Source organism: Coptis chinensis, chromosome 1 (genome assembly GCF_015680905.1).
Source record: "Coptis chinensis isolate HL-2020 chromosome 1, ASM1568090v1, whole genome shotgun sequence".
Lineage (NCBI taxonomy): Eukaryota > Viridiplantae > Streptophyta > Magnoliopsida > Ranunculales > Ranunculaceae > Coptis > Coptis chinensis.
The window spans coordinates 56,646,512-56,718,600 of NC_141456.1; the positions used below are offsets into that span (position 1 = coordinate 56,646,512).

Below are 72,089 nucleotides of genomic sequence, written 5' to 3' on the forward strand. Positions count from 1 at the left end.
TAGTAACATTAAAAAGCCTTTGAAAACAACATCCATCACATTCAGTGATGCTACATGCACAATATATAAAGTTAGACTTCTTCCAAATAAGAAGCTAACCTACTTAAGCTAATCATTAATATAGTGCACACTGTTTCATAGAATATGTATGCAAGTTGATGTTGGACTCAAGTATTAGTTTGTTAAGTGAGAAGCTCATTAGGTGGCACTGTTTCAAATGTCCATTCCTCTCACACCATGGGCAAAACCTAGTTTACCTAAGGAAGCTCATTAGGTGGCATTCCCATATCAGCATCATAAACAAATTGGAGGACAGAGCCAGAAGTAATACACATCAAATATATTAATTGTTTAAACCCGAAATCTACTACAGATCATTGGCTCGATTCCCCATAAAATGGTAGCCAAGGACTTATGATAGCGGTAGTAAAAAAAAATTGGTTTAGCATCTTCAAATGAATCCCTTTATGTAAGTTGATTATTAACACTCAAGTTGTCCATTTCTTTCACACCATGGGCAAAACCACCTAAGTAGGCTCATTAGGTGGCATTCCTATACCAGCATCATAAACAAATTCGAGGACAGGGCAGAAGTAATATGTAGCAAATATATTAATTGTTTAAAACCTAAATCTACTACAGACCCATTGGCTTGAATCCCAATAAAATGGGAGCCAAGGAATTACATGCGAAGCACCATTATTGCAAATGCTTGGGCAATCATATCAAAGACAACTACCAATCAAAATACTATACACACAACATATATAACATGCACATAAATCTAACAGCCATGATATCAAACATGCTGAGTAGCAGAAACTACAATAAAACTCAACCTTTCTCTTCAAATATGAGTGAGAATTTATTAATGACCTGGCTCGCTGTACCAACCCTTTTAGAGCACAGTCAGAGTGCTCTAACCAAAGTTAATGCTTCCATGCTCTTTAGACACAACTGCTCTGTGTGGGAAAATGATAGAAAATAAAACAATCAAAGCCTGAAATCAAAATCAGCAAGACAAACCAATAAAAAAAAATCAAGGGAAAAAAAACAGAACATGATGATAAACATGAAAGTGGATAGATACGATATCGCTGTACTGGACGCAATAAAAAGGACATGAGGAAATTCAACAAGCAACACATTAGTGCTTCAAGTTTTGATGAATTTGAATTAGTGGTTAGTATTCGTATTTATTTTTCTTTGGATGCCGAGAGTAATAGTTATTACTTTAGGTACTTGCTGGTTTCATTGTAGTAGTGTAACTATGTAAGCATATAATTTCATAAGTTGTATGTCAAAGGGAAAAGTTAAAAATAACACTTGCAACTTAAAATATAAGGGTTGTTGTTAGCGAGTAGCCGAGTGCACATATTTTTTGGATTATTTGAATGCTTAAAGCTAAAGTAATTAGAAGTTTAATACACAAAACTTATATAACTATTTACTCACACTGATTATGCTACTAACATTTAATACCACTGAAGACGATCATAGATGCCCAACTCGTTGAGAACATGATAAAGTTAAGAAGAAAAGGATATAAAATTTCAATGTTAGATAAATTAATTAACACAATCTCTGAGTAAGCCTACTGATATAAAATAAGATCGACATCAACACACATACCTTACATACATAGATTGGATGCACTTATTTGCAAGTCATTTTTTAAAAAAAAAAAGAATAGAGTAACGAAGAAAAGGCCTATTGGGTGACTGGGTGGAGAGATGGCTTGGAACAACAGCCTTAACCGATTAAAAATTAAAGTGTTAAAGCATAGAGATTCATGGAAGCAAGCACTGAAGTGGAAAGGCAAACTTTGCTAACTTGATATATTGATATCAATATAATAATATTGTAGAGACACAATGTTAGACACCAAACAGTTCCAAAGTTAATGGCATTACATAGTACGCAAATAACAATGAAATATACTAAATGAAAACATATCAAGACACTATGTAACGGGTACGCCTTCTTAAGGTTAACATAGTGCAAACATAATCGGGTGAATAGCAAGATAAGTTAAAAAAAAAAATGAGCTAACAATACATGCATAATGTATTTCTATTGGTAAACCATTATTTTCGAATATTTCCGATCAAATTGCACATAAACATTGCCCATAATAAAAAGATCAAACACTAACCCGGTTCATAAAATTGAAGACAACCACTATTCATTCAATGATTCTTGCTATATACCATATGAAACTGTTGAACAAACTGGCATAGCGCACCTAGCTAGTCATCCATCTACATCCAAATGGAGAAGCTAAAACTCTATCAGTTCAACAGAAAAATAAAAATTGAAGAGAATAAAATTGAGTTTGAGCAGGGTATAAGTGTTATATATAGCTCTAGCTATTAATGGTTTCTGGCAAGATGCCGAGATATATGGTGCTCTACCTCACTCAAAATCAAGTTAGTTAATTTTTTATACTTGATCATCATATCCAGTTATGTCCAAGACTCTAAGGTCTCAAATACGATATCAAGATATGACCTCAAATGCATTGAAATATATGACAAAGTCATATGAGCTACTCATATGACCGAAATCAGTCCATATTAGTACTTAGTCGTTGTTAAAATTCCAAAGACCATCCCTATTCTATAACTTAGTGCAGTTTGGTATCACAGTAAAGCATTCCATCTTGAGCAAAATTCTATTACAATTAATGCAATCCCCGAGTTTTCACAATGAAATAGCTTATTGTTGACGATAATGACTTATACAAAAATGTTAAGTGGAGAAGAAAGAGTCCACAAAAAGAAAACGTTAAAGATTGACGTTGAGAAGCTGAAAGAGTAAAGGAATTATTCAAAGTAGGGCGAACGCATACTGAACCTTCAAGGATACTTTAATTCAATAAGAAATATGAAGTTCAGCCATTTTACCTCTGTTTCTCTGAACTCTAGCATAAGTGATGAATTAACATATATGCTATGTTAAGTGATGAATATATATGCTATGGTTTCTCTGAACTTATATGCTATGGTATAAGTGATGAATTAACATCAAATAAACATCAAATGAAACAACAAATTAGAAGAACTAGTACTACGGAAATGTTCAAAATGTGTGTTTGTGTATATGGATTTTTAGCATATAACCAAACAGCAGTTCTTCTGATTTTATAAACACATTTCACAGACACAAATCTGAACCCTTCTGATTTTTAAGCATATATGAAAATGTGTGTGTTTGACAAAAAAAATTACAACAACAAATATAGAATGAAATAAAATAGTGCGTACATGGTTTAAAGAGCCCCTCTGAGGAGTTACTGCCAAATATAGAACTACATATTAAAAAGGTTTCTAACGCTCATGAAATAAAATAAAATATTTATGACAATCTTAAGAACATGATCTAAAACACCTTTGTACTCAATACTTCCCTAAGTGCGTACCGACACTCATGATTAACATGATCAACATGCAGTTATAGGGCATATTCAGAATATTACCAATCAAATAAAGTGTAGCATTAGAAAATTAATGACAAAAGAAGAAGAAGATATAACATTATGTAAAGTATAAGATGCCAATCAGTAGGAGTGCAGCAAAGATTTTTTGTGAACAATCACCACCAATGCAATGCAGATCAAGCAACCACTCCCAACTCTATAATAGTAACTGTTGGCCAAATCGATGTTGGTTTGCGCTTTCCATTAACTCAGCTTGACCGAGAAGTGCTCAACTTCTATAAGATTTCTCCCGGTCAAGGAACTGGAAACTTTTGGCGTATTCTTTATGTTGCTAACTACTATAATCGGAATGGACATGGGGGTAGTAAAATTACACTTACTGATATTCGGAGTCAGTATACTTTGAGAAAAAGTCCTAAGGAAATCAACCACGGTTGCTGCCATCCACCTGAGAAAGATTCACACACGTAATTAGAAAGATTCACACACGTAATCTGACCAAACCAAAAGATTCACACACGTAAACATATGCAAAATTTTAACAGAGAAAGAGAGTGGAGAAATTGGATATACCCATAAAAAAAAATTCTTTGATAGAGTGTGAGATGTTTTTTCTTACTCAACTGAAATTGGTTTGTGTTTTGTTGATTATGGACTGATTGATCAATTTTTTCTTCTTTTCTTGTTGCGTAATTGGAACCAAGAGAGCACCCAAATTTGAATAGAAGCCGATGAGATTGGAGTGAGAAACTTTACTTTTGTTGCCATTTTATTTTATTTTTTTTATTGTTTACCAAAAGAGGGGAGACGGAAGGGGAAAGGAGCAGTATATTTATGGTAATTAAAGTCTAATTTATGAATAATTAATATAGGCGTATAATTCATATATTGCGTGCATTTGGTTTTCGATTTGAATTTACACAAACGCCTTCTTTTTCCTATGTTAAGTTAATGGTATAAACGGTAGTAAAAATTGAAATGACGAAATAGTCTTTTTTAAAGACATTGAATAATTTGTTTGAATATTTTATCAAGGGTATTTAGCGGTAGAAAACAGACTGGTCCAATTTAAAAGCTCATGTTAATTATGGTGTACTCTACTAATTAAGATAACAAATTAGGGTGGTGTGGGCCCCAAAACAACCCGTAACATTTGGATCTACTTATGACATGACGGATCTAAAGGCTTATGGGGTGTGGACATGATAATAAGGGGCGCGCAACAAGAGTAGTGGATAATTATTCAAGTCAACAAAGGTTACTGGATTTTTGGTGGGCAGTTAGGCTTTTTTAGTCGGGTTTATGCTAGGCGGGCTTTGGTTGGGCTTTTCAGTGTATGGACTGGGTTTTTATTTGTCGTACGGCAAGGGCAATATACTAGTTTTTAAAAAATATAGGAGGTATCTCATTTTACCAATGATATTTGTTGATAAATGCCGATATGTATGTCATTTTGCCAAATATTCCAAATCTCACTTTACCATGATGGTTGATAAGTACAAAATATATCGGTAATTGGCTAGACCGGAATATTGACCCGGGGCGCGATCAAAACTAATATAATTTGTTTCCATCCAATTATACTCGTTTATTCAAAATTACGTTTTCAAATTCCAAAAACAATTCATTTGAAACAATGCCCAGAATCAATTTGCCAAAATTCCACACTGACTGAGTATGTTTTCATTACTACTGAAACAACGAAAACTATTAACTCACATTATTTTCACACCAAGAAAACAACCTCTTTTCAATTTCCAACACTTGTCACTCTCTCCTGACTTTGCATAGCTGTGTAACATTGTTTCTACTGGTATTGGTGGTTTAGATGATTTAGAAATAAGTCTCAATAGGTCAGAAGCTTTATTAACTCCATTACTTGTGACCCAAGTTTTAGATTCTTGTAAACAAAAAATGGACTAGGAGACTACTTAGATTCTTCTCATGGTCTAAGAAAAGCCCAGATTGTAAATTTGAGGATGGGGATTTTAATCACGCAATTCGGGTATTTGCGGAGAAGAAACATCTTGTTGCGTTGGGTATATTGGTATCGAGTTTGCAAAAGGAGCATAGAGTGATGGAGGTAGAAACCTTTGGGAAAGTAGCTGAGAATTTAGTGAAATGTGGTAAAGAAGATGAACCAGTGGGGATTTTTAACAACTTGGATAACTTCAAGTGTGCTAAAGATGCTGTGGCTTTAAGTGCTATTGTTCATCCACTTTGTGCTAAAGGACATGCTAAGAAAGCTCAAGGGGTTGTTTGGCATCATAAGAGTAAGATTTCTGGTATCAAAAGTTATATTATACTAGTCTCTTTTGTACGTGTCTTCGCCACGTTAACAATTTCTGATTTTATTTTATTTTTCATTAATTTCTGGACGTGAAACTACCATTTTACCCCTGCAAAAGACAAAATAAAAAAATAAAACAAACAAATGGCATGAGCTGTAATATTTGTATTTGGAAAAGGATAAAATTGGAAAAAAAAATTAATGACGTGATGAATTCACTGTTGAAGCCCTCGTTTTCTTTAAAGAAGTTAGACTAGTCTCTTTTGTACGTGTCTTCGCCACGTTAACAATTTCTGATTTTATTTTATTTTTCATTAATTTCTGGACGTGAAACTACCATTTTACCCCTGCAAAAGACAAAATAAAAAAATAAAACAAACAAATGGCATGAGCTGTAATATTTGTATTTGGAAAAGGATAAAATTGGAAAAAAAATTAATGACGTGATGAATTCACTGTTGAAGCCCTCGTTTTCTTTAAAGAAGTTAGATATAGAAGTCTTCTCCATGGAAATGTTAAGGAAACGCATCGGATTCTTAATGATGAAAAGATTGGGAATGGAACTTGATTCGTTAAGTTTTGTTATGATACATTGTTAAGGTGTCTTTGTAAGAGAAACCTTAAATTCAATCCTACTGTGACAGAGGTCTTTAAGCTAAACAAGAAGGTGGAGGAAGTGAGCATGAAGAAGTCCTACAAGCTAACGATGAAGAGGACCAAAAAGTTAACAATGAATAAGAGCAGACAGAAGAAAATTGCTCCAGCAAAAACTTAAAACTCTTTGGTGAAGGACACATCGTCAGATAAATAGTCCGCTTTCCAACAATAGAGGGAGCGAATGCTTTGCAGAATTGTTGATGATGTAGAAAACGAGGTTGTTATTAAAAAAACTACTACTCGACATGCGGGAACGTCTGCAAGTAATGGCTTCCATTCTGATGGTTTTGAAGTTTGGGCTCAGGATGCCAATCCTCCTTCATTGCTAGCCACTTCTTCCTGGTCAAGCAGGTCAAGTAATATTATGGGCAATGGTTCTGCAAGTGGAAATGGATATGCTGGCCCTGAAAGCAATTCGGTGTATGGTTTTCAACAACTCCAACATCATAGCAGTTGTGTTTTTTGCTGGGAAGATGATTGTGAGTTCCCGAGACAAAGGAGGCGAAGCAGCCATTACTGAGTAGAAAACCTCTGGAATAAGTACATTTCCTGAAAACCATTTGAAATGCTTGTCCAGAGACACCTTTCGTGAGTGTATGCTTTTGAGTTGCATGTTTCAGCTTAAATTTAAAGCTCTTTTGTAGTCAAGTTTTGCCTTCAAAATGGAGTATGTTATCTGCTAGATGCCTAGATTCTAGTTTCATAATTTTGTTCCAAAAGTTTTCTGTTTGATATTTGGATACATGTCATATTTTGTTTGTTCTTCGAAGTTATATAATGTGATGATGGCAAGGTGTGATTCTATATATGTCAGTATAAATCAATTTGTTGAAGCTGTTTCATAATCTGATCAAGTATAACCTGTCAGGTGCAACCTGATGATCTTTACTCTAGACAACTGATGGAAGAGGGAGAAGACCGTTTCTACTTGCTTTGCCTATGCAGGAAATAGCATACATAATGTCACAGCGCTACAGCTAAAGCTGCACAGTATATATCACAGATATCAGCAAAAGGCACATTAGGGGACTGGTTTCTTGAGATACTACTCCTAGGCTAGCAAGCTGGGAAGTGACATTGGAGCTTTGTTCCCTCTGCAGTCTCATCAACATATGCCAGGGTGGCATGGTTGTTTATTCAGTGAAAAACGCTTCATCCTTTCATTGGATAGTGACAGGTACAAAGCTCTTTTGTGGCATTTGCATTGTCATCCCATCTTTGACAGGACTGAGATTCGAGATCGTCGTAAAGCCGTAAACAATACATTTGAGTGTTCTTAAATTGATTTAGGAATTAAAGTATAATATATTGCTTCTGGATACTGATGGATATATAGCTTTGTTTACTGTTCCGGCCCCCACAAATGTGGCCTAATAAAAGCCCAATTCAATACAAATCCACACTCAGAGTCCACGCTCAGAACCAACCTACAATAAAGCTCATGCCCAGAGCCCAAAAAACCCAAGCTCAGAGCTTATCTACAATAAAACACATGCTCAGAGCCCATGCTCAGAACTTATCTACAATAAAGCCCATGCTTAGAGCCCAAAACACCCACGCTCATAGCCCATGCTCAGACTCAATTTATATCCTACATACCCACATAACGCAAAATCTATTTAATTAAACATGTATCTTGAACATTTGCGAGGAAGTTGTTTGACCGAATCAATCAACTTCCACAACTTCGTCCACATTCAAGATTCACTTCCATCAACATCAGATCGTGTGACAGTTCTCCAGCAAGTTCTCCAACTTCATCTCACGATTGGAATATTGGAGAATGAGGAAGTAACTATCACCAATCCGACATATAAAATCCAACATTGGTCATTTTCCAGAACTACGCAATCGAGACTTGATCCCAAAGCAATACAACATTTGGGTACGTAGGCAACTTCAAACCGAAGTCCAGTCTCAACTCTCACCAACAACCATCCCCTTTGCAATCTCTTCCGAAAAGATCACTTCTGACCCAATTGGTGTGTTTTGGCAAAACTTGCTGAAACATATTTGACGCTGTATGTGCTACTACCCTCAACCGCAAAAAAGTTACGTCAATGGCATCATCAAACACTCAACATAACGGAGAGGACCATCCTCTCGTTCAACTTTCATATTAAAAAGCTAATGGATATTCTCATGTCTCCAAAAACATCAATAGTTCCCAACAATCATCTAATGCAATAAGATAGTGGATATCCATATTGCGGATCCAACAACTCTGGTCGAACGTCATCTCTAGAGATTGGAAAACGAAACAACCATCTCAGGAGACAGCTACGATAATTGCTTGAAGTTAATTTGGAACCAACGAAATCAACATGTAAGGAAAGATGTATTTGGGATTGTTTGGATGTTGTTGGATCCTCGTATAGCCAATCAAATAATAAAAGCACTTCCAAGAGAAATTGTGCGAGTCGATTAAGGAAGATTGCTCATAAACAAAACTACAATATGAGTGAGCAGTTCCGATGACCTTCAATTTAAAGTGTGAGTGTGAGTGTGAGTGAGAGTGAGTCCAATAACTCTTTTGCTAACTTTTCAGCTAATCACTCAACAGAGTGGTAGATAACTCATCGAAGATATGAAGAAAAATAATGTTGGTGTAGCCGATCATGGTCGAAAGGCTATAAGAGGTCGGCTCTCTCCTAGAAGAACTTCTCTGGACTCATCGAAGATATGAAGAAAACTAATGTTAGTGTAGCCGATCAATGTTGAAAGGCTATAAGAGGCCAGCTCTCTCCTAGAAGAAATTATCTTGACTCATCAAAGATATAAAGAAAAATAATATTGGTGTAGTCGATCATAGCCAAAAGGCTATAAGAGGTCGGCTCTCTCCTAGAAGAAATTATCTGGACTCATCGAAGATATGAAGAAAAATAATATTGGTGTAGCCGATCATAGCCGAAAGGCTATAAGAGGTCGGCTCTCTCCTAGAAGAAATTATCTAGACATCCGGACCACTATAGCAGGTAGGCATGATAGACCACAAATGGAGGGTCGACATGCAGTCTATTGCCAGGATGCCGATTTCAGTTACCACGCTTTAGTAGTTCAACGTCTCTGGAGGGTCTCTCTGCAAGTAGTAGTTCCAACCTTTGAGCCCTCCGGTTGACTAAGGCATGCTCGCATAACATGTCAATTGACGGTAGTAGCTCTGTATAAGGTGACTCACTTACATAGGACCACGAAAAGGGCGATTGAATTCCAACCTTTCGTCCATATTCTCTAGATGTTCGCCCTATATACGGAAGAATCGATCTCCATAGTTGGCTTGGTCCTCTTCATTGCCAATTTGCAATATATGATTTTGCCTACCTTAACAAAAAAAAAAAAAAATGTCGATCTAAAATTGGTTTTCACTTTGGCCGATCCAAATGGTTGGCAAGAAATTTTTTGTCTTAATTGATTTTTCAATTTTGGCACTCCAACAAATTTTACTTCGAAAAAGTTTATTCAACTTAATTGGTCGGCAAGAAAAAAGAATATTGATTAGATCTCATTTTTATTCTGATCCTCTTATATTGAGTAGATCAGAATCTAATATTGAGCATATTAATTATTTTGAGTAGCTCGATTATAGAGATGAAACTTCAGTAACTATGAGAAATTGGCATGCAACAAGAAGTGGTTGACCTCATAATAGAACTCGCATAGTCGATAGTAATCCAAACCTTAAGGCTCATCGACATGTTGATCTGTCCATATGATGATGTCGATAGCTTTCTATTTGTTGCCTCACTGAAGAATGGATAGACATATAACAAGGAGTGGTTGACTTAATTGTGGAACTCGCACAACAATTGATAGTAGCCAAAACCTTAGGGCTCATCGACATGCTGATTTGTCCATATGATGATATTGATAGCCTTCTATTTGTTGCCTCACTGAAGAATGGATCGGAGCTAGAAGTGATTGACCTTGTCATGGAACTCGCACAGTCGATAGTAACCCAAACCTTAGGGCCCATCGACATGCTGATCCGTCCATATGATGATGTCGATGGCCTTCTATTTGTTGCCTCATTGAAGAATGGATTGGCATATAGCTAGAAGTGATTGACCTCGTCATGGCACAATGGTCGTCCAAGCTTATAGCTCATTGACATGTTGACCAGTCCAATCTGATGATGTCGATATTCTTTTGTCTATAGCCTCATCGAATAATAATGGATTGGTATATAGCAAGAAGTGATTGATCTCGTCATGGAACTCGCACAGTTGATAACATGCCAAGCATATGGCTCATCGACATGCTGATCAGTCCAATATGATGATATCGATATTCTTCTGTTTATAGCCTAAATAAAGAATGGATTAGCCATACAACAAGAAGCTCTTTACCAACTGCTCAAAGAATGATGATACTTACAATCATTCTGCCTCAAAGTCATATTGATTCACTACAAAAAAATCTTGCAATAACGATTATCACTCTATCATCAAACAAAAGACCTTCCATTCATACATGGGCATCTTAAATATCTTTTACATTTATAATTCATTTGTTATTCATACATACATACATTTAAACTAGCATTCATAACATTTCATTATATTATACTCATACATTTTAATCATTAAATCAATATATTATAATTACACTATTGGGGCAGCGTCACCCCAACTTTCGATATATAATCATTACAATCTGGGAGTGTCACTTCAACTTTCATTATCATTATACTATGGGGGCAGTGACACCCCAAATTTAATTACGTTATCATTACACTATGGGGGCGGCGACACCCTAAATCTTGTTATGTTATTATTACACTGGGGGCGGCGACACCCCACATTTTTTTACATTATAATTACACTATAGGGGCGATGATACCCTAAATCTCGTTATGTTATCATTACACTGGGGGGGGTGACACCCTAAATCTCGTTACGTTATCATTACACTGGGGGTGGCGACACCCCAAATTTAATTACGTTACCATTACACTATGGGGGCGGTAACACCATAAATCTCATTACGTTATCATTACACTGGGGGTGGCGACACCCCATATTTCTTTACATTATCATTACACTATGGGAGCGGCGACACCCTAAATCTCGTTACGTTATCATTACACTGGGGGCGGCAACGACACCCCAAATTTTGTTACGTTATCATTACACAATGTATTAGTTAATTTGTTGATCAATCAATTTGTCGATCAAATTGACAAAACCCCAAAATATTTCGATTCTATTCACAATCAATTCAAAATCAAACAAATTATCATTATGGATTGGGGATTCCCTAGAGACTTTGAAAAAACAAACCCCAAATTTTTATTATGTTATCATTACAATATCAAGGGCTACAATCCACCACTCCTTGCCGATCTATGTTTTCTTATGCACTATGTTATCATTACAAATGGCAACGTTTTTTGAGTAACACCCCAAATTTCATTACATTACATTGTCGATAATAAAGCATTATTAGCAACGTTTTTAATGTCGATAAATGTTTGAAATTTTTGAAATTTTTAGTGTTATTAGCGACGTTTTAATCATCGCTATAAGTCCAAAAATTAAAAAAACAAAGATCTTATTAGTGACGTTTTTATCGTCACTAGAAATATTAGTAATTTGAAACTTTTGTTATATAAGCAACGTTGTTATCGTCGCTAAAGACCTAAAATGTTTGAATTTTATGTGTTTTTAGTGACGTTTCTATCGTCAAAAAAGATAAAACAAATTAAAAAAATTAGTACTATAAGTGACGTTTTGATCGTAGCTATCGGTTAGTTGTGATCATATTCCCACACTACATGCGTCGCAAAAGACTATTTTGATCACTAATATCGTTAACGATTGTACACCATTTGTACAATTATCTCTATTCAACAAATAAACACACAACCAGAACATCAATTATCTTAAACAACAAATTTTCAATAAATAAAAGTGAGTTAATTCACTCTATTATAAACAAAAGAGAGTTGCATCATTCCCTTTCATAATTTTTATTTCTGAACTCATCTTAAGAAAAGTATTAACTTAAACAAAAACATTTCTAAATGTCCCTCAAGTAGCTTGCGAATGTGCGAATGAACCATCTTCACAAAAAAAAATTATAATAAATAGCATTTAGATTCCTCTAGTGCTTCTTTCAATTCCAAACTGCCATTTCTTCACAAAAACTAATACCAAACCGAACCATTTTGACGTAAGATTATCTGCATACAAAGATATTATCTATTAGACCACAAAAAAAATTAAAACAAAAAATATAATAGTTTCATCACGTCAAAATTAAAATCCGGTGAACTATTAACAATTATGTCAAGTTTAAATTGTATCCAAATAATTTATCCATTAGACCTCTACTAGCTAGTATTCACTAAGATAAATCTAAGAACTTAACTATATACAAAACAAGAATTTCATTAATATGTAGGCACAAAGGTACAAGGCCAAAGGAGTCTGCAGTATGAAGTTATATACCTCCTTAGCAAGGCACTAAGGAAAGCATAGACTCTAAAGACCACGAATATATAAGCCAAAATCACATTTCCACTTCAAATAAGAATGTCTAATGTTTCTCAGTTCTCATTCTAATGTCTAGCAACAGCAGCGGCAGCGGCGGCGGCAGCAGGGGTGAAAGAATTCAGTGAGGCAAGAGATTCTTTCCCATAAGAGAATAAGAGTTGATAGTGGGCAGGCCTAAAGGGCAAGTTCCAGTTAAAGGCAATGAACCAAGACCAAATATCTGCATTCACTTGCCGGTCTAGAATCACCTACTTCCAGCTGGATAAAGCAGCCAGCCATCTCAACCTCACGGACAAGGGACAGACAGCGCTGCTAACCCACGAATAAATGCCGATCTCTTGACCAACCCAAGAGAAAAGGAAGAAGAGGAACGGCAGGCTAACGCAGCTAAGCCAAACACACCCAATGTTCCCCTTCTCTTTCTCAGCAGTCTCACAGGAAGATTTGCCAAAGAAATATAAATAAAGATGCTTGGCAGTCTTGGAATACAAGAGATACCCCAAAAATTGTAGTCAACTAGCCGGCAAGGAGGAGCACGTAGGAATGCCGACCACTACATAAGCCAGAAGCCACTGACCCAGCTAAAAATGGTGACTCGGGGTTCAAGCTTTTCAGGCTGGCTTTAGCCTCAAGCCTGATTTTGATCGGCTTCGGAGCCTAGGATTTGTTAGATCAAATGGCACCTTGTTTAGCAAAGACCCGGGAAATCCTTATCTTTTCTGGGTCTATGGGCTATTGGACTGTCAAGGTCGTCTCACTCAACTTCAGCACCATCTCCATCACATTAGCCATCATCTTCCGCGCTTGCCTATAAAATAAGGATTGCACTCTCTTCGGAATCAGATCTAATCAACTGTATTCGCTGGAAGTGGGAGGCATCCAGCACCCTGAGTCACTACTAGAAACCTAGCAGGAGGTAGACTGCAACTCGCTCCACAACGAGTGAAGAGACAATCCGCTCCTGAAAGAGCCCTGGACTTTTGATGGCTGTCATTTTTTATGGGCTGCTTTTGTGAGTTCTCCACTTCAACTTCCTGTTCTCTAAATCACCCCGAGCAAAAGCAAGCAAAAAAGAAAACACTTTTTTTCTTTACAAAAAGCTGGCAACTTCAAGCTGAAGTCCAAAGACTCTGTTTCTTCAATGGACTGAAGCAAAATGGTTGGAATGAATAAGCATCCATATACCAAAACCTCGATCCGTCATTGGACTTTAGCTTGAATACTAGCAGCAGCAGATCTAGAGCTAGCTTCAATGGGATCATCAAGGTTCATATACACTGGCTCATCTTCATTCGAGCTAGACTCAACAGATAGGGATTTGACCTCAGTAGGCATAGTACTAAAGGAATCAATTTAACCCTTCCAAAGTAATAGATTCACCATAATAAAACTCTGAATATGGCTGAGCTTCTTCGATAAAAAAACCCCTTTCGATCAATAGATTCACCAGAAGACTTTGTTTATGTGTACTCCACATAAACACATGAATAAGGTGACAAGTTCTATTGAAGATGACAAGTTATCTCCCCAAGTAGCATTGAGATGAATTCGCGGGTTTGGAACCTACCCAAGATCAGTCTAACTAAAGGTTCTGACTCAAACAATATGAAAAAAATGAAAAGATCTGCCCTCCCTCATAACAAAAAGGATTACCCACCTATCATGCTAATCAATCACCAACAGGAAACCCCACCCCAACACAGCCAACACGAAATAAATCACCTCAAAATTACATAACAAAGTAAAGTAAGATAGACCTATATATACTGCAAGATACATACTTATAGAATAGAGTTAAATAGAACTAATCAAATCAATACTAGAGAAAGTAAATCTAAAGAAATTAATTTAAACATAAATCAATAAAGCCACAAATAGTAGGGGTGGAAGAATTCAGTGAGGAGCTATGAACTAATAGGTCGTCTACTCAAAGTTTATGTCTACAGACAAGGGACTATATACAACTTAAAACATGATATGGAGGCTTATTCATTCCGATCAAACAACTATATCCCAATCAAAGAACACCAACACATATAAGAAAATAGTTAAATTCATAAATCATACCACATTGAAGGAGGACCACCAAGCTTCTCCATGAGATAGTCCAATTGGCGTTGTTGTTGTTGAATTTGAGCCTGGTGTGTTGCTTGTGTCTCTTGAGCCGCTTCCTTCCATCCTCGCAACTCTTCTAGCTGAGACTCTGCCTCCTCTGCCCTTGCTCTCAACTGATCCATATCAGGGTGTTCATATCCAGCCACACGTTTACGGGATGGGGGTGCCTTGCCATGTCCAAGACCCCATTTATAACTAGGTCTTACGCCCAAGACTTTATCAAAAATCTCTTCTTCAGTCAAAGCGTTACATAATTATTTTCTGCTTCAGGAGAAACCCAACCTTTTTTGTCAATGAAATGAGTCTTACGATACAATGAAATCATCCCAGCCTCTTGTTGAGTCTCAGGATCAACTGGCTATTTCATTTCGAAAGACAAACAAACTCCCAAAGTTTGTACTAGAAGAAGACAAAAAAACTATTTCTAATATCTAAAATGAATAATTTAATTGACATTTAATCAAGTATTTAAGTCTTATTTAATCAAGTATTTAATTCTTATTGCTAAGGCAAAACTAAGTGCAGTTAGATAATGAGAATGACATTGAACTTTATTCAAAAAGTTTTTATTCAATAAACAACAATATTCAAAAGTAAGGAAATTATTTCTAATATTACTCCCCAAATTCTGTAAACAACAGTAAAGCTTCTTTTTCTATTCCCAATTTGAGTAACCCCATCAAGCATCATTTAAGAATAGAGTGTGAGCAACATACCTAGTTCGAAAATCAAAGTGATCTCTTCGATAAAGATAAGACGCCTCATAACTTCACAAAAGAATGCATGATGGATCACAACATATGTATACTTTTTTAAGGTTCCAACATATGTACATGTCTAGTGATACCTTTTTAAGAACGACAACAATCTCCTCATCATAATCTATTTCGATGCTAAGTGAAGATCCTTGGCAGCCTCTTTTCCATGGCCAAGTATCGATCGAGCTATGCCACGAGACTTGTATCCTTTTCTTTGAATCAAGGTTAATCTAGAACAAAAGAACCGAAATGTAAATCAAAGGTGAGCATTTAACCTCTACACGTAATAAAGCATGTTAGTGTATACTAATTCCATTTTTTCTACACGTAATAAAGCATGTTACCTCTAGAACATTATATAGAAATCTCTGGACTAACAATCCACAAAGAATTAAATAATTCTACGGTGGATGATTAAACTTACAATCAGTTTTAGCACACCTCCCATTCTCATATATGTTCTATACAAATATCACCTGACCTTGCTCCAACCCTAAGCAAAACTACATCTCTTGATGCACCATTAACTGCCTTTGGAATTAGACTACATAATCTCATCTTCAATTAAAAACCCCCTCCACAAAAAAATAGACTAACCATTTATCTTATGAGAGTCTTGACATTGAGCTTCTTCAGGTGAATGTGGGACTGCCGCCCCCCACAGCCAACAAACGTCACAGGTGCCCCAGGTACGTAAACCATGGAACGAGCGGCTCCAACCTGCATATATTACCAAGTCAAATTAAATTGAACATCCATATTAGCATTAATCATTAAACGTCAGTGATTGCATCTAGATCCTACCTTGTCATCAATAGTGTCAAACTTTGTCAGCGGAATACCATCAATTAACCTTGCATTAGGTGAAGTCACGAGGTATTGGCAAAGCAAACAGGCTAAATTAAAATTCCATCAACCAGAATGTATGGCCAAATCTAGGAATCTCTATATACTCTAATCCTCACAGCACTAGAAAGAATAGGAGGGGAAATGGGTGTTTCGATTTTCATATGAGAAGCCTGCATCTGGACAAACAACCTGATTAAACTTTGAGAGCTGATCAACAGCTAGCATCATTCCCCAACAAACAGAACAAGATCTAGACTGTTCAGATAAATTATCTTTGAACTGCAAGCATTAGTACTTCAAATTGATTGAATAGATTTTGCTCTCTGTCTGTCGACATCAGTCGTTAGGTATTGTACCATGTCTTTACCAAAACAAAAAGGGTACTGTACCATCTAGTTAATAATAACACATGCTAACCAATTTGATTAAACTTTTAAGGATTAGGGTAAAATATATAATGCATGAAAAGAAAGGATAGACCTCTATATCAGCAGGCATTAAATGAGAAAAGACCTCACGCCCTGCTTTCCTCTGTCTCTGGTCTGAAACTCCTATTCACGCTTTGCTCAGCACATTTTACTCTATTTGCAACCATATTAAAGACCTGTTATTCTCCATCTGATTTCAGTTACATACCAGTTTCTTCAAAATCCTGAAAAAGTCTCAACTGTTAAATTTGTTCTTATTTGAGTTGAAACATTTTGAAGAAGTACAAAAAGTAAGTATCATTGTCGCATTAATGGGAGTTTTGCTTATTTAAGCTAGTAAGTAACTAAGTATACCTCATTACAAACTCCAGAAGACAAGAAAACGTACATAGGAAGATAATCAGTTATTAAAGCATAGCACATCTGTTAAATTAAATCAATAACTAAGAAATCACTTACGAAGCAAGAAAAAGTACCAAAATTCATACCTGCATTTCCGTATTGAATCCTCAAAGCTATTCCAATCATGCAAGCCTTTTGCAGTCTCCACCAAAGCATTTCATCTCGCACTGTCGCATAATGTGTACTTAAAGTTCACAAGAAACTGGTTTGTCGAAAAACATGTAAGTCTACCAACTTAAATGAGATTCAATATGAGTGTAAGAGAACCTGAAACCAATGGCAGCAATGACATTTTAAAAACCCTGGCTTTCAAAATCCATAGAGAAATCTCAACATTGGAGCGAAATCTCAACAAACAGTTGAAACCGAATTCAATTAAATATAACCCTAGCCAATTAATCAAAAACAAAACTATTAATTAAAACCAAAACTATTAGAAATTCTAAATCTAAAATATTCTAGATTTAAGGGTGGGGAAAACTCACAAGTGAGCGAGACTAGCTAGAAGGAGAGAATAACGAGGTGAGAGAGGAGAGAAAGAGACGTGCTTTCCTGTTGCTTTGAGAAACTTCGTTGGAATCGGTGGTGTTGCTTCCTTTCTTGGAGAGACGATGACGGTGATAGGAGGAGAGCGGTGGTTTGTTTCCTTAGCTTTTAGGTTTTTATTTTATTTTATTTTTCCTGTTTTGTTTTTATGCGGCCAGGTATACTATTTTTCCCTTTCTTTCAAATTATTTCGTTTTACTGCCAAAACAGAAGGAAGGCGCGACATACAAAAACCCAAGCCGGCAAGATCTATTTTTATTTTTTTTGGCAATGTGGGTGGGAAAGTTTTAACGAAGAAATTTTAGTCCCAAAAACCATAAGATTCACGATGTTGTGTAAAAACCACACCAATGGCAACGTTTTTAAATGTCGCTTTATATCAAAAGATTTTGCCAACGCTCATTACGTCGCCGAAAACTAACTCCCAATTTTATTATTTTACATAATTTGGATTATGACTTTTGGCGACATTAAAAACGTTGCCAAATATTGGTTTTAAACACCGTGACAAAAGTTTACTTGTGACGCTTGTAAACGTCGCCAAAGAGAATCATTACCTACGTTTTTCCAGCGTCGCTAAAACTTTTGTCGCTAAAAAACCAGTTTGTTGTAGTGATGTGACGTTCTTTTTTATTTTGCCAATCCTATTAGTGAAAGCAAGTCTGATATCTAATTAGCCCATTAGTAACCCACTAATTACTCAAGTTGTCGATCGAACCATTCAAGTTATCGATTAGTACAAATTCTCAAACCAAAATGCCTATCAAGTTTAAACAACCGATCAATGAAAACAATCCATAATCGAGCAGTTTTTTGAAATTGAACTCAGTCAAAAATTTAATCATTCAATTTGCCGATGTAGCCACCTGTTCTTTTCTTTAGGAACCGAATAATTCCCAAACTGAATTTGAATTTCCAATTGTTCACTTCAGTTCTTCTACTGATCCTTCTAATATTACTACCCGATCATTTTGACTGGTAGCTCTAAATTTCTCTCAACCCAAGCGATTGAGAACCGACCCTATTCTTCTTATAAAAAGTTAATAGTCTTACGTTTTTCTCCATTGAGAAACCGATCCCTACATCTTATCTTTTTCCCAAGGTGTCCTTGCCTAACCATATATCTATTTCGATCAATTCAGTGCTCTATAATTACCGATCCCCTATTGTAGTACCTACCTTACTTTTGATCTCCTGCCTCATCGCCGAAAGTTTTGCTATTTTAGTAGACCCGACCATTTAGATTTATATATATATATAGCACTTTAAGCCGCTCCTATTTGAAGTTAGTTTGAAATTTGCACTACCACTTAAAAGTTTTGCCGATCCTTTGAATTGTTGCTGGTACTGCCGATCCTTTCGAATTGAATTGTCACTGGTACTGTGGATCACTTTGAATTGCCGTTGGATACTGTTGCCGATCCTTTTGATCTGCTGGCCTCATACTGTTGCCAATCTCTTTGAGCTGCCACTCAATACTATTACCGATCACTTTGAACTACTCAAACTTTGAATGTTAAGCGATCAGTTTTATTTCTAAAAAGGAAGTTGCTGATCAAATCAAACTAGCTACCAAGTTGCTGAACAAAATAACTTATCAAATTATCGATCTGTGCGAAGTTCGAACTAAACCATAGTCGATCATCAGCCGATCCAATTTGCAGATCAAGTTGCTTAACCCAAAACCCAATCTCAATTGGGTCAATTAGCAATCTCAGTACCAAAACCGATAAACCTGTCCCCTCAAGTTGCTCATTTAATCCGAAATTGCCAATCACTCGAGCCGCCCAAAGCAAGTGCCGATCAAGTTGAGTAGGTAGTTTACATACGCCGCAAACCTTTATTTGTCGATCCTTTGCCACAAGAAAAAGAGACCGACCAACTATAAAGCAATTGGATTACCGATCCCATTTTGATAACCGACCTATTTTTTCTGCGTAAATGTGAACTGGTCTAATTCTCCATTATTATTTTGTCGGTCCTTTCTATCAGTATATAAATTGAATCCCTCAATCTATATTGGCTATTGGATCCTATTAAAACCAAATGAAAGTTTAGACAAAGCCCATTACATCCACCCATTAAAAGTCAGACCACAATATATATCTTTGATTGCCGATCCTTCTTTCTTTCCATAATATTTATATTTACCAACGTGCCATCAAAAACTAATTTTTGGAAATGGCCTACCCTTATCCTTTTTATATTTTACTACGGTCTTTCGGCCAACCAATATATATTCTGATCTATTAAAACAATTAGGTGTTATGGCCAACCAATATATATTCTGATCTATTCGAAAAATTTAGAAAATCCCAACTATTTTGCCAATCACTTCAATCAAGTACGGGACACCCTTCAATATATTGCCCAATCCAACTAATTTCATAAAACTTCCAACTAAAAGAGAAAAAAAAAAATCGATACATTCATTTAACTTCCGATACTGCCAATCCATTTAATTGCCAATCCTTTTCGCCGATTCATTAGAACTACCAATCTATTTAATTGTCGATCCCTGGATTGCCGATCACTTTTGCTGATCCCTTTGAACTGTCGATACTTTTTGCCGATCTTATGAATTGTCGACCCTTAAATTTCCCACCCTTTGAACTGCCGATCCTACGAATTGTCGACTCCTACCAAGTACCCAAAAAATATATATATAATAATAATAATAATAATAATAAAAATAAATAAATTTACTTTTTTGCCACACAGGCTTTGCTCATATAACAAAGAGAGGAAGATGTTCCGGCCCCCACAAATGTGGCCTAATAAAAGCTCAATTCAATACAAATCCACACTCAGAGTCCACACTCAGAACCAGCCTACTTACCTACCTACAATAAAGTTCATGCTCAGAGCCCAAAGATCCCTAGCTCAAAGCTTATCTACAATAAAGCTCATGCTCAGAGCCCAAAATACCCACGCTCAGAGCCCATGCTCAGACTCAATTTATAGCCTACATACCCACATAACACAAAATCTATTCAATTAAACACGTGTCTTGAACATTTGTGAGGAAGTTGTTTGACCGAATCAATCAACTTCCACAACTTCGTCCACATTTAAGATTCACTTCCATCAACATCAGATCATGTGACAGTTCTCCAACTTCATCCCATGATTGGAATATTGGAGAACAAGGAAGTAACTATCACCAATCCGACATATAAAATCCAACATTGGTCATTTTCAAGAACTACTCAATCGAGACTTGATCCCAAAGCAATACAACATTTGGGTACGTAGGCAACTTCAAACCAAAGTCCAGTCTCAACTCTCACCAACAACCATCCCCTTCGCAATCTCTTCCGAAAAGATCACTTCCGACCCAATTGGTGTGTTTTGGCAAAATTTGCTTAAACATTTACCTTTACTAATTGATCATTCATCATCTTCACCCACGTGGTATCTGTAGCAACCTAATTTATGATGGCCGGTGGTCCGGCGGATGATGGATCCAGAAAGAGGACATACGGTGGGGTAGGAGGCACTCTAGAAGGGCCGCGGACATAGGAATCGAGCGTGAAGGCCGAGAACTAAGAATGGGTAGTGGAAAGTCGTGAACTGAAGGGATAGCTAACCTAGAGTTATACCATCGGGACACGTGCCCAACACGAGCAAGGGGAAAACCCTAGGGTCGTACGGGAATCCTCCACACCGCAATCGATGGACTGAGAGATGGAGGGACAGGTGGAGGGCCTAAGAGAGAGGTGAGGGATTATAAATAGAACAGTAGAGGGGAGAGGAAGGGGAGGAAAAAAGAGGTCACAACATTTGGCGTCGTCTGTGGGGAACGAGAGTGAAAAATAGTGAGATGGCGACAAAAAGAAGAGTGGGTCGATCGAAAAAGGCGACAGTCACCGAGATGGATGTGGAATCAGTGGGGAGTGAAGGGGAAGAGCAAGGTAGGGAAGAGACAGTAATGTCAGAGGCGGAGAAAACAAGGTTGTTATATGAGGAGATAGCGAGGTTGAGGAAAGAAAATGAGGGGAGAGAAAGAGACAATAGAGGAGTCGGAAAGGGAGGTGTCGGGAGCAGAGAGAGAGGAGGAAGGGGGGACAAATGCGGAAGAGCAGATGATGGTGGGGCTCACCAAGGAGCAAGTCAGAGAAATGATTGCCAGCGATCTGAAAGCTAGTATGGAATAGGCCAAAGGCATGGGAGGTGCGGCGAGTCAGGTGGTGGCAGGGTTGAACCGCAACCCATTGGCGGACGCGATCTAGAAGTCGGAGGTGCCGAAGAGATTCAACCAGCCAAGGTTTGAAAGGTATGATGGGACTGGAGACCCCGCAGACCATATTCATCACTTCCAAAGCAGCAGATACCGCTGTGGCAGGAGCCACGGTATGACGGGTTGAGATGTATAATGTTCCCGCAAGCTTAAAAGGGGGAGCATCTAACTGGTATTACAAATTACCTTATAAGAGTATTAATAGCTTTCAGAAGCTAGAGCAGGCGTTCATTGACCATTTTATACACCAGAAGAAATGTGTTGTGGATATCGCAGCCTTGTTCAATGTAAGACAAAGGTCTGCTGAATCGGTAAGGGACTTCTTGTGTAGATTCAAGGCGGAGACTTTGAAAGTGGAGAATCTGGACGAAAGGACGGCGGTGATAACTTTCGAGAGAGGATTGCGCCCGAGAACGAGAGTACACGAGTCGGTAGCCAAGAATGAAATTGCAACATTACAGTATCTATACCCGAGGGTGGAGAAGTACATCAGGTACGAAGACACCATGCAGAAGGAGGTGAGAAGGCCAGGGAAGGCAGTGCTATCGCTAGAAATAGGTGAGGGACGTCGGCGATATGAGTCATCGGACAAGGGAGGCAACAGATACCGAGGATATTCGTCGCGGCCCGAGAGGGGGAAAGAAGAGGCTAGGAGGGAGAGTCTAGACAAAAAGCCCTATCGCGAGGTAGAACAAGTGCCATTGAACAAGCCGTTGAGCGAGATACTACCGTTGATTCAGAATTTGCAGGGGTATGAGGGTCCGCGAACCAAACCAGTGGAGATGCAAGGCAGACCTTATTGCACATATCATCAAATACATAACCATGAGATGGATAGCTGCTACGCGTTGAGATGGTTGATTTAGAGGATGATAGGAAAGGGGTTGTTGAAGGAGTTTATAACAGAAGAGGAAAAAGTAGAGCAAGCACCGACCCAGGGAAGGATATTGGGAACGATCAACGTAATCTTCAGTGGAAAGATATTGAGCCACAATGCACACCGAGACAGGATACGGTGGGTGGCGAGCATACAGTAGGTCCACGAATCGACAGGACATTGGCGGGCGACCACCTGGTCCGCGAATGGAAGGGGAAGCATAATGTTCACCGACGCGGACCTTCAGGCAATCGACTCCCCGCATGAGGATGCATTGGTGATCACGGTGGCGATGGGAAATTACATGGTAAAGAGAGTGTTAGTGGACTGTGGCAATGTGGTGGATTTACTATTTAGAGGGACAATGGAGGAAATGAAAATAGAAAAGAAGCAGTTGAGGCCCTCACCGACAAATTTGTATGGGTTCAATGGAAGTATGATGGAACCTTTAGGAGAGCTTCTACTCCCAGTGACCACGGGACCAGCTACAGTGTTCTCGAGGTTCAAAGTGGTGGATACCGACTCGCAATGCAACGCCATCCTAGGAAGGATGTGGATTCACAAGATGAAAGCGGTCCCTTCTACATACTACCAAGTGATCCAATTCCCTACTCCTACCGGGTATATGAGGTTCGCAGGGATCAGGTGACAACCAAAAACAGTCACCAGAGTACAGTGAAGAGATTGATCCGCGGTTCAGAGGAAGAGACTTCGCGTTCCAGGAAGAGGCAGGCATAGCAATTACAGTGCACCGGGAGGGGTCGGCGGAGTTGACAGAGGGACCGAAGACCTTTGATGAGATAGAAGTAGTGAATTTAGGGGAAGGCGATGAGGAGAAGTTCACATCAGTAGGATCCAGTTTGTCTGAGGAATGGAAGGTTAAGTTGGTACAGTTTTTGTCTGCCAATAAAGATGTGTTTGCGTGGACGATTGAGGAGGTCACCGTATTAAACCCAGAATTCGCATGTCATAAGTTACATATGAGGGAAGACGCTAAGACAATAAGACAGAAGATGCGAGGCATTAGGCATAAGTATGCCGAAGGAATTCTTGAGGAGGTCGCGAGGTTGAAGGGGGCAGGTATAATTCGAGAAGTGTCGTTCACCGACTGGTTATCAAATGTGGTCACGGTGCCTAAGAAGAATGGCAAGGTACGTATGTGTGTCGACTTCACTAACGTGAATTTAGAATGTCCTAAAGACAGCTACCCCATGCCGAGAGTAGACGAGCTGGTTGATAGAACCGCAGGGTTTAAAATATCTTCTTTTATGGACACATCTATGGGATATAACCAGGTCGCCATGTATGGGCCAGATCAGGAGAAGACAACCTTCGTGGTAAAAGGCGGTACATATTGCTACATGAGAATGCCGTTTGGATTGAAGAACGTCGGGGCTACATTTCAACGGTTAAGGGAGAAAATGTTTGAAAACAAAATCCGAAAGGGGATTGAGTTTTACATAGACGACATGGTGGAGAAGAGCATGTCAGAGGAAGAACACTTACAGGGTTTGAAAGAAATGTTCAATATACTGCGGTCGTACAATTTAAAGCTTAACCCAGAGAAGTGTGCATTCGGCGTTACTACGGGAAAGTTTTTGGGGTACATAGTAGTTTTACCGGGGAATAGAGGCCAATCCCGAGCAGATAAGAGCACTGGTGGAGATGTCGTCACCTCAGGACATCAAAAAGGTGCAGAGACTTGCGGGAAGGGTCGCGGCTTTGAATAGGTTCATCTCAAAGTCATCGGACAAGTGTAGGCTGTTGTATCGGTTGCTGAGAAGCACTCCGGATTTTGTATGGACCGCATAGTGTGAGGAGGCGTTCCAGGAGTTGAAGAATTATCTAGGTAGGGCCCCTCTACTGTCGCGGCCAGAACAGGGTGAAAAGCTGTACTTGTATTTAGGGGTCACAGAGTATGCAATTTGCTCAGTGCTAGTCAGAATTGTGGGTAAGTTAGAAAAGTCGGTGTACTTTCAAAGTAAAACATTGCTGGATGCCGAGACCCAATATAGCAGAGTCGAGAAGTATGCCTTGGCATTGGTTTTCTCTGCCTTGAAGTTGAAACCATACTTTGAAGCACACTCAGTAGTGGTAGTGACAAATCTGCCTTTAAAGCAAGCGTTGAAAGTAGAAAAATCTGGGAGGATGCTAAAATGGGCAGTAATGTTGAGTTCTTACGAGATACAATATCATATCAGGACAGCGGAGAAGGCGCAGGTGGTGGCAGAATTCTTAGTAGAGTTCCCAGCGGAGGATCCCACCTGGGGAGAAGAGATGATCATGGAGCCGGAGAAAATCGTTGAGCAGGATTGGTTAAACCCCTGGGATCGGAGAAATGGGTGGAGAGTATTCGCCGACGGGTCGGCCACAGACGCCTGCAGTGGGATAGGAGTGGTATTGGTTACGCCGGAGAACAACATAATGGAGTTAACCATGAAGTTAGGGTCCGCGGCATCCAACAATGAGGCAGAGTATGAGGCTGTAATAGCGGGTATGAAAATGGCAGAGGATGTGGGGATAAAAGAGCTGACAGTGTATTCGGACTCGAATTTGGTAGTGTGCCAGGCAAATGGGGGGTTTGCCGCGCGATGCCCACAGATGGTAACATATTTGAAAGCACTGCAAAAGAGGGCCGCCAGGTTTGCAAAGATCAAGTTCATACATCTGGGTCGTGGTGAGAACAGACATGCCGATGCCTTAGCATACGTGGCCACTGCAATCCCAGAGTCCGAAGAGAGAGTGATAAAAATAAAGCAATTGGAGAAACCTAGTACAGAGGAAGTGGAAGATGAAGGGGCGGAGATATGTCAGACCGAGGAGGAAGAGGGGGGGTTGATTAAACCCATCAAGAGTTTTGTTTGTCTGGGGACGTGGTGACAGATAAAAAGGAGAAAAAGATATTGGAGCAAACTTCTCGGAGGTACGTACTAATAGAAGGAGAGTTGTATCGGAAGATTTTTAACCGGCCTTTGTTGAAGTGTTTCTGGCCGAAGCTGGCCATAGAGGTGCTGGTAGAGTTACATGGAGGAGATTGTGGAAGTCATTCGGCGGGCAGAACAACGGCACACAGATTGATAACGCAGGGCTACTTTTGGCCACACATGAAGAGGGATGCCATGGACTACGCTAAGCGGTGTAAAAAATGTCAGAGATTTGCTCAGATGATCTTTGCGCTAGCAGAACCATTACATAGTGTGTCTAGTCTGTGGCCCTTCGCGATGTGGGCAATGGATATAGTAGGTCCGCTGCCCATGGCTAGCGGCAAAAGGAGATTTATGTTAGCGGCCACAGACTATTTTACCAAATTGATCGAGGCAATATCCCTGCAATAGGTCAAGGAAGCACAAGTGATCAAATTCTTATGGGAGAATATCATTGTAGATTTGGGTTGTCGTATATTATCATTGCAGACAATGGAACCCAGTTCATAGGATCCAAAGTGCAGGCATTTTTACAAGCGTACAAGGTGAAGCAAGGGTTCTCAGCTCCATACAATCCAGAAGGCAACGGGCAAGCGGAATCTTCTAACAAGACCATTATGAAAAATCTCAAAAGAAAGCTAGAGCATAAGAAAGGCATGTGGGTAGATGAGCTGAGTCATGTTCTCTGGGCTTATAGGACAACGCCTCGAACGTCAACCGGGGAAACTCCCTTCTCTTTAGCTTATGGAGTCGAGGCCGTAATCCCCTCGGAAATGGTGGTAGCCACCACGCGAACAAGAGCGCTAGAAATGGAACTGAATGAGAGCATACTGGCAGTGGATATGACTTTAGCATAAGAGAGAAGAGACGTGGCGCGAATCAGACTAGAGGAATATCACCGATGCCTTCAGAGATGTTATAACAAGAAAGTCAAGCTGCGACAGTTCAGAATAGGGGATTCCGTGCTGCGACGAGTGACACACAGTACCAAGAAAGAGAACGACAGAAAGTTGGGCCCGACGGGAGGGCCCTATACAAATGGTCGACGTAGGAGGTCGCGGCACTTTTACAAGACGGACAACGGAGGAAAAGTACTAGAAAAGCCGTGGAATGTGAGAATGTTAAAGAAATTCTACGTTTGAATGTAATGAAAATTCAGAACGACACACTGGAGATGTTTGTAAATATATAATACAATGGCACTTTTGGGAAATAAATTTTGCCCTTATGCGTAAATTTAACAATCATACTAAACACAGTTTGGGAGAAAAAGATATTCAAGGACGAGAGGTACACCGCAAATTAGAGTCGCGGATCAGGGAGAGCCATCCGCGGAAGAAAGGCATACGCTACACCTGGGGGCAAAAAGAGAAGCCCACCGATTGGCGAAGCCACTCCAAAAGAGAGGCCGCGGGGGGGGGACGAACCCTTCGCGGACAAACTGTTCAAATCGTGTCTACGGCAGGTTGTGCTGCCTCAACGGCCCTCATAGTTTATGAGTGCCTGCGAAGTGAAATGAGATATTCACGGATGAGAGGCCTGGGTCACACATGGGAGCAAGAAGAGAGAAGGCCCCAAGGAGGACACTGACAAGTGGAGAGAGAGTAGAGATGGAAAGGGATGAATAGCAACATTTCAGGCAAGCAATAATTAAAACAAAGAGAACACACATATAATGCGGGGAAATAAAACAGTTATAAACAAAATAAATACACAAGGGAAAAATAACAATGGCACGCATAGTCGGGTGAGTTAGTTACAAAACAACTGGAAAAATGACAGGATAGGCAACATGGGGGCTAGTCTAAGTTCAGTAGTAGGTCTTCAACAAGGGTTGAATGTTCAAGAGCACTCGAAGCGGGGTCCGGAGAGGTGGCATCACGAACAGGGTCTTCTAGCAGTGGATTGAGAGTAGCAACATCAACCTGAATCAGAAACAGTCTGGTCCGCTGCAACTGGGACCGTGAGAGCAGGGTCTTCTGACATGGGAGAGTGAGGTTTTTCTGGGAAGAGTCGGCCTTCTTTGAGCAAACATGCATGTTCGTCAGCGAGTTTCTTGGCCACACGCTTGTCAGCTTGAGCTTTGAAGCTTATCCGTAATTGCTCCATGTCTTGAGTGTGTTGCAGAAAGAGGGCGGTGGTATTCTCGGTATGTTGGAGGACAAGGGCTTCCCGCTGCTTGCTCAAGTGGTCATTCACTCCGTCCATGAAGTTCTGATGTGAAGGTTCTACAGTCCTTAATTCATCCTCAGCTCGAAGTTTGGCCATGTTCGTGGCTATCAGATCGGCTTAGAGGCGGGCACAAGTGGTCCTTAGTCCATTGGGACCGCCAACCTCCTTCTCTAAAGACTCCACGGAATTCAGGGAGGAGAAAAGGTCGCGGATCATATAGGACATGTCCAAGCTCACCTAACAACAAAGGAGCAATTAGAACAATAGATAGAGCAGAGAGTGGAAGGTGGAAGGTGGGGAAAGAGGAATGTACCTTCTCCCAGCCGGCATAGAGGGAGGTGCGATGCTGTTTAATGGTCCCAGTATCTGCATAAGCCAGGTCACGGGGGAGATGGGAACCATAGAACATAGTAGAGGCCACAGCAGAATTCTCCAAAGCAGAGTCCTCAACATTGACAGAGTGACCGCGCACCTTGAAGGTGGGGCAGAAAATTTCCGGAGTCGCGGACCCTGGGAGAGATCAAGCGGTTTCCTTACCGAGGCGCTGCATCTGGGAAGTGTGGTGAGACACTGCGGAAGGTCTTGCGGGAGGGGAGGATCTGCTACGCTTTTGTGGGGGCTTTTCGGATGAGGGATTCGTGGACATGTGGGGGCCAGCTGGGGCCGGAACAGTTTGGGAGGTGAGGACTTCTGTTACTTCATCGTCAGAGTCACTGTCATATAACCTGATCTTGGTGACATCCATGGGGGAAGGCGGGGAGTCGGCAAGAGGGGAATTTGGAAGAATATATTGATCTTCCCAGTCAGCAAGGGAGCGGAAGGAAGGGGGGTATATCGGCAAGACTGGGAAGGAAGGTCAGCGGTGGATTTTCTGACTATCTCTGCTAGAGCACAAGCCTGGGCCTAAGACTTGGTTGTTTTCCAAGTGAAGCAGCGACTGTGAGGCTTACTCTTGGGAGGATGGGATGCGGATGGTGGAGGAGGTGAAGGTCGATGGTAGAAAGGGGCAGAGTATTTACCCAAGGTATGCAGAGCGGGGGTTCTGTGGGAGGGATTTATGCCGAGAACTTCAGTTTGAGAAGAGCCCAGGTTGCGGATCTGTTCAGAGACCGCGGATGTCATGCCGGCATAAAAGCGGGATTTCAAGTCGGTCTTCCAACCTGCGTAATAGAGAAATAAAGATAATGAGTGAGTCCGCAGCACAATCAACTTAAGAAAGAGATGTAGTTAATCGAACTCACCGCGAGATAGAAAAGTGAGTGAGATGATTGAGAGTTACTTCAGAGGGTATATCCGCGGATAGGAAATTACCGGAGACATACAGGGGGTAGTGGTGCCAAGTTTTGTCCGAGGTGGTGAGTTTGAGGACGAAGGACTGTTTACCGGGATGGACACAGAAGGAGTGGTACCCCACGCTCACGTCTTTGGTGCTTTTGCGTATATAGTAATGAGAAATTATGTCGCGGAGGACTATTTGGGGCTCATGGTGGTAGTTGTAATGGTTCGCGGCATACATGATACGCCAAAAATTTCCTATACCCTGGCAAGGGGGAATGTTGAAGTGGTTGCATACTTCGACATCTAGTAGAGACAGCGGCAACCGCAAGCTAGAGACAATTTGACCAACCGTGGCCACGAGACATCCAGGTCTGGGGGGGAACTAAATGGGAAAGTGAGTCACGTCAGGCACGTGCTCAAGGAGGATATCGTCTGCTATGCCATAGCCAACCCTAATCGCTTTTAGGTTAGGTCGACGGGAGCGTGGGGGAGGCGGCGGGAGTTTAAAAGGTTGCCCAGTGGTGGAGGGGGCCGCGGTGGGATCTGGCGGAGGAGAGGAAGCCTCCGCATATGACCGCGAGGAAGTCGGACCCTCCGATTGGGAATCCGACATCAGGAGAGAGTTAAGGAAGATGAACAGTTCACGAAAGGAAATGCAAAAGAAAAGAGGAAAGACTACTAACCTGATGTGTCAATCCACTGGCAAGAACGAGCGTTCAAGCAAGCAAGGAATGGAGAAATGAAGGGGGAGAAGAAGTCTAAAAAGGGGGAAGGGCTGAATGCAAGGAGGAGAGAGGGTGGTGGAGAAAGAGAATAGGGAGTTAAAAATGGCGTCTGGTGAGAAAGAAGGAGGAGAGTGAGAAGTAAATGAGGAAGAGAGAGAGAAGAATTTGAAGGCCGGTGGTCCGGAAACCAAGGAGCCGATGATGGATAACGTGGAGGAACGGGAAACGAGGTGATCCGAACCAAGCACGCGTGGGACACGTGTACGAATATAAATAAAGCGTGAAACAGAAGCCAAGAGAAAAGGCGTGCAAAGATGAGTTCTCGAATCCACGAACATTCAAGAGGTTCACGGACTAGAAGAGCGGACAATTTATGATGGCCGGTGGTCCGGCGGATGATGGATCCAGAAAGAGGACATACAGTGGGGTGGGAGGTACTCTAGAAGAGCTGCGGACATAGGAGTCAAAAGCGTGAACGAGAAGAACGGGCGTGGAAAGCCGCTGAACCGGGGCGGATAGCCGACACGAGTTGTACCATCAGGACACGTGCCCAACACGAGCAAGGGAAAAACCCTAGGGTCGTACGGGAACCCTCCACGCGGCAATCGATAGACCGAGAGATGGAGGGCCTAAGAGAGAGGTGAGGGATTATAAATAGAACAATAGAGGGGAGAGGAAGGAGAGGAAAAAAGAGGTCACAACAATATCCTTTTGGATAAGTTGGAATTCCAAAAACATTATTACTTTGAGGTTCAGCTCATTGGTAATCCTAGTTAACCCTTTCAATTTTGTATAACTAAGGAACAATGCCTTACATTACTGTGTTTAGAAAGGACTATAATAGGTTGTGAGTCCCCTAATTTGCAGATGTGGCCCCCTTTTGTCCTCCGTTACAATAAGTCATATTTTACAAATCATATTTACATGATAGTTCTGTCGCTATGGAAATGTAGCACAGTAAAAGACTTAAAGATGTAACCAAGGAAATGCAAGCTGGACCCATCCTTTGAGACCTATGAAAAATGAGGATGGAATTCAACAATTGTAAGCCACTGTAGTCTATCATATTCGTAGAATCCTAGGCAGACACTCTGTAGGACAGGGGAGTGAGTACTTCCTATGGTGACATTTTGGTAGTGAAGACAGGGTCGGTTTGATCACCGGTTGGCGTTGAAAATCCTTCCTCTCTGTGCGTGCCTGCCCCTGCATATTGTTGGACCACTAAAATCGACGCATTTCCTCCAAATCCTGACGATGTCAGTAGGTCTCCCATTGCTCCCAACTCTGGGCAATCACTCCGGTCTGTGAGCCCAGCTGTGAGTGAGGAAGTGGTGTTTTGTCCTCTCCCGACAATATACAAGTCGTACATGCTGTCCAGGGATCGAAGTGCTTCCACTGTCTCCATCCAATCATTTACTATTCTCTCTACGTACTTTATCGAGTCGTCAGATGCTGTCTGTATCCTGAACATCCTTATGCAATCCTCATCGCGCTGCTTTTCCTTATCAATGTCAGTGTACACTATCAGTGCTGTATGGTCATTAGTCCTTGCTTCCTGAACATTGCCACCTAGAAGGAACCGAATAACTGTTAAGCTGACACCTTGATGGCCTGCCACCTTTCGGGCATATGCTAGTGCTTCCCGGTCATCTTGACCTCCAAAGAAGAGCATCATGATGTCATGGGAGATTCGGTTGTCTTTCCCAGCAAGACCTCGGTCAATGAGAATTCCGACAGAACAAGGGGCATTGACCAAGACATTCTGGTTGATTTCACGGTAAGCGGGGTTTGTTACTTCCATTGTGCCATCAACAGTTTGCTGCTTGTGGAAAGGAAGAATGATAAAAGTGGCGTGCTTGGCTTCAGCAAGGGTGCAAATGTCCTCATGCATACTGGAATAGGGGGCGATAGCAGTAACATTTTGGACATATACAGCACCGCCATAAGAATTGTGCTCATACTGTTTGAAGGCATTAATTATGTGATCAGACTGTGCTTTATTGCGTATAAGAGCACCCACTCCAGGAGTGGAATTGGTCCTTTTGTGTTCAATGAGCATGGCGGAGGCATGACCAGTTAGCTCTACTAGGTGGAGTGCAAAAACGCCCATTTTGGACTCACTGAATGGGCGAGAGGACTCCAAGAGGTTGATGAGTGCGGGAACTTGGCGAGGCATATGAATGCATGTCACTACCCTTAGTTCTACTCCTGACTTGGCCAATCTCTGAAACGTCCTGTTTCTGTAAGTTATAAAACCCCTTGAACACTTGCATATGTATGCAACAAGTGGGGAGATTATTCCTGTCGTTAACACCGTCAAAAGTACCATGACTGCGAATGCACTTTGATCTAACATCTGTTCCATTATATTACATTACATTAACATCACACTTCAAACATAGAAGGATGAATATTAATATAAACTACGTGACAAAAAGACCAGTGGATCTCCATAAGTACTCCATCATTAGCAGATTATGGTGATTCTTGAACTTATTCAAAGCTAGCTAAACATTTTGTTTTTGCTACTATACATGTAATTTTGGTCTATGTAATTTGTAAGAAATTGTCCAAGTAGTAATCTATAGATTTATAGAAGATGGAACTTCTGATTAAAAAGTTTAGCTCATATAAAGCACAAGATTGAGTAATAAGTATAACTAAAGTCTCATGCGTTTAGCATCTAGGTATGCTGGTAGGGATCTGGATTGATCATTTTCTGTATCAAGGGAAGCTGTTTGCGGTGTGGTATCGATATACTTTGGCAAAAAATATTTGTTACTAATAAAGCACTACATTTATATAGTCCGAATTTCATATCCACGGTAGTATTGATAATTTGTATTGACCCATAACTCGTAAAGAGTCTACATGTTTTGAGAGAGAGAGAGAGAACCTGTTCGTCCATGGCAAGGTTAAGGATAACCATTTGGATGAGTCCTTTGGAATTCATAAGAAGTCCAAGAGCGGCCCCTTCGCTTATTTGGAGCCTGTCGTAGAATGCAAGTGGTAATACCAATAGCAACTTGACAGTAAAGTTCACAATGTAGATGTAGATCAGATGTTTCCAGTGCCCGCTTTTGTATTTTTGTGCATGAAGATCTGTTCGAAGCCCACTTACAACATAGAAAAATGGTAATAGCATTTCACACACAAATTCATCAAGTTTTTCAACTAGTCCAGATGCAAGGGGACCCTTAGGGATAATTAGTCCAAACACAAATGCACCACATACAGCATGAAGACCTATGACATCGGTGATGAATGCGCACGCCATGACTCCTGTGAGTATCAACCATATGTAACTATCCTTGATGTTATTGTCATCCGCATTTCGTCTAATGATCCATTTGACTGCTGGACGTAACAGAAAGACACAAAACAGAATGAAGATAACACCAGATATGGCAATAGACAGCGTATTTTGCACTATGTCCGTCCCGTTTACTTTGTACTCCATATTTTCACCGAAGAGACTTGTATGGTGTATGGCTATTGTGAAAGACAAAAGTATCCATGAGCACATATCAACTATGATGGCAGACGAAATGGTTAATTTCCCAAGTTCGGTGCTTAGTAGCTTATGCTCGGCAAGGATTTTGGAGATCAGAGGGAATGCAGTTACAGAAAAAGTAGTACCTAGGAAAAGGACTTGAGATACAAGCCTTTCCTTGTTTTGCATTTCGGATATCAAATCGCCAGGGGGGCTCGGTGGATTGGTTATGTTTCCAAGCGCTTTGGTTACCTTGTAGGCAATGTAGAATGGAAAAAGAATGTACAGAACAGCGATAATCGTGGCCTTGACTGCGGTACGCTTGATGATGCTGAGGTCCGTCTTTAGACCAACCAAGAACAAGTAGTAGAGCACTCCTACATTTCCCATGGTTTCTAGTACAGTGATATTCCTAACAGGGAACAACATTGGCCTAACTTTTTTCCTTACATCCTCATTGAGTTTCATTATAGTTGGTCCCAGCAGCAGACCGCACTATCATAAGAAAAATCTAATTTTCAGCATATAATCATGCAAGTAATATAATCTGAGAGTTTAGACACTTACAATGATCTGAGATATAATTCTGGGTTGCTTGAGACGTTTGAGAAAGAAATGAAGAAAATGACTTAGACAAACAGTAACAACAATCTGTACCGTGAACGTAGGGAGCGCATACTCGAAAACACGATCAGTCTGCCAAATCCCATTAGTGGGAATAATATTTGGAGGAAAACAAGTAATTGCTTCAAGATCTCTGTCTCCTATGTATGCTGCATTGAATGCCTCATGGAAATTAATAACACGAGTTCTGTAATCCACCACTCTCTCCATGTTTAGAAAATTGTACCCCACCAACAACGCAACTACCAATATTTGTCTACTATATTCTGCTTGTATTTCTTGTTCCTCTTCCTGAACAGAATGAGTTTGACGGTGGGGGTGGGCCAAGGGAGTGAAGGAGACACCAGGTCACCAGCAATGTGTTCAAAGAGATGAGAGTTTTTCCCATTGATGAGTTTTTGGATTCTGAACTAGAATGATGAATAGCTGTTCAACTCTGATGGTAGTGATGGGTTGGAAATAGGCATCACCAACGCATAATAACTTGTAACAATAACGCATAAAACCGGAAACTATTTATAGGAGAAGGAAAATTAAAAATGAACGGTTCCTAAAAGGGCAAAAACTGATGATACTGATACCAACATAACCAAAACATGGCAACAGTACGTACGTATTGCCATATACATAGCTCCTTGGCCTCCTCCCTATAAGGCTAAAACTGATGATACTGAGAGCAACATAACCAAAACATGACAACAGTATTGCATATACATATAGCTCCACAACACACGGAAACCAGATCTACGTCCTAAGAAGAAATTAAAATAATCTGGTCCCAATTCAAAAACGCAAATTATCGAAATATATATATATATAAAAACGCACAAAGTGCATTTGACTGTGAGTGAATCGAAAAACTGATTCAACAGCACCACATGTCCACATGCATACAAATTAGAAGTAAAAGGGAAATTCTGAACTTTAATTTTCACACATTACAAAATCAGATATCACTTAGTAGTTAGTACACCCAATTACATAAACACAGAGGATTATTCCAACACCTCACATTCTACAAATATTTCGACCCAGTGGTGTGTCCAGCAGCAGGGTGAGTTGCAGTTGTAGCTGGGAGTTTTGAACCTGCGGTTGTGGTATGGTGTCCGTGAAGCCCATGTCCCTGTGTATTATGACCTTTTGCGGTGTCGTTATGGCCATGGCCATGGATCACGCGGTTGTGCCTGGCATCGAGTTTTTCGGCTTTGTGCTCAGCTTTGTCTTGGTGTAGCTCCATTTTGGCTTCAGCTTCTTTTGCTTTTCGTCGCTCCGTGACTAACTTCTTCTCCTCTTTAGTCCTAGCCCTTACATTCTCAGCCTGCATACATTTTTCGCATCAAAGTAATTAGTAGACCAATAATTGTAAATATAAAACATCATTACTTGTATTTGAAAATCAAACTAACCTTCTCATCAACTTTGGCTTTGGAAATTTTGGCGTGTTCTTTAGTAGTACTTGCAACGTTGCTAAGCTTCTCTTTGACAGAATGCATTCTCTTCTGAAAATTGTTTATATAACCAAATTATGGACAAGTAGAATAGATACGAGTTGTTGATGAATTGAACTTAATTCTACTGATGTGGGATCAGCTTATATATAGGACTTGAATATTAATATATGGGACCTTAATATATCATGATCATCTTTATGCTAAGACCACCAGATCGTGGAACAAAACCATGTCGACAACCACGCGTCACTCATGCAGCTAATATGATAATTCACTTTATGACACGTAGTGTAGCGGATAATGTTTCATACTAGATCGCATCTATAAATGTATAATATGGTGGTTGTGCTAGTGTGACTCGTGTTCAGTTTTCATTGGAGTGCAAATTTGTTGCACAAGGAATAACCGCATGTTTGTCGACATCACTAACAGTGACTTACTCGTCATAATCATTGATTTCGGTATCCAAATGATTTACATATGTCGTCAATGCAACTATGCAGGCCAACGGCATCCAAATGGCTGTCGGTACGTCCACGTAGACAGTGCTCTTGTCGACACTCTCTAATATTCTGCCCGGTGTCAATCGTCAACACTAAAACTCAAGCAATGAAGGATACAGGTACTACTTTAACTTAATTAGCTTACTTAGTTTAATTGATGGTTAATTCTGTTAACCATCACTTTTGCAGATGAAGGAGAAGAAGTGAAGTCGATCACTTATTGAATTCTTAACTTTATCGTTCTTCTAGGCTGAGTCTAATGGCTCCCTATCTCCTTAAAAGTAGAACTAAAGTCAACAGATTTTATTCTATCATTAATTTCCTCTGTATATATACAAAGAATTCTACTCTCTATCTTTATTTTACTCTGTATATATTGAGTAAAATAAGAATAGAGAGTAAAATCCTTTGTATATATATATAGGAAATTAATTATAGAAAATAAAATCTGTTGACTTTTTAGGGAGCCATTAACTCTGCCTAAACCCCCACCCCCACATTTCACTATTTTAGTGATGTGTCCCCCTAATTTGAAAAAAGTATTAGACTTGGCCAGGACTAATTTCACGTGGTCAATGCATCTTGACCGTTATCTATGTGGTCAAGGTCAAGGCAGTGAAACGCCTTAAATATCTAAAATAACTCTTGACTTTCCAATTCAAAACCCATTTTCATGTTTGAGAAAGAGAGAGACATGTGTAGACATCCCGTCCTATCTAATCTAATGGTCACAAACACTTAATACATTGGACACGTGTTGACAAGAGGGGTATTGGTAGCAAGAAAAGATAATTAGAAAATACTCTCCAAATCGCCATTACAATTGAATAATCTCCATTAATGTCTCCCAAACTTAAGAAACACCAATACACATTCTTATTATTAGTCATTATGCATGTCTATTACTTGTAACCTTTTAAATTCTTAAACACCCAGGGGTGGATCCAGGATTGCCACTCAATGGGAGCTGCTACAACTAACATACACTACAAATATTTGTTTTGGGGTGAATTATAAACTATTATAACTAGTATTGTTTTTTCGACGGAAAAGTTGGGTGTGCTGCAACACCCCCCCCCCCTATGGATCCGCCCCTGTGAACACCTTCCATCATTTTACCCATATTAAAGTGTTACTTTTAATGATTTCAAACAAAATTGGTGCTTAATTAGTTGGGGAAGATGAACTCAAGGTTTAGGGCTTGATTATCAATGAGTGATGATGTGGATCGTTATTGGATGTGAGTAATTAGATATTGGCACGTGTCATGTACATTCTCTAGTTTAAATTGAGTATTGTAAAACCAATATGTCATTTTGGTAATTTTTCAACGAAAAGGGTATTCAAGACATTTCAACTGCCTTGACCACAAGATAACGGTCAAAATGCGTTGACTGAAATGACGTGTGAGTCTGGGGGGCAAGTCTAATTCTTTTTTTCAAATGGGAGTGCAGGTCTAAAAACCCCAAAAGTATATTCACAAACATGTTTATCTAATGTTGAAAGGGTTAAAAAACGGTAGACGTGAAGGAAAAACATTGAAGAAAAGGGGGAGACAGAGGCAAAAGGCAAGGGGAATACTGATGGTTGATAAATTAATTATGGCCCCAAAAATGTAATATATATAGAACCATTTGTACATTGATCAAATAATTCAATCTAAAAAACAAAACATTGATCAAATACTAGCTAACTCACCTCACGAGCTCTATCCCTAATGAACCACTACACAACAATCTATTTCCAGTGAGATAAATAAGGATATTGGTTCTGATACAAATGATGACTTGCATCACAACTCTTTAAATTAACATGCTATAAAATTGGGATAAATAATGCATCATACTTTAGACCTTTACGCTATTGAAGTACACTACATAGAAATTCTTAGTGGGGCTTGTAAATGTTCATTTTGTGCAAAACCTTACGATTCCGGGAGAATGGGGGAAATTAGGTGGAAATATGGTATTGACTGAGCTTGGGTATGTGCAAGCTGCCTATGCATCTAGTTCTCCGGTGAACTAGAATCAAATCAGACATAGTTCATGTTTAAATTGGACTTTCTGGTGTGAGATGGAGAGTGGAGATTGAAGATCATGTCTAGAGTGGATTTAGGGAGGATTGAGCATGGAGCATGGGGCATAGAGCCTAAAGCAGATGGAGGGCTTTCTTCCGAATGGATAATGGAGAGGTCATCTCTGATATGGTATGGTGTCGTCCGTCCATAATGGAGAAGATGGAGCCTGCTTTATAGTTTTTTTTTGTGATCTTTCATCTTCTCTTCCGTCCGATCAGGTCCAATTGATGTGAGACTTTATAGAGCATTGATGGAGAGTAATAAAGAAGCATTGATGGGCATGACTGAAGCTACCTATACGGTCTTGATGGAGATAGTTATCTCGTACATTATTGACCGTTATGGTATCACATCAAGCTAGCAATTCATAAATAAGTATTCAAAGGAACTGGGGGTGATCTTCCTTAGAGGTCGTTGGTTCATTTTGGAGGGAGCTATTACGAGCTCGTCAGGAAAAGTGGTATGTGATGAGTTGTACTAGATATGTGTATAATATATATTGGTTGTGTATATTGGTCCCTCACATAGCCCCTTCTCATTAGGTCGTTCCTATTTTATGGGGCAACCTAATAAGAGAGTAATTCCACACATGGGAAGCACGTGGGGTAGTAATTAAATATGCAAATGATACTACTTTGACAAGTACTGCTCTTGTTGAGCTGACTGGGGATCATTCTGTGGTGCCAAAAGAATTCGTTGATGCTCCTGATGGTATCGAGCCCCTACAATTGAATATTTTAGCCAATGTTATGTTAGTTTGACAAGTATTGCTTTTGTTCGATCAATCCTTGAAAAAGATATCGATATGGCAAGAAATTGAATTGATCGAAGTGGTGTATGTTGCCACTTGACCATGACTACTATGTCTGAGTAGTACTGAATTTGTAGATCGTTATATGATCTAATAGAGTATTTATGGGCGACGGACTATTTGGTGGTCTGGAGAATTGATAGATCATTATGTGATCTGATAAAATATTTCTGTGACAGATCATTCTATGATCTGGAGTACATATTTTTTGAGTTGAATAATATGGTATGGTAAAATATTGAACCTCAATTAAGGCAGCAACATGTATGTATGGTAAACCACTACATATGAGTAGTATTGAATGATATGGGAAATGGTGCATGTATTGAGCCTTCTCAGGGCATCAATACATTTGACCTTGACTACTATGTCTGAGTATTACTGAGTTTGGAGATCATAATTTGGAGTTCACAATTTGGAGGTTGCTTTCATAAATAGTATGGTAATATTGAACATGGTAGGGCATCAATATTTGAGTAGTACCGGATTTGGAGATCACGTTTCGTGAATGGTATGGTATGGTATGGTATGGTAATTCTGCAATGAGCTGATACTAAATTTTAGGTCCTCAATTAGTGAGAAAATGGTATGGTCTATATGGTAATTTTTTTTTTAGGGTTAGTTAGACTTACCCCCCCATTACTAGTTGCAATTAGTGTTACCTCCCAATTTTCAAAAATATTAGTGATACCCCCATTTGAGTGATCTAACGGTCGATTTTTTCATCCGAAAAAAACATTCATCTCGTAACCGTTAGATCTTGCAATTGGGGTAAACACTAATTGCAACTAGTAATGGGGTAAGTCTAACTAACCTTTTTTTATTTTTTATTTTTTTTTGACGTCTCCTAGCTTTAAATTCTGAGTGGTATGGTATGGTATGGTAGTTCTGCACCGAACTGATCCTAGAAATATAGGCCCTCAGTTGATGAGAAAATGGTATGGTAGTTCTGCACTGAACTGATCCTAGAGTATAGGTCCTCATTTAGTGAGAAAATGATATGGCACACGTGGAATTGGAGATCGCAATTAATCTAGAGATGAATAGAACATTGAGCTCAAATAATAACGGAATTGAAGCTAGCCCCAGTTCGTAGATTGTTGTCGCCAGCCCCCAGTTTGGAACTTGATTGACCTGCACTAGATCGAACTAATGCCAAAAATGAATTATAACAAAATAAATTGTAATTTCAAAGATAAATCGAGCATTGAGCTCAAAATGTTGAATTGTATGTGCGTAAATGGCTATAGCTAGCACTAGTTCGGTGTAATTAACCTAATAAGGAGCGAGCTTTAGACGTTGTGTGTCCAATATGTGGATGACCTAAAGATGATGTATGTTCAAGCTCCAATGAACTAATGACCTGCCAAGCAGCAAGCACCAGCTTTTGCATACCTTGGTGTCTGAACATTTAACAGATGTGCAAGGTATTTGGTATTGAAATGCCCTATAATTTATTGATCTATACTGGAAGATCATTAGTAGAAATGGTGGACTTAATAACATTAGCAACTTCATAGTTCTTGTACTCTGTGTGTGCATATTTTAGCAAATAGATATGTAACACGTGGCAACATCTTCTTAAGGCTCGGATATGGTCTTGGTGTGGGTAGAAAGTACCAGAACATACCTCAAGTCCAAATCCTCTTACTTCCTAGGTTCGGAAGTGAGACAAGAAGAGGAGGTTCGTGGGCTTTGGAACTAGTTGGAGTAGTAGGTTCGTATAACCAACTCTTAACTATGAACTCAAAATCCGGAACTCAACTACTAGGTTCGGAGTAGGTTCGTGGGTTTTGGAACTAGTTGGAGTAGTAGGTCCGTATAACCAACTCTTAACTATGAACTCCAAATCCGGAACTCAACTACTAAGCTCGGAGCTCTAACTACTACTCCGAACCTAAACATGTTTTTATGTTGTTTAAGTCAATAAAGGAGACCTATTTGACTTGGGAAACATGGGGCTTCTAGAAGAGTCAAGATGAGACTTAACAAGAGACGGTCTCCTAGTTAAACAATAATTGGGAAACCTCATCTATTCTTATAAATAGAATAGTTGAACTACGCTTTGAGTTTGATTTCTATTTCACAGGATACGTAGGCAGCCATTAAAGAATGTGGTTCAACTTATCATCTTCTACATCTCTTCTTCTTCTTGATATAATACTTCTCATTGTTCTTTGATCATTAATAAAATATTTGTGTTTCTAGATTAGGAAAAATCATCACACAATTGGCGCCGTCTGTGGGAAACCATATAGAATTGATTTGATTTCTTGGCCGAATATTTTTCGGTTCTAGGTTATCTTATGCACCAATTTACTTGGGTTTTTTATTCTTAAAAAAAAATCTTCTTTTCTTCACTTTGATTCAAAATCATGGTTACTACAAGAGCCAATGCAAATCAAGGTAATGAGAGAAATAGTGAAATCAATAACCCACATGTTACTGCACAAAGACAATCTAAACGTAGTGGAGCTTGTCGTTTTGGGGAAGGGCATGTAGAAGATGAGCCCAACAACGATACTCCCCAATCTGCCATAACCAACCAAGCCGTTATGGATGTTGTGATGGCCGAACATTGTCGATAGGAGGCTCATTTGTGTTTCTTCCAAGACTACTACCGCACGAAGGAGGGTCCGTTCACCTCCAAAGGTGTTGCCTACTGATGGAAACTTGAGGGGGCAGTTCCGGCCACCAAGTCTCGACCATAGTGAGGGTTACGTCCCTATGCCTTATATCCCTTACTTCGGTGGGTATCATAGCGACCAACCAGATTCGGATTATAATCAGGAATTGGATCCAACCCGACACTTGAGTTCACACGGAACTGACTTCTCTTGGTATTCAAGTTCTCGAGGTACGAGGGATGGAAGTTTGAATGTGTTTGCCCGGAATCCACAACTATCAAGGTCACCCTCGGTACGAAGAAGACTTTCAGTTCCAAGGGAGCCTTCATTGCCTTGGAATCCCTCAGTTCCCCGATCCAGTTTTGCAAACTCCTCCACCCAACCTTGGGAACCAGAACCACGTTATCATCGAGATGAGAAATACGAGAGTCCAGGTCTGAGGTACAACAATGAGAGTCCAGGTCCAGGTCCAGCATAAAAATGAATAGTTTACCTACGAAATGAACGATGAACTCAAAACGTAAGTAAACTAAACTAGCTTATGAGCCTATGTTTATCAAAGTTTCTACTCTCAGGTCTATCGAAATAAAGTGGAGTAGAGTGATTCATTCCACTCCTAGTCCTTCCGCATGCTGTGTTCTCTACGTATAAGTATTCTTAACTCTAAAGTCTAATGAGAGATTTACGAAGTGGCAACTAGACTACGATGCAACTACCCACAAGATGCAACTAGTCGACTATTATAACAACTATGGGAATGCTACGTTGATTCTATGATAAGGAGTTAGAGGGGGATTGATTCCACCTTAACTCGACTTAATCCTACTAACCATTTAATCATCGTAATCCGAATTGAATCGAGAACAATATGGTTTCTCCTAATCCCTAATTACACATGGCATTTCTACCAATTCATAACTAGTATGTGAACGATTAAACCCATTCTCATGGTGAACTAATCGTTTCTAGAGTGGAAAGGAAATTACTTAACGACTCTACACGATAATCGAATCAAGCTTTCATCAAGGCTTCTCAACCCCTCAATGGAGGTTTAGCCGAGAATCATCACGCTTATCATTCCCAGTTAAATTAAAACTAAACATATTATAAAGAATTGAAATTTACTAATCTAATTTAAACAATAATTAAAATCTAATTTATAATTAAGACATGATATCAACAAGAATTTAAACTAGATCTATAAATGTAAATGACAAGAATCGAAATTGACAAACTAGCTAATTTATTAATCAAACTAATTAAGAATAATGATTCTAAGAATTTAATCTAAAACAAGAATTGAAATGGAACTAAACTTAATTAATCTACTGAAAACTAGATCTAGAATTCTATATATTTTTAGGTCTAACTAGCTACCATTAACTATCTACCATTAACCAAGAGTGAAGCTTTGGTTTTTATACATTCAGATCCAAAAATCGTGCATGGGCTTGGAGCCATGTTTTGGGCCAGAGAATCAGGCCCAAAACCCAATTCTTTCAGTCCAAAAAGGCCTCTTCAGCTGCAGTTGTCTTCAACAGACTTTTCGTCCACTTCTGCTCCTCTGATTGGGTCAAGACTTAGACCATTAGAAAGCTCTTTCCGAGCCGGTCGTTTTGACATAAGGTAGGCCCCATTCCGAGGTCTGAGTCCAAAGATACGGCCTTCGGAAGTTCTCACGATGTGCTTATTTACGCCCCGCGTCGACTTTTCAGCTTTTGATCGGGCTTTAGAAAGGCTTTGTCTTCTTGAATCTTGGCCTTTAGTCATGGAACTCCTTAGTAACCGACCTTTGCTCCTTTATCTTGCTAAAGTGGCACATTTCTGCATATAATGGACTTTGAAGCCTGGAAATGCATAAAAACACGTAATCAGTGTTAACTCTTAATTATTACTCACATAATTGGTCTAAAAGTATGACTGTTACAGGGTTAAAACTACAGTTTTGGACTCTTATCAGTATCATAGCGACCAACCAGATTCAGATTATAATCAGGAATTGGATCCAACCCAACACTCGAGTTCACACGGAACTGACTTCTCTTGGTATTCAAGTTCTCGAGGTACGAGGGATGGAAGTTTGAATGTGTTTGCCCGGAATCCACAACTATCAAGGTCACCCTCGACGAAGAAGACTTTCAGTTCCAAGGGAGCCTTCATTGCCTCGGAATCCCTCAGTTCCCCGATCCAGTTTTGCAAACTCCTCCACCCAACCTTGGGAACCAGAACCACGTTATCATCGAGATGAGAACTACGAGAGTCCAGGTCTGAGGTACAACAATGAGAGAACTCCAATTCATGAACCGACTACTCTTGCACAGCTCAAGGTTCAAATACTGGAGGAACTGCGAGGTTCGAAACCAACCAAGATGGATGAGTCAGTTGTGCAGTTAGCAATCGAGGGAGACATTGGAACTCCTTTTTCACGACATGTTATGAGTGGATACATCCCCCATGATTATAAACCACCTAAGTTCTCTAAATTTAATGGCAAAGGAGATCCGGTCTCTCATGTGCTCGTTTATCGTCAAGCAATGGTAGGTCTTTCTAAGAAAGATCATTATTTGTGCCAGTATTTTGCTTCAAGTTTGACAGACTTGGCACTCATCGGTATTAACGGCTGCCCAAAAAGATTCACGAAGTTTAAGGTGTTATCCATCAATTTCATTGCGAAATTCAGTTGCAACAACCGATCCTACATTAAAACCGCTGATGCACTATTTGACATGAAGATCCGGAAGGACGAGCATATTAGAGATTTCACCAAAAGATTTAACGAGGTTCAATTTTATGTTGACAACGTCGATGAGACCCTCGCCATTGTAGCCTTTAGAAAAGGATTAGATCCCACTTCTGGTCTATACACGTCCTTGAAGAAAAAGAAGCCTACGAACATGACAGAGTTGCAGGCTTGGATCGATAAGTATGCGGAATTGGAAGAAGACCAATTGGATAGGGAATCTTCTCATAAAAGAGTGATAACCAGTGTCACCTCCACTCCTGTTGGTAGGAGCTCTGCTAGTCATTATGATGATAGGAAGTCCGAGGAACCACAGTCGAAGCACAAGTCGGTCGATAAGAATTCCTATCAAGATAAGTCCAAGAGGTAGAAGATTGGTGACACTTCAGGAATTGAGCAACTACCCCCGCTGGATAGGGACTTTACCACTTTAACTCATCCTTATGAGGACATCTTCGACGCCATCAAGAACAAAAACATGTTAAAGAACCCTCCAAAGATGAAGCCCGGCACTATTGGAGCTAGGAATACTAACATGTACTGTAAGTTCCATAAACAGGCAGGTCATGGAACTAAGAATTGTAGGTCTCTTAAACATGTGATTCAGGATCTCGTAGACCGAGGTTTACTAGATAAATATAAGGGTACTCCAACTCAGAATACTGTCGCAATTCCTAACACCAATGTACACAATGCAGAGACAAGAACAGATAAGGTAGTGATTCACATGATCACTGGGGGCAATTCCAAACGCCCATTTGATAAGTTGAGTAGAGGGCAAAGGTACCAAGAAAGACAGGCGAAGCATTTGCGCATCATTAACAATGTCACTTCCAAACCAACCAAGGAATCCAACTCCGCAGTTGTTTTCACTGATGACGACGCTAAAGGGGTTTTCTTTCCACACTCGGATGCATTGGTTCTGTCCTTAGAAGTTGCTGGGTGTGATATGTGTAGGATCCTCATCGACCCTGGGAGTTCTGCAGATATACTTTAATATCATGCTTTCAAACAAATGCTGATTCTAGAAACAGAACTTCGTCCCGTGAAATCTTTTTTGTATGGATTTAATGGTGACATGGCCGATGCAGTGAGGAGAGATTGAATTGATCAAATAAAAGCGACATTACTCTGAATGTCAACTTCACGATTGTCAGGGGAGTTATGCAATATAATGCTATTCTTGGTAGGAGTTGGCTTCATCGCTTGAAAGCAGTTCCAAATACTTATCATCAAGGCTTGAAGTTCCCTCACAAAGGCAATATTGTGGTGATCAAAGGAGATCAACAAGCTTCCAAGCGATGCTACGCCGCTTGATACATGTAAAATGAGTAGTTTTACCAATGACTAAAGCTCGCGAGAACTCTAAACGCTAGTAAAACTAGAACTATTTTCGTGTATCTAATTTATCAAAGTTTTTACTCTCAATCAAATTAAGATATAGTGGAGTAGGAAGTTCGTTCCACTCCTAGTTCTTTAGCATGCGATGGTTTCGTGTCAACTAATCAATCATAAGTCTAGTGAGAGATTTACGAGGGGAATTATATACTACGAGGTGAATTCAATTAACAAGTTACGAATAACGAAATGATAGAATGCTAAAGGTTTGAATCTAGATAAAGAATTAAAGGGAATTGAATCCACCTTAACTCAACTTAATCCTACTAACAAAGACTCATCGTGATCCAAATTGAATGCTTCGCATATCAAAATAGTAATTCTAATCCCTAATTATACATGACATTTCTACCAATTCATAACTAGCATGTGAGCGATTAAACCTATTCTCATGGTGAATTAATCGTTTCTAGAGTGGAATAACTATCACGATGATTTCTAAGTTTAACAAAGATCAAGCTTCATCAAGGCTTCTTCAACCCCTCTAATGGAGGTTTAGCCTTGATTCATACAACTATCATTTCCCATTGAATTAAAACTAGACATCATATAAAAATTCTATCTTTATGCAATTTGTCTAAACAATAATTGAAATCTTAGGTAATAACTGGGAAATAAATAACAAGTAATAAAGGAATTTAGATCTAAACAATTGTAAATGACAAAATCGAAATGAACAAGAATCTACTTTTTTTATTTATCTAATCGATGAAGAACAATGATTTAAGAGTTTAATCTAAAACAAAAATTGAATTGAAACTAAACTTAATTAAAAACAATTAAAACTAGATCTAGAATTATCTATAGTTTAGGTCTAATTAGCTACCATTAACAAAGAGCTAAGCTTTTGTTTTTATATGCTTCAGATCCAAAAATCATGCATGGGCTTGGAACCATGTTTTGGGCCGGAAAATCAGGCCCAAAACCCAATTCTTTTAGTCCGAAAAGGGCTCTTCAGCTGGATTTGGCTTCAACAGACTTTTTGTCCACTTTTGCTCTTCTGATTGGGTTAAGACTTGGACCATTAGAAATCTCTTCCCGAGCCGGTCGTTTTGACATAAGGTAGACCCAATTCCGAGGTCTAAGTCCAAAGATACGGCCTTCGGAAGTTCTGCTGACTTTGTGTACTGTTTCTGCCCGCGTTGACTTTAACTTCTTAGCTTTTACCGGGCTTTAGAAAGGCTTTGTCTCCTTGAATCTTGGTCTTTATCACAGAACTTCTTAGCAACCAATCCTTACTCCTTTATCTCACCAAAGTAGCACATTTCTGCAGATAATTGACTTTACTGCCTGAAATACATAAAAAACATGTAATCAGTGTTAACTCTTATTTATTACTCACATAATTGGTCTAAAAGTATGATTATTAAGGGGTTAAAACTATAGTTTTGGGCTCTTATCACCGCTCTTTTAAGAAATGGTTCTGGAACTACTCCAATAACACTGGGGGAAAGTTCGGTACCCGCCAAATAGCAATTACAGAACGAGTCTCCCTTTCAAGACATAGTGTTGGCACCTTTGGATGTAATTCCATTAGATTCTATAGGGCCGGAAGATAGGAGGACTCCACCAACATTGGAAACAGTTGACGAAGTAGACATAGGACATGATTCCGAACCACGACTTGTCTCAATTGGCACCATGTTGGACCCAAAGACTAGAAAAGAGTTGATAAGTTTCTTACAAGAATTCCGAGATGTATTTTCTTGGAGTTATGAGGATATGCCTAGAATTGATCCCTCCATAGCCTGCCATAAGCTCAATTTGGATCCGAACGTCGTGCCAGTTAAGCAGAAACTCAGAAAGATAGGTCCCGAATGTACTGAGACTATCGACAAAGAGGTGGATAAATTGTTTAAGACCAAGTACATACGAAAGATCACATACCCCACTTGGATCTCTAACGTTGTCGCTATCAAGAAAAAGAATGGGAATTGGCGTACGTGTGTTGATTATACGGATGTGAACAAGCGCTGTAAGAAGGATTGTTTTCCTTTTCCTCGTATTGACACGTTGGTCGATGCCACTGCAGGACATGAGATTTTCTCTTTCTGTGACGGCTTTTTAGGTTACAACCAGATACTCATGTACCCTCCGGATCGGGAGCATACTACTTTCATCACAGCACAGGGAACCTATTGTTATCGAGTTATGCCTTTTGGTTTAAAGAATGCAAGGGCAACGTACCAACGCTTGGTCACAACGATGTTCAAAGATCATATCGGTGATTTTGTCAAAGTCTATGTCGACGACCTTCTGATCAAAAGTAAACAAAAGTCTAATCATCTTGCACACCTTCGTGCGTCTTTCCAGATCCTGAAAAAGTATCGTATGAAACTTAACCCAGCTAAATGTACCTTCGGTATTACCTCTGGGAAATTCTTAGGACATCTGGTTACTAAATGTGGAATTGAAGCTAACCCAGACCAGATCAAAGCTATTCTTGATATGCCTTCTCCAAGGTCTCTGAAAGAGGTACAACGGTTGGCTAGGCGTCTTGCCGCACTTAACAGGTTCATTAGTAGAAGTTCGGATAAGTGTCAGGTTCTGTACAAGTTACTAAGGAAGAATATATGCTTTGATTGGACCGATGAATGTGAGATGGCTTTTAAGGACCTAAAAAATTATTTGTCCTCCCCTCCTGTGGTCACTACACCGAAGCAAGGAGACGTTTTAGGGTTATACTTGGCCTCTTCCGAGCATGGCATCAGCGCCGTATTAGTACAAATTGATGAGAGGAATATCGAAAAGCATGTCTACTTTGTTAGTAGAGCGGATGCCGAAACACGATATCCGAAGATTGAGAGAATAGCTCTAGCTCTAATCTTTGCTGTTGAGAAGCTACGACCATACTTCCAAGCTCACACCATCAGAGTCATCACTGAGTATCCTTTGAAGTCGGTTTTGGCAAGACCAGATAGGGTCGGACGTCTCTTGAAATGGTCCATTCAATTAGGGGAATTTGACATTATTTATGTGCCGAGAATTTCTGAGAAGGGGCAAGCTTTGGCTGAGTTCCTGATTGATTTCCCTCTAGATACCTCAGCCTCGACAATGGTAGCAGATTCAGAAAAATCACCTCCTGCTTTTATGGAGTTAGACGAACCTAACTCACTTCCTCATAGTCAAGTTCGACCTTGGAGTCACATCCCAGGTTGGAAGTTGTTCGTAGATGGATCTTCCAATGACGTAGGAGCAAGTATTGGTGTGGTACTCTTGACTCCAGATAACACTAAGTTAGAAAAATCAGTGCATTTGGGATTCAAGGCATCTAACAACAAAACTGAGTACGAAGTTATGCTAGCGGGCTTGTCTATGGCACTAAACTTAGGAGTACGACATCTCACAGTATTCAGCGACTCTCAATTAGTTGTACAACAGATTGAGAGTGGTTACGAGGCTCGAGACCCTCGTATGGCTTAATATTTGGAGTTGGTTAGATCTCTTACTTCTCATTTTGAAGATCTAAATTTCATAAATTTACCTAGGCTGGACAACAGGCATGTCGATTCACTTGCCTACTTAGCTTCTTTGCTTGGGGATATCGAAGCTCGTTCCACTCCTATCGAATATCAGTCAACACCTAGTATTGAAAGAGAATTAGTTTGTCTTGTGGCTCCAATTTTGCAAGCTCCAGTGGGGACCTGGATGGATCCGTATCATTCTTATCTATTAGATGGCACTCTTCCGGCAGAGAAGCACAGAAGTTGTTAGCCAAAGTGGGACGTTATTTACTTGTTGGTGACAACTTGTACAAGAAGTCTTACTTAGGACCTCACCTGCATTGTGTTACTCATGGCGAGGCTCATACTCTACTTGAAGAGATACACTCGGGCGAAATGGAAATCATGCTGGGGGCAGATCTTTGGTACTCAAGATACTCCGATAGGGATACTTTTGGGCTTATATGCTTAAAGATGTAGACGCTTATGTTCAAAAGTGTGATGCTTGCCAGAGACATGCTAACTACATCCATGTTCCAGCCGAAGAGCTCCATCCTCTGGCATCTCCGTGGCCATTCGATCAATGGAGAATGGACATTGTTAGTCCTCTACCTATAGCTCCTGGCAACATGAAGTTCCTCTTTTAGTTGCAACAGGTTATTTTACTAAGTGGATAGAGGCAGTTCCTTTAGCAAATATCAGGGAAGTTAATGTCACGAAGTTCATCTGGAACAATATCATTTGTAGGTTCGGATTACCCAAAGTCATTCTTTCAGATAATGCGACACAATTCTGGGGCACTGATAAATGGTAAAATGCTAGTTTACCAACGAAATGAACGATGAAACTCAAAACGTAAGTAAACTAAAACTTATTACGAGTCTATATTTATCAAAGTTTCTACTCTCAATTCTATCGAAATAGAGTGGAGTAACAAATTCGTTCCACTCCTAGTTCTCTAGCATGGAATGATTTCATAGTTAACTAATCGGTCTTAAGTATAATGAGAGTTTTACGAGGGGGAATTATACTACGATGCAACTACCCACAAGATACAAACTATAACTGATTCAACTACGGAAATACTACGTTGATTCTATAATGAGGAATTAGGGGATTGATTCCACCTTAACTCAACTTAACTCACTAACTAACGAATCGTAAGTAATCGAATTGAATCGCCACTCATGAGAACAATTGGTTCTTCCTAATCCCTAATTACACATGACATTTCTAAAAATTCATAACTGGCATGTGAACGATTAAACCCATTCTCATGGCGAATTAATCGTTTCTAGAGTGGAATAGAAATTACGACGACTCTACGATAATCGGAATCAAGCTTTCATCAAGGCTTCTCAACCCCCTCTAATGGAGGTTTAGCCGAGAATCATTCCGCAATCATTTCCATATGAATCTAAACTAAACATAATATCAAGATTCGAAATTTCCTAATCTAAATTAAACAATAATTAAAATCTAATTAACAACTAAGAGATGGTAACCAACAATAATTAAAACTGGATCTAATAGATTGAAATAACAAAAATCAAAATGACAAGAATAATAACTATTTTATTTATCTAATGAATGATATTCAATGATTCAAGAAATTAATCTAAAACAAGAAATGAAATTCTAAAACTAAGTTCTAAAACTCATTAATGGAGGCTAACTAATCTAATTCTAATCTAGGTCTAACTATCTACCATTAACAAAGAGCTAAGCTTTTGTTTTTATATGCTTCAGATCCAAAAATCGTGCATGGGCTTGGAGCCATGTTTTGGGCCAGAGAATCAGGCCCAAAACCCAATTCTTTCAGTCCAAAAAGGCCACTTCAGCTGCAGTTGGCTTCGACAGACTTTTCGTCCACTTTTTCTCCTCTGATTGGGCCAAGGCTTAGACTATTGGAAAGCTCTTTCCGAGCCGGTCGTTTTGACATAAGGTAGACCCAATTCCGAGGTCTGAGTCCAAAGATACGGCCTTCGGAAGTTCTGCTGACTTGTGCACTGTTTCTACCCGTGTTGACTTTTCAGCTTTTGACCGGGCTTTACAAAGGCTTTGTCTCCTTGAATCTTGGCCTTTATTCACAGAACTCCTTAGCAACCGACCTTTGCTCCTTTATCTCGCTAAAGTGGCACATTTCTGCACATAATGGACTTTGAAGCCTGAAATGCATAAAACACGAATCGTATTAACTCTTAATTATTACTCACATAATTGGTCTAAAAGTATGATGGTTAAGGGGTTAAAACTACAGTTTTGGGCTCTTATCAAACCACCCCCAAATAGCATTTTGCTTGTCCTCAAGCAAAGATGAGAAATTAGAATAAGTGGCCAAAAATGGAGTTTTATCTACTCTCGTTTCGCTGAGTGCGATTGCATTGATCATATGCAACAAGGCCTTAAACCACTAGGAATTCCCTAGTGGATGAGTTATAGCCTCGTGAGAGTTTTCCAGTGAAGGTACTCACAAACTTCATCTATACTACAACGACTAAGAAAGAAAACTATTGTTTCCTTATTCATGCTCCAAATTATCTATACATCTCACTAGTTATGAACAAGAATAACCAAGTCAAAAACCTAAGCTAATATATGCATAATAATCAATCATCTATAATAAACATATATACAATGAGTAATACTATGAAATGCAATAGCAAGTCCGTTTATGAAACTCGGAATAGCGCCCTTAAGTAGGTTCTCACAATAATAGTCAAGATACAACACTATGATTTTTCCACTCAAGTTTTGCTACTCTAGTGCGCAGTGGGCACACTTTACCTTACAATCTCAATGACACACAAGGAAGCCGGAGTCGATCAAACACATCTGCCACTTACTAACACACTAACCTATTCCTAATTGAGCTAGAGGTCTTTATTAGGTGTTTCGGGGATTAGGAGATGGTTTAAGAAGGAAGGAAATAGTTATTCAAAAAGAACAAGTCTGAGATAATAGAGTCTTCATATTATGTAACTAGAGAAAACCTTGTTATTTACTTTTGCTTCTACACTTTGTTTCCATCCTTAGCCATATTTTTTTCTTTTTCTTTGGCTTTTGACTCCTTTTATTCTATTTTTTGGAGTTTTTATTTTATTTCTATTTTTCTTTTTTTTTTCTTTATTTTCTGAAGCAACTAACTAATTTTTGTTTACACAAGTTTTTCTCTTCTTCTTTCTTCCTCATTCTATTCTTAGACTTATTCTAAATTGGGTAGGTTGATTTTTTTTTATTTTGTTTTGTTTTTGTAACAGGGTAAAGGATTTGTGGTTTATGAAAGGCTAAAGAAAGGCTCAGAGGGGCGACTAGCGGAAAATAATTCATAGGTTTGAATTGCTTGCTATATCGATCCAAAGAGGGCCTAAATTCTCGCTTAGGATATGGTTTAGTGATCAAGCAAGTGGACGTGTGATTTCTCTATCCGGATTTTACTTCTCCCTTGTGTCATTTCTCAAATGTTTCACTCTTATAAGGCTTTAGGCTATATTCTCACGGGATTTGTAGAATAAGTACTCTAGCCTAGATTTCATAAACTTATATCGCTAACAATCATAGATACTCATGTAATATATTTATAGATAGATGCAAAGATTATTACCTACATATTAACCTAAGTTTCTAAAAATTATTCTAATGCAAAAGCTACGTGAGACTTCTAGATTGTTAAGAGCATAGAGAAATAAAACAATACCAATATTCCTAAGTGTATAGCATAACTTATTTATTTATATTTTTGAATTTTTGAAATTTTAACTAGAAAACAAGTGCATATTATACGTATCTATATCCTAACAGATGCCTTAATTACACGTGTTTCTATGCCCACCCCCAAACAAGAAGCATGCTTTGTCCTCAAAGCATTTAAATAAAGAGGGTAGAAAAATACCATGGAAACGCGTGAAATTCTAGAACATCTGCAAAACAAGGTTAAAACATACTAATATAAAAACTGACGCAACTCTATAAAAGTTCCACCCATTATGGGGTTAACATAATTAAATTGCTTGGGACATAAGCAGACACTAAATAGAATTAAAAACTTATCTTATCTCCCGGACATGCATATTATCTACCCAATAGCACCATGGGTCTTGTATTTCACTGGGAATGGCAAGTCCAAGAACAAATGCTAGCAAGAACCATAAGCGGTTCCCAGCCTATGTGTGTGATCGCCTCGCGAGACCAAGCACCATAAGTAGTGCTTTGGAACAAATCTTCGAAAGACTGTTCCAGTATTATTGTAGGAGATGTCATCTCGAAACTACGCTCTGGAACAGCTGCAAATGACCCGGGAACAACTGATAATAATAAAATGAGTAGTTTACCTACGAAATGAACTATGAATTCAAAACGTAAGTAAACTAAAACTGAACTTTTACGAAGTCTATTATCAAAGCTTCTACTCGATCAATTAATTGCACTAAGTGGAGTAGGAAGTTCGCTCCACTCCTAGTTCCCTAGCATGGATTGTTTTCTAAGTCTAAGAAATCTCTTAAGTCAATGAGAGCTTTACTTAAATGTTATGCTAACAAGACGCGTTATTTTAAATAACTAGATATAATAAATAACAAGATAAAATATAACTAAAGATAATCTACTTAAGCTACGGAAATACGATTGTTTGACTCTAGATAAAGAAATAGAGGGGAATTAAATCCACCTCGACTCCAACTTAATAACCTAGTATAGATTGTCGATCTCGATTCTTACGTTTTAACGGCAAGAATTTCGAGTCTAATCCCTAGTGTTCATGGCATTCCTACCGGATAACTAACTAGCATGTGAGGTCGCCCACCCATTCTCATGGCTTAAACACCACCTTCTAGAGTGGAATAGATTCTACTACCAAATTCTATACTAACCACTAAGTTTTCATCAAGGCTTCATCAACCCCTCTAATGGAGGTTTAGCCTTGAGTCATCAACCCAACATTTCCCATTGAATCTAAACTAAACATAATGTAAGAAATTGAGATTTACTTAGTTAACAATAATGAATCTAATTTAATGGTCGGAATGGAATAATAACAAGAATTTAATTTAGATCTAGAATGGAAATGACAAAATTCAAATGGACAACTAACTATTTTATTTATCTAATCAATCAAGAACAATCATTCAAAGATTTAATCTAAAACAAGAATTGAAATAGAACTAAAACTTAATTTCTTAATAAAACTAGATCTAGAATTCTATATATTAATTTAGGTCTAACTAGCTACCATTAACAAAGAGTGAAGCTTTTGTTTTTATACATCCAGATCCAAAAATCGTGCATGGGCTTGGAGCCATGTTTTGGGCCGAGAATCGCCCAAAACCCAATTTTTTCAAACCCCAAAAAGGCCTCTTCAGCTGCAGTTGGCTTCCACAGACTTTTCGTCCACTTCTGCTCCTCTGATTGGGTCAATGCTTGACCATTGGAAAGCTCTCTTTCCGAGCCGGTCGTTTTGACATAAGGTAGGCCCAATTCTCGGAGGTCCGAGTCCAAAGATATGGCATTCGAAGTTCTCGACTGTTGCTCCTTTATCTTGCTAAAGTGGCACATTTCTCGCACATAATGGACTTTGAAGCCCTGAAATGCATAAAAACACGTAATCAGATTAACTCTTACTTATTATTCACATAATTGGTCTAACAAGATGATTATTAAGGGGTTAAAACTACAGTTTTGGGCTCTTATCAAACCACCCCCAAACAAAGATTTTGCTTGTCCTCAAGCAAAGATGAGAAATTAGAATAAGTGACCAAAAATGGAGTTCTAACTACTCGCTTTACTGAAAGCGATTGCATTGACCATATGCAACAAGGCCTTTAAACCACTAGGAATTCCCTAGTGGACGAAGTTATAGCCTCGTGAGAGTTTTCCAAAGGAAGGTACTCACAAACTTCATCTATACTACAAACGACTAAGAAATAAAACTATTGTTTTCTCATTCATGTCTCAACTATCTATACATCTCACTAGCAAATACATAAGAATAACCCAAATAACCCTAAGCTAATATATGCATAATAATTAATCATCTAAAATAAACATATAACAATGAGTAATACTATGAAATGTAATAGCAGGTCCGCTTTTCAAAACTCGAATAGCATCCTTAAGTAGGTCCTCACATAAATGTCAAACAAAACCACTGATTTTTCCACTCAAGTTTTCGCTTACTCAAAAAGCAAGTGGCAGTACACTTTACCTTACAATCTCAATGACAACAAGGAAGCCGGGTCGATCAAACACATCCGCCACTTACTATCACACTAACCTATTCCTAATTAAGCTAGAGGTCTTTATTAGGTGTCATGGGATTAGGAGATGGTTTAAGAAGGAAGGAAATGGATATTCGAAAAGAACAAGTCTGAGATAATAGAGTCTTCATATTATGTAACTAGAGAAACCTTGTTATTTACTTTTGCTTCTACACTTTGTTTCCATTCTTAGCCATATTTTTCTTTTTCTTTTCTTTGGCTTTTGACTCCCTTTATTCTATTTTTGGAGTTTTGATTTATTTCTATTTTTTTTTCTTTTTCTTTGGATGGAAACTTCTTTTCTTTATTTCCGGAAGCAACTACTAATTTTTGTTGTTTATGTGTTTTTCTTCTTCTTTTCTTCATCATTCTATTCTCAGACTTATTCTAAATTGGGTAGGTTGATTTATTATTTTTTTTTATTTTGTTTTGTTTTTGTAACAGGGTAAAGGAATTGTGGTTTATGGAAGGCTAAAGAAAGGCTCAGAGGGGCTTAATTAGCGAAAATAATTCATAGGTTTGAATTTCTGGCTATATCGATCCAAAGAGGGGCCTAAATTCTCGCTTTAGGATATGGCATAGTGATCAAGCAAGTGGACGCGTGTGATTTCTCTATCCCGATTTTACTTCTCCCTTGTGTCATTTCTCAAATGTTTCGCTTCATATAAGGCTTTAGGCTATATTCTCACAGGATTTGTAGAATAAGTACTCTAGCCTAGATTTCGTAAACTTATCGCCAAACAATCATAGATACTCATGTAATATATTTATAGATAGATGCAAAGATTATTACCTACATATTAACCTAAGTTTCTAACTATTATTCGATGCAAAAAGCTATTGAGACTTCTAGATTGTTAAGAGCAAAGAGAAAGAAAACAATACCAATATTCCTAAGTGTATAGCATATTTTTTTTTTTATTTATTTTATATTTTTGAATTTTTGAAATTTTAACTAGAAAACAAGTGCATATTATACCTATCTATATCCTAACAGATGTCTTTAATTACACGGTTTCTATGCCCCCCCAAACAAGAAGCATGCTTTGTCCTCAAAGCATTTAAATAAAGAGGGTAGAAAAAAATACCATTGAAACGCCGCGGAAATTCGTGAACATCCGCAAAACAAAGTTAAAACATACAAATATAGTAATAAAATATCGACGCGAACTCTATAAAGAGTTCCACCCATTATGGGGTTAACCGTAATTAAATTGCTTGGGACATAAGCGCACACTAACTTAACTAAAACTTACCCGCACCCCAAAGATCTACTCGCCATCCTCCTCTTCTATATGAGGTTCTTTTCGCGATCCCCGCCATGCCATAACAACTTGCCACCTTCCGCCGCGGTGGTATCATCAACTAGTGCTAACCTCTCTAGTGTTATTTGGTCCGATGGGGTGTAAGGGGCAACCAAATGTGGTTGTAGACACCGCCATCCCGCCAAGTCATGGCTCGAATGATCTTACCATTACGATTGGTGGGTCTCATGATTTCGACCCTTTCCCAACTGCGGTAATCGCGGTACGTATCACTGGTAGGTAAGCGCCAAATATAAGGCGGCAAACCAAGACAGGCATAAGAAGGTACTTATGCCTCAAGGAATGGCCTCGCTTCAGAGTAGCAACTAAAACTCGGGAATGTCATACCGACGACGCCCCTCGCCTAAAGCAAGGAAAACGCCACCAACCGATATTATTGGCGTATAAACCGCCGTTTCTAGAATGTTCATCATGATGAACAACATGGTCAGGCCTACATTCAGCGATAGGCTACTCGTAGGCGATGTTATATTGGTCTTGGTCCATGATATAAACACCCTCCCCCATATTACTCATGGAAATAGGCATATTCATATAGTTATGAGTTATCCGTCATATATCCCCACGCGGTGCATGTGGTCGTAATGGCAATCCCAAACCAAAGCTATCAAGTGCTTATGAATTCCATAGTCGCATTACCATCAAAAGCAAGGGAAAATTTTTGTTCTCCTTCTTGGGTACAAAAGAAAGTAATATTATTATAGAAGAATTCAGTTAGCTTTAGGTGAAAAAAAGAGTCGTCATCACTTACCGTAAGATGCCGCCATCCTAATCGCGACGATCCGGCCATGAACGATGTCCATAGGTATCGGTTCCCATCAAGTCTTCAAATGACTGCTCAGAATCACTATAGGAGGTGTCATCTTAAAACTACTCAGTAACAGCGCGAAAACCGGAAGAAACCTCTTTAAAAATTTGAATTTCCGCGGTTTACGGAGGAGGAGGATGCGCTGGCGCTGCCAGATAGAGCGAAGTCGCGCTTCTTCGGTTTTTGAAATTACAGTTGTTTTAGCTGGTCGCGCTTACTTGTAGCTTGGCACTCAATGATTTTTTTCGATTTCGTGTAATAATATGAAGTGGCTTAGCTTCTAGTGATTTTTCGCTTTGTAATAGGGCGTTCCAGAGGGGTGCAGAGGGTAAAGTGAGTTTCTAAGAAAAACAAGAAAAAAAGGTTGGAGTGAAAAGTGAAAGATGATGATGGGGTGTAGTGTGGGTTGTGAGTGTAGTATGATGGAAGTTTAAATAGGTTCGGGTTTCCAAAACGAATCGGCAAATTGCCAAATTGTTTTAAGGCAATTTCCGAAATAGAAAACGCCAAACCCAAAAACCGAAACTAACCATAGTTTTGATTTCCTAACAACCCGGTATCTAAACTCTCCTACATATCATGCTACCACTATTTTCAACTTTTACTCCAAGACAACCTTCGAAAAGATGATCAAAATAAATTATATAAAATAATATGAAATCCAAGCAATCTAAAACAAACAACTTAATATTTAAATCTAACTACATGAAATAAAATTCCACTAACAAAACAATAAAAACGATGAAATAACAGACACAACCGATGGTGAACACCTAGGCGCAGGAAGAAGATGGTCCCCGAGATGGAGATCGGCTCTCAGTGGTGACGAATGGCTTGAGCCATCCGCCTGGGCGGGCGACGACGCCATGCCTCTCGGACTCAAACCGAGATGGACTCATCCACGAAAGTGGCATGCGTCAGAGCATCTCTATCCCGAACAAGCCGTGCTTCCATCTCGCCTTGAGTATCGTGATAATCGGGCTTGGTGATTTCGGTGGATAATCTCCAAGTTAGACAAGATATCTTCCTCGACCCTTTTCGAAAGCATTTCAACTCTCGCCCGAAAAGTTCGTTTTGCTTATTTCAATTACAATTTGTCTATGTCGGATATCTTCACAGATACGATAATCGCGATCGCGAACCCGGTTTGTAAAAGATTATCATTCGCTCTAAATTAGAAGTATGACTATCGAAATTATCCTCAACCAACCATGTCATATCTTCGCCTTTCATTATTCGACTCAACCTGTATTCTCTGCAGACAACGCCAAGTCTCTTGGATGCATTCCTTATAAATACTTGCATTAGAATGCAATTTGATCTTAATAGGAGCAGATTTAGCAAATCTAAATGAGAGCATAATCTTAGTGATCAATACGGGAAGAGGGCCGTGCTCTTTCCCACTCCTCTAATCACATTCAAAATTAAATCAAGGATGCAGAAATTACACTCATTCGTTTGCAAAATCCGAGAAACGCGCATTAATCAAGTCCGATGTCGCTGACTTTGTCTTTCTCAAGGACGTTTTACCAATCCACCGAAGCTACAGCCAGTTGATTGGTTCTCGTGGTCGCCCCGCTTAACGCAATGAGATATCGTGATTGTATTCACCCTCTATGACCGTATCTTTCATCAAAACAGGAACTGCAGTATACCGGGTTCCCGAATGGTCGTGATCTAGGTTGGTTACAGCGTGATTCCTAATAGCTCACCAACAACCGCTCTCGTAACTTCCTCCGCTCCTCGCTATCCTAATGAAAATCCTATTTCCCTCCGATTCTCGCTTTTCTTATAAAACTGTTCTACCAAATCATAGTGATAGAAATCCTCGTAATACCACAGTCCGCTCCAATGTCTCTTAAACATCTCGGCGTCATAAAATGGCGCTAAATCGGGAGCAAAACGCTTTTTCCGGCAGTAATTCTACGTCAGAAGCGCCATTTAAGTTTGAACTGATTTGGGGTTTGTAGATGGTGGTGGATGCGAGTTTGATGAAAACTAACTAAACACAACGGTGGTGGTTGTGGTAGGTACGGCGGCAGGTTCGAAAACTTGAATTGGTGGGTGGTTTCTTGGTGGAAACGGTTGGAGATTGTGTTGGTGTTTGACAATGGGGGTTGGGTGGTCTTTCTATTTTAATGTATTCTATTTTTATTTATTATTATTATTTTTTTTATTTGGGTTGCTAGGATTTGACTTTAAATTTGGACAAGCTGTTGGAGAAGATGAAGTCGCGATCTTCTTTTTGGAAAGTGGTATGGCTACTGTAGATGAGCGAAGTTCGCCCAAGCCCATTTCGATTTTTCGAAGTTTCACGATTTTTAAGTTTAACTTCAAACTAAATTTCCGCCGCTTTATCGGTCCGATTTTTGCGAATGAGATATGGAAATGATCAGGAAAGAATTTCCAATCCAATGATCCATAAAACACTCGATTCCAACCATGGGTGACGTATGAGAGGGTGGAAGGACGCATCGAAGTGTGTGTGTGACGAAGTTATGCTAACGAATGAACACTAAATTAGATGACGCCAAACCCAATGAACTATACTAATAGACCTAAGCAACGAAAAGGAAGTTTCGAAAGCAATCCGGATGCAAGGATCGATCGCTTGACTCCCCAAACAAATTTTTAAACACAAAATTTGTTTACAACGGGTCGTTTAAAGTCGATTCCCAAGACTTGTTGGATTGCTATGTCTATGATTTTAAGAATTTTAATTTTATTTTTATTTGTTAAGAAACACGAAAAACAATAAATACATAATTCACTCCATAGAGGAACATGACTCAAAAATCGAGAAAACATGTAAAGTGGAAAAACGGAATTATGTGAACTGTGGACTTAGGATCCGTGCTTACAACCACACACTCCATGGGAGGGCCCGTTACCTGAATGGTGCACTTACCATTAAATGGAAGTGAAAGGAAGTACACCAATGACAAGGGTCATTCCTCATATATATGGTCCCGTAAAAGGACTTCCTCTATATCGGGACGAAGTTCGTGAAAATGTTTTAACCGTTGACCGTTAACTTGAAAGGTACTGTTGTCCTTGGGATTTACCAAGGTAATTGCCCGTAAGGGTGACTTCAAGAACTTAAAAGGGCCGCACTAACGGGTTTTTAGTTTCCCCGGGAAAATATGTAGACGGGAGTTGTAAAGCAAAACCTTTGTCCGACTACAAACTCTTTGGTAAGAAGATATGCTTATCATGAACACGCTTCATGTTGGCTTTATAATCCTTCATGAGATCGTAAGAATCGCCACGGATTTCTTCAAGCTCATTTAATTGTAACTTGGCGTTTGACACCCACCTCATCAATATTGTAGTTAAGGCTTTTTATAGCCCACGAGCACGGTGCTCTAATTCAACGGGCAAATGACATGGTTTCCCAAATACAAGTCTAAAGGGAGACATACCTATAGGGGTTTTGAAAGCAGTTCTATATGCCCATAAGGCATCCGATAGACGCTTCGACCAGTCTTTCCTATCAGGGTTTACCGTTGTTTCTAAAATCTTTTTGATTTCCCTATTAGAAACTTCTACTTGTCCGCTTAGTTTGTGGATGATAAGGAGTTGCTACTTTGTGTGTAACTCCATACTTTTTCACTAGGGATGCAACAACTCTGTTGCAAAAATGTGTTCCCCCATCACTAATGATGGCTTTAGGAATGCCAAACCTACAGAAAATGTATTCTTTAATAAAAATACCACGGTCTTATGGTCATTGCTACGCAAGCTAGGGCCTCTATCCATTTAGACACGTAGTCCACGGCAACTAGAATATAAATATAACCGTGGGGAAACAGGGAAAGGGCCCATGAAATCAATACCCCAAACATCAAAAATTTCTACTATCAAGATTGGATTTAATGGCATCATATTACGCCGTGGATTCGCCCAAGTTGTTGGCAACTAATACACGCCTTGCAATGCACTTGGGCATCCTTAAAAAGGGTAGGCCAATAAAATCCATTATTGAAGAACTTTAGCGGCTGTTTTCATTCCGCTAAAGTGGCCACCACACTCTTTGTCATGGCGTAACGATAGAACTTCATTATATTCCCACCGGGAATGCAACGACTAATAATCTGATCCGCACAATACTTAAAAAGGTAGGGCTCATCCCAAGAGTATAATCTTGACTCGCCAAGAACTTTTACGCTCATTTCTTGTCCAATTATAAGGCATAACATCAGCCGCTAAATAGTTTACGATGTCCGCGATACCATGGTGATGAAAAAATAGCATACGATGCTCATCGGAGAAAAGAGTCCGGTATGGACTCGAATCACTACTATCGCCATTTGTAAGTCTAGATAAGTGGTCGGCAACTACGTTTTTGACCCCTCTTTTGTCCTTTATTTCTAATGTGAACTCTTGCGTGAGAAGAATCCATCGGATTAATCTCGCTTAGCATCCTTCTTTGCAAGAAGGTACCTAAGTGGCTCGCATGGTCCGTGTAAACTAAAGTTTTAGAACCAACCAAATAAGGACTAAACTTATCTAAAGCATAAATGACAGCTAAGAATTCTTTTTCAAGTAGTTGAATAATTCCGTTGAGCATCGTTTAATGTTTTACTAGCATAATAAAAATAACAGTGGACTTATTATCTATTTTTCGCCCCAAGACAAAGCTCCAACCGCATATAGTCACTAGCATCACACATGAGTTCGAAGGTTTAGACCAACTGAGGTCAGATAATAGGTGCAAGTGGTTAGGGCAGCTTTTAAGGTTTCAAAAGCCCGTTTACGCTTAAAATTAAAATCAAAGATTGCATCCTTCAAAAGCAGGTTAGTTAAAGGCCTAGCTATTTTCGAAAAAATCTTTAATGAAACGCCTATAAAACCCCTCGCGATGGCCTAGAAAGGGTTCTAATCTCACCTGGACAGTCCGTGGTTTAGGTAGGGTCGCTTATCTTATCTAGTTTGCTTTTTATCTACTTCGATGCCATCACTAGATACAATATGACCTAGTACTATGCCCTTTTTACCATGAAATGACACTTTTCCCAATTTAAAACGAGGCTCTTTTCTTCACACCGTGTCAAGACCTTAGACAAGTTAGACAAACATTCAGTAAAGGAGTCTCCATAGATAGAAAAATCATCCATGAACACTTCCATAAAGCTTCTACCATGTCACTAAATATATGAAGCATACATCGCTAGAAGGTACTGTGGGCATTACAAAGGCCAAAAGGCATTCGCTTATAGGCATATGTTCCGGCGGACATGTGAAGGTTGTCTTTTTCTTGGTCATCAATATCAATAATAATCTGAAAATAGCCAGAGTAGCCATCCGTAAAACAATAAAAGGCATGACCAGCTAGACGCTCTAGCATCCGATCTATAAATGGTGCGGAAAGTGGTCCTTTCGCGGTCATAGCATTTAAACGCCTCAGAATCAATACGATTCTCCATTTCATAGGACCTCGAGTGACAACATAGTCACCCTTCCCGCTACGCACCATGGTAACTCCCCGATTTCTTAGGAACTACATGAATGGGACTTACCCATTCACTATCGGAGATTGGGTATATAATACCAAGATCGAAAGTAATCGCAAGACTTCTTCCCTAACCAACTCTTTCATGGCGTGGTTCAACGACGAGGTTCGCGAGAAGTCTTCGCTATCCTCCAAATGGATAATGATGAGTGCAAACATTGGGGTCAATTCCCTTAATATCGGCTAGGGACCAACCAATCGCAGACCGATGTTCCCTAATCACCCTTATTAAAGATGTCTCTTCATCCTAGTTAACAGAGAAGATATAATTATCGGGTGACTACCATCCCAATCAAGTTGAATATATTTTAACTCCGGGAAGAGGTTTAAGACCGTGTGGACGGAATGTCCGTTGATGTTTCATAAGTGTCCTTATTCAGTGAATGAAGACTTGCTTAGGTAGCAAGTCTTCGTGAAACAATATATGGAGCAACCGACGGTCTACAATTGGTGTGGATTCCAGGATGGTGTTGACTTCCTCTAAGTAGGAGTCATTTACAAAATCGAAGGTCCAAAAGAAAGGAATTTGTACATATTGTTTTCGTGAAACGGTTGTTAAAATAATCTTGAGCTAAACTCTCGATCATGCTAACCTCCCCATCTACGCATCTAATCCGGGTAATCGTTTCATCATTTTAAAAACATTTACCTCGGCACGCAAGATGGCCAAAAGATAAGGACATCTTTCCATCGCGACAATTTATAAGCGCATTGGCAGTTGCCAAGAAGGGGCATCCTAAAATGATCGGTACAGTCATCATTAGCTTAATTTCTCAGATCGAGGATAACAAAAATCAGCATGATAGTAGAAATCCCGAACCTTAACAAGCACGTTTTCCACTACACCTTTAGGATACTTAATTGACCGTCCGCTAATTGCAACGTTATTTTTGTAGGTTGCATTTCTCGTAGACCTATTTGTTTATACAAGTAATACGGGGAGTAAGTTAACACTCGCCCCGTGTCTAATAAGGCGGTAGTCGGTGGGAATCTCCTAAGGTGCATTTTACAAGAGGGATCTATTGTGGTCCTTGCACTTAACAATTCCATTATTTTCGGATAAAGTGGGAACCGCTCGCTTAAAAGGCGCCTTTAGGTATATTGGTCTTACGCCTAGTAGTGCACAACTCTTTAAGAAACTTAGCGTGGTTAGGTAGCTTTTTTAATAGCTTCGGAAAAGGAAGGTTTATCGTTAGATTCTTGAAAACGCTCCTAATTTCCTCAAAGTTTGTATCCCCCGGTTAGCATGGCTAATTTTTGAGGAACGGTGGTTTCGCTTCTATATTTAGTGTATGGCTCGACTTGAAGTGTAACCTTGGCTTTCGTTTCTTTAGGTTGTGGTTTAACCGGGACCTCTACAAAGTGGTAGGTTCTTCAGTTTCTATTTCGTATCTAGTTCGACATCCGTGTAGGGATTACGGATGGGGTAACTATAGGCATAGTTACTTTGTTATCAACCACTCTTCCGCAGCGGAGAGTGGTGATGGCATTTAGGTCACCTACGCATTGTAGTTTCCGACTAGAATTACCGCTTACCTCAAAGGTCAGGTTTGTCGTTTTAGGGTTTGGTATTGCTTGTCCCGAAACACGCCTTTGGTGGTCATTTTCGCTTGGGCTAACCGTTGTATGCCCCGATTTATGGATTGTAAAATCTGTTGGTTTGATTGAGTCATTATCCGGAAAAGTTGTTGGGTAACTTGTATAAAGGCATCGATAACGATCCGGTTGTGTAGGTGTAGTAGTCACGTGGTGTGGATCGAACTATCTCGTTGATTATTTATGGGTGGGTTGTGATAGTTATTATTATTAACCGAACGATACCTCTATTGGTATTATAATTATTATAATTATTCTAACCTTGTGCTTGACCTTGTCGGTATGCTTTGGTTGTTATAATTATTATAATTCCCTTTGACCTTGTCCTTCTCCTCCTCCTTGTCTAGGTGGAGCTTGGTTATAGTTGTTTGCTTGCCTAACGCTTTTGATTATTGTACCGGAGGTGTTACTTGTTGATTATTTCTCCAACTGAAGTCGATGTTGTCTCCAAGGGGGCGTTAGGAATAGGATAGTTATTAATAGAGTAAACATTATCTTGTTCCGTGGTTGTTGTTCATAAGCTAGAGGACAATAATCATCGTGGTGCTCGACTCAAACAGAAATTACATGGGTTGGAGTTTACATTCATGACGGGATAGGCTTTTGTTGAGCGTAAATAGCCTCTACTTTTTAGTTAGAGATTCGATTAGATTTTTAAGTTCGATCGGTTTTCTTCTCAAAACATACCGCGCTTTTACCGTTGAAGAAGAACTATCGAATGGGGATATCACCACTACCCCCAATTATTATTCCGCTTAGTTTGGTCTTCTAAAAATTTATAAGCCTCCGGAGGCTCCTTTACTTAGGAAACTACCCCCATTCATTATGTCAAGGACTTCTTTATGGTGGTGTAGAAGACCTTTGAAAAGGCAACTAACTAACGGTCTTTAGCTAAGTTATGATGTGGACACTCTATAAGGAGATCGGTGAAACGATTCCATGCCCTCGAAAATGATTCATGAGGATTCTCGGCCGGAAAAAATGAATCTTTGAAAGCATCTCATCCGCTTTAGGGGGTGGGTAAAAATGTTCCATAAACAATTTGAACAAGTTTAGCCCACGAAGTCCATTTAATTAGCGCCAGCGCAGTTAACCAAGACGACGCCTTTATCGGCTAGGGTGAAAAGGAATACCCTCGGTTTAATTTGTTCGCACCAACCGTAGGATGGTGGAATGTCGTAAGGACTTGTTCAATCCCACGATGTAGCCGATAAGGTTTTTCATGGTCTAACCCATGAAAGACGGGTAACAAATTAAATATGTTTGGGGGATTCAAAATCCCCAATCGGTCCGCTAGAACGATGCACGATTTAGGGCTATCGCCAAGGCTTTGTAAAAGTCGGAGAGAGGAGTCTCTTTCTTCACCATTATGTCGTATGGTGTGTGTGATAGTAGTTAGAGGTGTCGGGGGTTGTGTACTAGATAGACTTGTTTGTTGCCGCGGTAATTACGCTTTGTTGTTTTGTTCGACTGCAGACCTTAATCTCATGCAAGACTAAGTTGAGCTTAACTAAACATGCAACACTCCAAACAATTCTGATATACTAGTAGAAAACCTCTAACCGAAATGCGAGGTATGGAAGAAAGGAATACCCGATAGCGCCCTTGCTTCGCTTTATGAATAGCGCCTTGCGGTCTGGCGTGTTCAATGTATATAAGAGATTAGAACACTGAAAAAAATATGAAAGATCAAAGTTTGAATCAAAACCCGAAAACCGGAATTTTTAACACCGGCCGCCGGATTCGCAAGAGAAGGCCAAGGGCCCGAAAGTAATTTTCAGTTTACGTTGTTTTAGTATGGTCGCACCATTGGGAAGTCGAAGTTCCAGTGTTTGAGCTGGTCGCGCTTGGTAGGGTGGCGCGGCCGTGGGTAAACAAAATTCCAAGAACTTAGCTGGTCGCTCTCCTTGCTGGCGCTGGCCGCGGTATTTTTTTTCGAATTTGTCACGCTGAAACGGGCAACCACAAGATGAAACAAACAAGGGTGGGTGGGTTTAATGGGACTTAAAATTGACTACTTCTACTATGAAAACAATGCTAAAGTGTAACTAAGATGGCAAATGCGCCATTTGATAATAATAAAATGGGTAGTTTACCTACTAAATGAACTATGAATTCAAAACGTGAAGTAAACTAAAACTGAACTTTTACGAAGTCTATTATCAAAGCTTCTACTCGACGCTAATTGCACTAAGTGGAGTAGGAAGTTCGCTCCACTCCTAGTTCCCTAGCATGGATTGTTTTCTAAGTCTAAGAAATCTCTTAAGTCAATGAGAGCTTTTACTTTAAATGTTATGCTAACAAGACGTTATTTTAAATAACTAGATATAATAAATAACAAGATAAAATATAACTAAAGATAATCTAACGGCTACGGAAATACGATTGTTTGACTCTAGATAAAGAAATAGAGGGGAATTAAATCCACCTCGACTCCAACTTAATAACCTAGTATAGATTGTCGATCTCGATTCTTACGCTTTAACGGCAAGAATTTCGAGTCTAATCCCTAGTGTTCATGGCATTCCTACCGGATACTAACTAGCATGTGAGGTCGCCCACCCATTCTCATGGCTTAAACACGACCTTCTAGAGTGGAATAGATTCTACTACCAAATTCTATACTAACCACTAAGTTTTCATCAAGGCTTCATCAACCCCTCTAATGGAGGTTTAGCCTTGAGTCATCAACCCAACATTTCCCATTGAATCTAAACTAAACATAATGTAAGAAATTGAGATTTACTTAGTTAACAATAATGAATCTAATTTAATGGCTGGAATGGAATAATAACAAGAATTTAATTTAGATCTAGAATGGAAATGACAAAATTCGAAATGGACAACTAACTATTTTATTTATCTAATCAATCAAGAACAATCATTCAAAGATTTAATCTAAAACAAGAATTGAAATAGAACTAAAACTTAATTTCTTAATAAAACTAGATCTAGAATTCTATATATTAATTTAGGTCTAACTAGCTACCATTAACAAAGAGTGAAGCTTTTGTTTTTATACATCCAGATCCAAAAATCGTGCATGGGCTTGGAGCCATGTTTTGGGCCAGAATCAAAGCCCAAAACCCAATTCTTTCAAATCCCAAAAAGGCCTCTTCAGCTGCAGTTGGCTTCCACAGACTTTTCGTCCACTTCTGCTCCTCTGATTGGGTCAATGCTTGGACCATTGGAAAGCTCTTTCCGAGCCGGTCGTTTTGACATAAGGTAGGCCCAATTCGAGGTCCGAGTCCAAAGATATGACATTCGAAGTTCACCGACCGCTGCTCCTTTATCTTGCTAAAGGCACACGTTACGCACATAATGGACTTTGAAGCCCGAAATGCATAAAAACACGTAATCAGTATTAACTCTTACTTATTATTCACATAATTGGTCTAACAAGATGATTATTAAGGGGTTAAAACTACAGTTTTGGGCTCTTATCAACAACCATAAAACCGGAAATTTTTCGTCTCGGAAGTCAAGTCATGGCTCGTGGTTTTTTTTTTTTTTTTACAGTGTTTTACGCCGAGGCTTCAACTTGGCGCAGGTGCGCTCGGTGCTAAATTTCAGAAAAATGTGTAGGGCAGAGCGCGCTACTTAACAAAAGGCCTCGAAGTCTTGATGGTTGAAAATTGAGATCTAACAACGGAAACGTGGGAGTGAAAGGTGAGTGATGGAAGTTAGGTGTAGTGTGGGTTGTGAGTGTAGAATGAATAAAGTTTATATAGGTTTTAAGTTGCTAAAACGAATCGGGAAGTTGCCAAAAAGCTTTTCCGGCAATTTCCGGAAATACTAAAATTTCCGAACCCGAAAACGGAAACAACTCATATTCTTGATTCTAAAACAACCCTAATATCTTTTAGGTTGAATTTAGGATAGAACCTACCTATTTTATCGAGATTTCATCCTACCATGATATTTATTCATAGATATGCCTATTCGGCAATATTCTCACCCTGACTCCGAAATAACTTCTAAAAAAAAGGAGGTCATATAAAAATCATGCTGGACTACATAATACCACCCCCAAACAATTTTGGAAAGTGGGATCAACATTAAACAACCACGCACAATGAAAATAACTACATTATATTAATATTGTCATTCAAACAACATTTCACTACAAAAGTCAAAATTAACTACAGAATTTAACAATGTAACCTCCTATCTACTAAATATAATAAAAAACAACATCAAAACAACAAACAAGAAGAAATCTAGCTACTCTTCAAGGAGCGAGGTGGGGGTAAGAATAGGAATTTGAGTGATCAAGAATGGAAAAACCAACACCCATTTCAAACAAATTTTTGAAAACAGGTTTGCAAAAATTTGTTCTAAAACGGGTCTTTTTAAAAGTCGATTCGAGACTTGCTAGATTACTATTTTTATAGCTTTAAACTTTTTTACTTTTTATGAATTAGGTTTAATATAAAGGAAAACAATAAGCAAAGTAAAGACATAATTCACACCATAGAGAAACATGACTCAAAACCAAGAAAACATGCAAGAGTGGAAAACGTAAATTATGTGAAACGTGGACTTAGGATCCGGTACTTACAACCACACACTCCATAGGGAGGGCCCGGTTACCTGAATGGTGCATTCACCAATATATGGAAATGAAAGGAAATGCACCAAACACAAAAATTGAGTCGTTTATAGTCAGATACTCGAGACTTTATCTAAACATATGTATGAACATGCAGTTTATCATATATCAACAACCGAAATAGTTGTGGATCGTTCCATAAATAAATATCACAGAAAACATATCCAAACACAATCAAGCACCAAGATTTCCTACGACGCAACCTAGTGGAATGAAAGCGAAGTCGGATAGACCTATAACATAACCGAGCATGCACCTTATGTTTCATCTTTGAACGAGAGGGTGTCCTAGTGAATAAGTGTGGAAAAGTGAATGGTTGTGGAAGATATGGTGGATTGGGATAAGTTTTAGAGGGTAAGCATGGAAAAAATGAGGATGTGGGTTTAGCACAAAACTCATTCATGGTGTAGTTAGGGACCGCCTCAAGTCCGAAAAATGAAGGTGTCAAGTGGTTTATCCTTGGGAAGTATTTGTTTACTAGGTGGATTTAAAAAATCATGAAGCACAAGAGAAACTAAAGGATCGAGTGCAAACTCGAGGTTCCTTTGAAAAGGTGGAGGGTGGGGAATATTGGTGATGGAAGGTGAATGATTCTCAGCTAGAGCTCTCAAGTCCATATCATCAGAAATCTTGATATATGCAAGACATTCCTCAATAGGTGGGTCAAAAGGATCACTGGGATAGAGATTGAAAAATTTATCTTCCGTCATAGCATCAAGGGATGAATGGTTGTTAGCAAGGGGGGACTCGCGAAGTGGTAAAGAAGCGGTGCAAAAGAGTTGTAGGAATTCTTCTTCGATTTCTTCTACTACCAGGGAGTCATTGTTAAAGTCGGAATTTCCGAAGGAAAGGAATTTGTTAATCTGTTTCTCCGGAAACATGTTTTTGAAGTAATCTTGAGCTAAGCTCGATCATGCTAACCTCTCCATTTGTAGATGAATCGGATATCGCGGTCCTCATTTTGAAAACATTTACCTCAACAGAAAAGATGGCCAAAGGACAAGGACATCAAACCATCGTGGCGGTTTATGAGCGTTGGTAGTAAGCCAAGAAGGGACGCCCTAAAATGATAGGTACTGAGTCGTTAGTGACTTCGCGGTCGAGGATAAGATAAGTCACCGGGTAGTAAAAATTTTGGACTTTAACCAAAGACGTTTTCAACCACACTCTTAGGATACTTAATAGACCGATCGCCTAATTGCAATGTCATTTTAGTAGGTTGCATCTCCTCTAGACCTATTTGTTTATACAAATAAAGCGGGGAGTAAGTTAACACTAGCCCCCGTGTCTCGTGATGATGGGTCGCCGCGTGAGAATCTCTTAAGGTGCATTATGATGGGGAGGATCGACGTGGTCCTTGTACTTAACAATTCCATTATTTTCGGATAAAGTTGGGAACTGTTCACTTAGAAAAGCGTCTTTAGGTATGTTGGTCTTACGCCTAGTAGTGCAACAACTCCTTAAGAAAGTTAAGCGTGGTTAGGTAGCTTTTTATAGCTTCGAGAAAAGGAAGGTTTATCGTTAGATTTTTAAAAATGTTCCTAATCTCCTCAAAGTTAGTATCCCCTGGTTAGCATGGCTAATTTCGAGGAACGGTGGTTTCGCTCTATATTTAGCGTATGGCTCGACTTGATGTGTAACCTTGGCTTTTCGTTTCTTAGTTTGTGGTTTAACCGGTACCTTTACGATTGGTAGGTTCTTCAGTTTCTATTTCGTATCTAGTTCGATATCCGGTGTAGGAGTATTGATGGGGTAACTATAGGCATAGTTACTTTGTTATCAACCACTCTTCCGTAAGCGGAGAGTGGTGATGGCATTTAGCTCACCTACGGTTGTAGTTTCGTTACTTGTATTACCGTTTACCTCAAAGGTCGTGTTTTTCGTTCTAGGGTTGGGTATCGCTTGGCATGGAAACACGCCTTTTGGTTGGGCTTTTCTCTAGGGCTAACTGTTGGTTTAAATTATTAACGGATTGTAGAATGTGTTGGTTAGATTGAGCCATGGTTTGGAAAAGTTGTTGGCTCACTTGTATGAAGGTGTCAAGACGATCCGGTTGTGTGTGGGTGTAGTAGTCACGGGTGGTGTGGGATTTGGAACTATCTCGGCGTTGATTATTTATGGGATTGTGATAGTTATTATTTATCGAACGATACCTCTATTAGCATTATAATTATTATAACTACATTGACCTTGTGCTTGACCTTGTCGAGGTTGCGCTTGGTTGTTATAATTATTATAATTACCCTGATCCTGTCCTTGTTGTGGTGGAGCTTGGTTATAACTGTGCGTTGGCCTAACATATTGATTATTGTACCCTATAGGTGTGACTTGTTGGTTATTTCTCCAACCGAAGTTGGGATTTTGTCTCCAAGGGGCGTTAGGTTCACTATTAATGGAACAAGAATGTTCATAGGCTATAGGACAGTGGGAGTCGGGATGCTCAGGACTCCAACAGAAACTACATGGATTTGAATTTACATTCATGACGGGGATAGGCTTTTGTTGTACATAAATGGCCTCTACCTTTTTTGTGAGGGATTCAATTAGAGTTTTAAGATCAGGATCTAATTTAACCTCAAATATACTGGTAGCCTTAACTGTTGAAGAAGAACTAGCGGAGCGGG

General features: G+C 39.5%; 3 protein-coding genes and 2 long non-coding RNA genes across 6 annotated transcripts; 2 read left to right on the plus strand and 3 right to left on the minus strand.

Annotated features, from left to right (window-relative positions):
* Window positions 1-6,220: 6,220 nt before the first annotated feature.
* On the plus strand, window positions 6,221-7,705 carry LOC147524640 (uncharacterized). Its single transcript, XR_015197061.1, has 2 exons — window positions 6,221-6,974; window positions 7,255-7,705. It is a non-coding gene; the product is annotated as an uncharacterized LOC147524640 (long non-coding RNA).
* Window positions 7,706-16,232: 8,527 nt separating this feature from the next.
* LOC147524641 (uncharacterized) lies at window positions 16,233-17,963 on the minus strand. 2 transcript variants are annotated; one of them, XR_015197063.1, is made up of 4 exons: window positions 17,918-17,963; window positions 17,519-17,634; window positions 16,558-17,254; window positions 16,233-16,473 (listed from the first exon to the last, which is right to left on the minus strand). It is a non-coding gene; the product is annotated as an uncharacterized LOC147524641 (long non-coding RNA). The 2 variants fall into 2 exon arrangements; XR_015197062.1 differs by lacking the exon at window positions 17,918-17,963 and having other exon boundaries at window positions 17,519-17,886.
* Window positions 17,964-31,072: 13,109 nt separating this feature from the next.
* On the minus strand, window positions 31,073-34,980 carry LOC147524642 (cation/H(+) antiporter 15-like). Its single transcript, XM_086603949.1, has 3 exons — window positions 34,255-34,980; window positions 33,091-34,182; window positions 31,073-32,550 (listed from the first exon to the last, which is right to left on the minus strand). The coding sequence occupies exons 1-3, from the start codon at window positions 34,519-34,521 to the stop codon at window positions 31,312-31,314; spliced, it is 2,598 nt and encodes an 865-aa protein (XP_086460075.1). The 5' UTR covers window positions 34,522-34,980; the 3' UTR covers window positions 31,073-31,311.
* A 117-nt stretch (window positions 34,981-35,097) lies between these two features.
* LOC147524643 (uncharacterized) lies at window positions 35,098-35,890 on the minus strand. Its single transcript, XM_086603951.1, has 2 exons — window positions 35,718-35,890; window positions 35,098-35,629 (listed from the first exon to the last, which is right to left on the minus strand). Exons 1-2 carry the CDS (start codon window positions 35,802-35,804, stop codon window positions 35,327-35,329), a joined length of 390 nt encoding a protein of 129 aa, XP_086460077.1. The 5' UTR covers window positions 35,805-35,890; the 3' UTR covers window positions 35,098-35,326.
* A 9,108-nt stretch (window positions 35,891-44,998) lies between these two features.
* LOC147524644 (uncharacterized) lies at window positions 44,999-45,517 on the plus strand. Its single transcript, XM_086575667.1, has one exon. It carries the CDS (start codon window positions 44,999-45,001, stop codon window positions 45,515-45,517), a length of 519 nt encoding a protein of 172 aa, XP_086431793.1.
* The last annotated feature ends 26,572 nt before the right edge of the window (window positions 45,518-72,089 follow it).

Coding starts and splice junctions, on each gene's coding strand:
- LOC147524642 (XM_086603949.1), bottom strand. CDS start 34,521: ATGGAGAGAGTGGTGGATTACAGAACTCGTGTTATTAATTTCCATGAG. Junction 34,183..34,254: donor GAATTATATCTCAGATCATT/GTAAGTGTCTAA, acceptor TTCTTATGATAG/TGCGGTCTGCTGCTGGGACC. Junction 32,551..33,090: donor ACCTTGCCATGGACGAACAG/GTTCTCTCTCTC, acceptor ATAATGGAACAG/ATGTTAGATCAAAGTGCATT.
- LOC147524643 (XM_086603951.1), bottom strand. CDS start 35,804: ATGCATTCTGTCAAAGAGAAGCTTAGCAACGTTGCAAGTACTACTAAA. Junction 35,630..35,717: donor AAGCCAAAGTTGATGAGAAG/GTTAGTTTGATT, acceptor AAATGTATGCAG/GCTGAGAATGTAAGGGCTAG.
- LOC147524644 (XM_086575667.1), top strand. CDS start 44,999: ATGTTAAAGAACCCTCCAAAGATGAAGCCCGGCACTATTGGAGCTAGG.